This window comes from Pagrus pagrus (genome assembly GCF_965226575.1).
Source record: "Pagrus pagrus genome assembly, chromosome: 4".
Lineage (NCBI taxonomy): Eukaryota > Metazoa > Chordata > Actinopteri > Spariformes > Sparidae > Pagrus > Pagrus pagrus.
Genome location: NC_140188.1, coordinates 36,089,941 through 36,162,029, shown reverse-complemented (window position 1 = coordinate 36,162,029; position 72,089 = coordinate 36,089,941). Strand labels below are relative to the sequence as shown.

General features: G+C 39.2%; 2 protein-coding genes and 3 long non-coding RNA genes across 6 annotated transcripts; 2 read left to right on the top strand and 3 right to left on the bottom strand.

Annotated features, from left to right (window-relative positions):
• The first annotated feature begins 23,398 nt into the window (after positions 1 to 23,398).
• On the top strand, positions 23,399 to 49,390 carry LOC311256366. 2 transcript variants are annotated; one of them, XR_014622489.1, is made up of 3 exons: positions 23,399 to 23,820; positions 48,249 to 48,348; positions 49,299 to 49,389. It is a non-coding gene; the product is annotated as an uncharacterized lncRNA (long non-coding RNA). The 2 variants fall into 2 exon arrangements; XR_014622488.1 differs by lacking the exon at positions 23,399 to 23,820 and adding an exon at positions 45,484 to 46,623 and having other exon boundaries at positions 49,299 to 49,390.
• Positions 25,176 to 29,662, bottom strand: LOC311256363 (G2/M phase-specific E3 ubiquitin-protein ligase-like). Its single transcript, XM_084351358.1, has 5 exons — positions 29,346 to 29,662; positions 28,761 to 28,939; positions 27,997 to 28,169; positions 27,252 to 27,466; positions 25,176 to 25,516 (listed from the first exon to the last, which is right to left on the bottom strand). The coding sequence occupies exons 1-5, from the start codon at positions 29,533 to 29,535 to the stop codon at positions 25,233 to 25,235; spliced, it is 1,041 nt and encodes a 346-aa protein (XP_084207484.1). The 5' UTR covers positions 29,536 to 29,662; the 3' UTR covers positions 25,176 to 25,232.
• Positions 38,508 to 40,767, bottom strand: LOC311256447 (uncharacterized protein). The gene is made up of 4 exons (XM_084351528.1): positions 40,639 to 40,767; positions 39,716 to 39,927; positions 39,187 to 39,500; positions 38,508 to 39,062 (listed from the first exon to the last, which is right to left on the bottom strand). Exons 2-4 carry the CDS (start codon positions 39,876 to 39,878, stop codon positions 38,841 to 38,843), a joined length of 699 nt encoding a protein of 232 aa, XP_084207654.1. The 5' UTR covers positions 39,879 to 39,927; positions 40,639 to 40,767; the 3' UTR covers positions 38,508 to 38,840.
• On the top strand, positions 43,336 to 44,951 carry LOC311256042. Its single transcript, XR_014622434.1, has 3 exons — positions 43,336 to 43,703; positions 44,007 to 44,114; positions 44,284 to 44,951. It is a non-coding gene; the product is annotated as an uncharacterized lncRNA (long non-coding RNA).
• LOC311256365 lies at positions 48,864 to 50,861 on the bottom strand. The gene is made up of 3 exons (XR_014622487.1): positions 50,612 to 50,861; positions 50,129 to 50,301; positions 48,864 to 49,737 (listed from the first exon to the last, which is right to left on the bottom strand). It is a non-coding gene; the product is annotated as an uncharacterized lncRNA (long non-coding RNA).
• Between the last annotated feature and the right edge of the window lie 21,228 nt (positions 50,862 to 72,089).

Sequence of the window (72,089 nt, the reverse complement as noted above, 5' to 3'; positions counted from 1 at the left end):
TCAAGAATATTTGCATCTAGACGGATCCACCGAAAACGCTGTAGTTCATACTTTGTGCCATCTTCTTCAAATTTGAAACAAGTGTTCACTGATAGTGTGGCTACAGCCCCATAATGCCATTGACATGCTCAGATGAAGCCACAAGCAGTTATTCATCCTCACAGTTTTTTTTTATTTTAGGCGTACTAAAATTTTTACATTTTTATTGACTTCAGAGGTTAATCAATGTCACTATCTCTCTACATATAAAAATAATCTATTTGTGTGTCTCTGTCCCTCGCATAGGCCTGTTTTGATAACTATTTGTCCAATTTACCTCACTTCACAGGTTTATTGTGAGACGCACACCAGGTGAGATACACACACACACACGCACACACACTTGAATGGGGGGCCTTGAATGAATATGAATATTTGGATACAGCCTCAGAGCCGTCCGCCACTGTTTTACGCTGTTGTGATGATGCTTGGACAGAGGTGCGATGCATAACAGCAGCAACAGTGAGGAATATCTTCAAATTCATTCTTTTAGAGTAAATGTATTCCGAAACTGTAGCACATGTTTGAAATGAAATGGAATTGTCCTTTAAAAGAAAACCTCTAATGTGCTATTGTGCTCCCTGTGTGAACAGCCAGGCACCTGCATGAAAGAGAAGTTATGCTTAGTGATGCCTCTCTGTGTTGTGCCTTTTAAAGCCACAAAGATGTTCCATGTCATCAAGTGTAAGAAACTAAGATTGATATAATTGAAATTACTGAATGGGCTTCATGTGCATGTGGCTATCCTGGGCTAAGCTGGGCTACCATAGCACAGACTGTTAATGCCTACTGGCTTTATTAGAAACCATCAGATTCAGGCTACTGAGTGGCTCTAAGAAGTGGTTCTTTCATTACTCTTTCAACTCCCCAAACAATTTGTTCTTGCCATCTATAAAGTGCATTTAACTTCTGAATAGGCGCTCTGTAAAAATGTTTATTTTTTTCTTATGCCCTCTCTCCAGCTGCTGTGAAGAGATGGAGTCCAAAGGCCACAGATGCAGAAATAGAGAGTGTGATTCAGAACCAACTTAAACATGCCCCACCAAGGAGCGGGGGCAAGGGGCAGACCCCCACAGGACTGCAATAAAAAGGAAGTCAATAAAACATTTGTTCCAATAAACATGTTCGTTTTTTATTCAATTATTCAATATATAGATAAATCGTTACATATATCTGGTCCTGAATGCTGTCTTTTTTTTCTTTCTTTTTTTTTTTACCTGAGATTTGTCCATGTACTACTTGTATTTTACAGTATGGGTGAACATTATTCGAGTATTTTTAACTTTATCACAGCTGAGTTTATTTACTATGAAAGTTTTAACCAGGTTCACCATTCCTGTGATATTTTAAGTTGGCAAATGTGAAATTTGCTGGTGTTGTCTATTGGACTTTTTGACCTCTTTGCATTTTAAGGATTTTTTTACTGAAATTGATAAGTTAATTTAAATAGTTGCAGATTAGAGCATTGAGAATTGCACATGTAGACTATAGGCTACAGCACAAGAGCTGTTCTTGTAATAGAATGTATGGATGTGGTAATGCCAGTTATGTAGGCACTAGTTGAAACTCGATTTAGGTAAACATATTTTTAAATGCAATACATGTGTATTTTGACAAAGGTTGATATGCCGTTGAAACGACGTGAATTGATGCCGTCTAAGAGCCGTCGAAATGACGTCGGTCATGAGAACGACGTCAGAAAAACTTTCATTTCAGCACCTCTGCTAGACGTCGAATCGACCTGCCTGACCGACGTTGATTAGACGTCAAATAGACGCCACGTAGAGACGTTGAAAAGTCGTCTATACGACGTAATAATTGAAGTAGCCTGCTCTCTGAGCCGTTTTTATGTCGTCGAAACGACGTGAATTGATGACGTCAAAATGACCGACGTCAGAAAAACTTTCATTTCAGCGCCTCTGCTAGACGTCGAATCGACCTGCCTGACCGACGTTGATTAGACGTCAGATAAACGTCACGTAGAGACGTTGACAAGTCGTCTATACGACGTAATAATGACATAGATTGAAGTAGCCTGCTCTGTGAGCCGTTGATATGTCGTTGAAACGACGTGAATTGATGTGGTCTAAGAGCCGTCGAAATGTGGTCGGTCATAAGACCGACGTCAGAAAAACTTTCATTTCAGCACCTCTGGTAGACGTCGAATCGACCTGCCTGACCGACGTTGATTTGACGTCAAATAGACGTCAAAATGTTTGCTGGGTTCTAGCAGTAGTTATTTAGTGTACTTATGAAAGGAGTAATTACTTAGCAATACACTTTCTACATATTACATGTATGTGCTAGTACATTTGTTTTCATTTCATTCCCAGTTATGATACAACAATTTGTAGGAAGTCGCAAAATGAAACGGGTTGTAATTAATATATATATATATGCATTTCACATTTGATATACAGTCTATAGTACAGGCCCTGGAAAGAAAGGCGCCTAATTCAAATAGCAACGTTTGCATCTTTGCCATCCAATCAGCGCATTGCGCTCAGCTCAGCCTCTTTGAGCTCCACGATTCACGGCGCTTCATTCTGGTCACGTTGCTGTTGAATGACATTGACCAGTTAAAGTCTCGTCGCGAGGCGAAGCAAGCCCAAGCCTACTTCTGATTCACAGTAAGTACATTCAATGTTTTTATTTTCTGATTGAATGGTCATACATTCTATATTTACATTCATCACACCGGCTAATTTTATGATTTCGTTGGCGAGTCATGATGTGTTTCACCAACGTTAATGTTAGCTAACGTCAGTCTTACAGCTACTGTAACTGTAAGTTAACCTATTATTACTGCTCTTGGTAGCGGCAGCGTTACGCCTGTGTGTATGTGCTTCAGTAGCACAGTAATATTATTACATGATGAAGAGTGGTGTGGTTTCTTTAAGGGGTAGAGCAGTGCGTGTGCGCGTAGGATCTGTGTGTGTGTAGTGAAGTGAGCGGCAGGTGAGGTTGGAGCAGACATTAGCAGAGCAGAGGAAGAGGTTAGTCGTGCATGTACAGTTCAGTATGTGGCCAAATAAACGCACAAGCTTCTCCAGACCACGTAATGTCTCTCCTTTTACCAACTACCCAGCAAACATTTTGACGTCTATTTGACGTCTAATCAACGTCGGTCAGGCAGGTCGATTCGACGTCTAACAGAGGTGCTGAAATGAAAGTTTTTCGGCTCTTAGACCGCATCAATTCACGTCGTTTCGACAGCATATCAACCTTTGTCAAAATACACATGTAATGTATTGCATTTAAAAATATGTTTACCTAAATTGAGTTTCAACTAGTGCCTACATAACTGGCATTACCACATCCATACATTCTATGACAAGCACAGCTCTTGTGCTGTATACATGTGCAATTCTCAATGCTCTAATCTGCAACTATTTAAATTAACTTATCAATTTCAGCAAAAAAATCCTTAAAATGCACAGAGGTCAAAAAGTCCAATAGACAACACCAGCAAATTTCACATTTGCCAACTTAAAATATCACAGGAATGGTGAACCTGGTTAAAACTTTCATAGTAAATAAACTCACCTGTGATAAAGTTAAAAATACTCGAATAATGTTCACCCATACTGTAAAATACAAGTAGTACATGGACAAATCTCAGGTAAAAAAAAAAAAAAAAAAAGACAGCATTCAGGACCAGATATATGTAACGAGTTATCTATATATTGAATAATTGAATAAAAAACGAACATGTTTATTGGAACAAATGTTTTATTGACTTCCTTTTTATTGCAGTCCTGTGGGGGTCTGCCCCTTGCCCCTGCTTCTTGCTGGGGCATGTTTAAGGTGGTTCTGAATCACACTATTTCTGCACCTGTGGCCTTTGGACTCCATCTCTTCACAGCAGCTGGAGAGAGGGCATAAGAAAAAAATAAACATTTTTACAGAGCGCCTATTCAGATGTTAAATGTACTTTATAGATGGCAAGAACAAATTGTTTTGGGAGTTGAAAGAGTAATGAAAGAACCACTTCTTAGAGCCACTCAGTAGCCTGAATCTGATGGTTCCTAATAAAGCCAGTAGGCATTAACAGTCTGTGCTATGGTAGCCCAGCTTAGCCCAGGATAGCCACATGCACATGAAGCCCATTCAGTAATTTCAATTATATCAATCTTAGTTTCTTACACTTGATTACATGCAACATCTTTGTGGCTTTAAAAGGCACAACACAGAGAGGCAACACTAAGCATAACTTCTCTTTCATGCAGGTGCCTGGCTGTACACACAGGGAGCAAAATAGCACATTAGAGGTTTTCTTTTAAAGGACAATTCCATTTCATTTCATTTCAAACATGTGCTACAGTTTCGGAATACATTTACTCTAAAAGAATGAATTTGAAGATATTCCTCACTGTTGCTGCTGTTATGCATTAGCTCCTCTGTCCAAGCATCATCACAACAGCGTAAAACAGTGGCGGACGGCTCTGAGGCTGTATCCAAATATTCATATTCATTCAAGCCCCCCCATTCAAGTGTGTGTGTGTGTGTGTGTGTGTGTGTGTGTGTGTGTGTGTATCTCACCTGGTGTGCGTCTCACAATAAACCTGTGAAGTGATTGACAGATAACCAGCCACACTGTCAGTCACGTCTCTACAATAAGCTGGCGCCCTCTGCCGTTGCGGTCGTGTAGCGACACCAGACAACTATCAGCATGTGTCAACGGTTAGACCCCGGTAATAAGACGATTTCTGGCCACATATCAATGTCCGTGGACCAGATAGTTTTCGGGAGCTGGTATGGACCGTATGGTCCGTCCCGTTTTTGGTGTATGTCAAGCGACACCTATAGGCCTGGCATATGAACTACAGCGTTTTCGGTTGATCCGTCTAGATGCAAATATTCTTGAAACAATGCCGAGGAAGACGGAGAAAAAATAACGTTTTCGCCCATCTGGACGGCCCCTTAAAGTGTTTTGGTTCTGTAACGATGCTAAACCGATAGTTGCACAGATGTTCGGCTCGGTTTAGCATCGAGCACCTCACGTAGCCTGTGAGCTAACTCAGGGCTAGTTTCACACGGCAGCTAACTCGGCTGCTAGCCGCCGCTCGGTTACGAATAAAAGCAAAAAAAACAGCTATCTGTAACAATACACAATGCAGCAACAAAATCAAAACTCTAACATGCAACTGATAAACGTATAATGTCTTACCAAACACGGTTTCATTTTAAATTACAGTACTTTTAGTAACTCACCTTTCACAGGTGTCTGTGTCTCCTCCCCGTCAACTGACACTGCAAAGTTCTTCTTGCGCATGCGTAGGAAACCACTAGGTGCGCTAACTACGCGAGGAAAAATAGTTCCTAGATGGATGCTAGAATCACAAACATTTCAGCCCACATTGCCAATATGATACTACATTATTTTCTTAAATTCACAAACATATTTCCATTATTTCGAATAGTTTTTAACATTCGTGCGTTGATAGGTCGTTGAAACAACGTCTAAATGACGTTGGTCATTTCAGCCCCTCAGATAGACGTCAAATCAACCTGCCTGCCCGACGTTAATCAGACGTCCCGACATGATTGGATATCTGCATCTCGACACAGCAGTAGATAGAGGAAATCATTCTTGACAGTGTTTTTTCAGTTAAATATGTTTTCTTTGAGATCGTATTCCCCCTAATGTTAACATGTCGAAAAAAAGTCGAATTAAAGTCACGTTGTGACGCGACGTCGATTGGACGTCTTCATCTAGACGCAGGTCGAGAAAGCGTTTTCTGGCAGTGTTTATTCAGTTAAACCGCTCTAAAATGCATATTTAATTAGGTCATATTTGCCATGATATTATTTTATGATGTTGAAAAACAGTCGAATTAAAGTCACGACGTGACGCGACGTTGACTGGACGTCTTCATCTAGACGCAGGTCGAGAAAATGTTTGCTGGGAACTATTTAATATACATTTTATGAAGAAGTACGGCTTAAAACAAACTCAACTTCATTTGCACTTTTTTAAGTGTACCTTAATTCACTTCCAATTAAGTGAAACTAAGTGCACTTTAATGAAGTATCCTAACAGTATATTACAAATGACTCAAATAAGCATACTTATCTTATGAATACTATTCGACTTTGAAATAAGTACTTTGAAATAAAGTATACTTTGTAAAAGTATATTTTGGAACAATTTAAAACAGACTTAGGCCTACAGTCTTTTGATAAGTGTACCTAAATTCACTTCCAAAGAAGTGCAAATTAAGTGCACTTTAATAAAGTATATTAACCGTATATTACAAATGACTCAAAAATAAGTCCACTTTTAATAAGAATATTAATCTACTACTATAAGTGCTTTGAAATAAAGTATACTTTTTAAAAGTACACCTTAGAACAATTTACAATAGACTTACAATAAAGTACACTTCAAATAAGTAAAATAAAGTACAACTTTAATTATTAAGGCACCTGCCCCTTTGCTCCTTGATGCCCAAAGTGCCCTTTTGTCGGTGCTACTTTTTTTTTTTTTTTTTTTTGCATGTGTGTGTTTTTGTGAAGGCCTGTCAGTAGCCCTTAAAGAATAATAAATAGCAAATAATAATAATAATTTATGCAGCCTAAATGAAATGACCTGGCTCCCCTTGGTAACATCATCCACCAAGACGTGCCCCGACGTGCCCCCGCTGCAGCGAGAGACGGGCTCGGCCCAAAATCCGACAAATCGCACGTTACAGCAACCATATTGCATTTACGCATTGAAACAGGAGTAGTGACGGTCTGGCCATAGGGGGATGAGGGCAAATGCCACAACGACCGAGGTGACTGCGACCGCTGGGTGAAGATGCAGTCCTGCTGATGTGATAAAGATAAAAGTCGGTTGGGGCCAGCTTTTTTACCGCCGACAACTCTTAAACGGTAGACACGACGCAGCATTATGGCTGATGTAGGCCTATAGCTCACCTGATAGAGCAGCTCCCTCAGCAAGTAAATTCATCCTCAGCATAGGTAGTACCTTACTGTAAGTTAATGTCTTTTCTTTTCTCATCATCATGATGATCACTGCTATATATATATATATATGTAGTTTTTATGCCTTTTTTTTCTCTTGAGCATCCCCTCCAAAGGTCTCTGCACGGGCCTGACATGGACCATACAGGGACTGTTTTCAAGGATTTTTCTTTGTCAGGAATAGTTGAATTTGGATAAATATCATGGCAATTATGGTGAAAACCCACTTCTGTCAACTTTGAGCATTTCAGAGCGAGAGACGTGTGTTTTTGAACTGTGAAGTAGACTATGTTGTATTTCAATGAAAAAAGGTTTTTCAAACAATTTTCCTAACCTGGACATGCTAAATTTGGATCTATTTTAAGTCAAGGATGGTTTCACCTGTCCTTTAATTAATTTATGGTGGAAACTTACTCATGTGAATTTAGAGCGTTTCAGAGTGAGAGAAGCGTCTTTTTGCACTGTGCTGTATTTCTTTTGTGTATATGTACTGTGATGTGTATTTCTACTTTGTATTTCTATTGTATGCTTTGAATTTACTATCTTTTTCTACTGTGTGCTGGGTTTTCTACTGTGTATTTCTACTTTGTGCTCTGTATTGCTACTGTGTATTCCTACTGTGTATTTCGACTGTGTGCTGTGTATTTCTACTGTGTATTTCTACTGTTTTTCTGCTGTGTGCTATGCACAGCTATTATGTATTTCTACTGTGTAATGTGTATTTCTACAATGTATTTCTACTGTGATGTGTATTTCCATTGTGATGTGTATTCCTACTGTGTATTTCGACTGTGTGCTATGTATTTCTAGTGTATTTGCACTGTGTGCTGTTTATTTCTACTGTGTATTTCTATTGTGATGTGTATTTCTACTGTGTATTTCTATTGTTGGCTCTGTATTTCTACTGTGTATTTCTCTTGTCTGCTCTGTATTTCTACTGTGTATTTCGACTCTGTGTTATGTATTTCTAGTGTTTTTCTACTGTGTGCGGTGTATTTCTGCTGTGTATTTCGACTCTGTGTTATGTATTTCTAGTGTTTTTCTACTGTGTGCGGTGTATTTCTGCTGTGTATTTCTATTGTGATGTGTTTTTCTACTTTGTATTTCGACTGTTTGCTATGTATTTCTTGTGTATCTGTATTGTGTGCCGTGTATTTCTAATGTGTTTTTCTATTGTGATGTGTATTTTTATTGTGATGTCTATTTCTACTGTGATGTGTATTTCTACTGTATATGTGATGTGTATTTCTACTGTGATGTGTATTTCTACTGTGTATTTCGACTGTGTGCTGTATTTCTAGTGTATTTGTACTTTGTGCTGTGTATTTCTACTGTGTTTTTCTATTGTGATGTGTATTTCTACTGTATATTTCCACTGTGTGATGTTTATTTCTACTGTGTATTTCTACTGTGTTTTTCTGCTGTGTGCTATGCACAGCTATTGTGCATTTCTACTGTGTAATGTGCATTTCTACAATGTATTTCTACTGTGATGTGTATTTCCATTGTGATGTGTATTCCTACTGTGTATTTCGACTGTGTGCTATGTATTTCTAGTGTATTTGCACTGTGTGCTGTTTATTTCTACTGTGTATTTCTATTGTGATGTGTATTTCTACTGTGTATTTCTATTGTTGGCTCTGTATTTCTACTGTGTATTTCTCTTGTCTGCTCTGTATTTCTACTGTGTATTTCGACTCTGTGTTATGTATTTCTAGTGTTTTTCTACTGTGTGCGGTGTATTTCTGCTGTGTATTTCGACTCTGTGTTATGTATTTCTAGTGTTTTTCTACTGTGTGCGGTGTATTTCTGCTGTGTATTTCTATTGTGATGTGTTTTTCTACTTTGTATTTCGACTGTTTGCTATGTATTTCTTGTGTATCTGTATTGTGTGCCGTGTATTTCTAATGTGTTTTTCTATTGTGATGTGTATTTTTATTGTGATGTCTATTTCTACTGTGATGTGTATTTCTACTGTATATGTGATGTGTATTTCTACTGTGATGTGTATTTCTACTGTGTATTTCGACTGTGTGCTGTATTTCTAGTGTATTTGTACTTTGTGCTGTGTATTTCTACTGTGTTTTTCTATTGTGATGTGTATTTCTACTGTATATTTCCACTGTGTGATGTTTATTTCTACTGTGTATTTCTACTGTGTTTTTCTGCTGTGTGCTATGCACAGCTATTGTGCATTTCTACTGTGTAATGTGCATTTCTACAATGTATTTCTACTGTGATGTGTATTTCCATTGTGATGTGTATTCCTACTGTGTATTTCGACTGTGTGCTATGTATTTCTAGTGTATTTGCACTGTGTGCTGTTTATTTCTACTGTGTATTTCTATTGTGATGTGTATTTCTACTGTGTATTTCTATTGTTGGCTCTGTATTTCTACTGTGTATTTCTCTTGTCTGCTCTGTATTTCTACTGTGTATTTCGACTCTGTGTTATGTATTTCTAGTGTTTTTCTACTGTGTGCGGTGTATTTCTGCTGTGTATTTCGACTCTGTGTTATGTATTTCTAGTGTTTTTCTACTGTGTGCGGTGTATTTCTGCTGTGTATTTCTATTGTGATGTGTTTTTCTACTTTGTATTTCGACTGTTTGCTATGTATTTCTTGTGTATCTGTATTGTGTGCCGTGTATTTCTAATGTGTTTTTCTATTGTGATGTGTATTTTTATTGTGATGTCTATTTCTACTGTGATGTGTATTTCTACTGTATATGTGATGTGTATTTCTACTGTGATGTGTATTTCTACTGTGTATTTCGACTGTGTGCTGTATTTCTAGTGTATTTGTACTTTGTGCTGTGTATTTCTACTGTGTTTTTCTATTGTGATGTGTATTTCTACTGTATATTTCCACTGTGTGATGTTTATTTCTACTGTGTATTTCTACTGTGTTTTTCTGCTGTGTGCTATGCACAGCTATTGTGCATTTCTACTGTGTAATGTGCATTTCTACAATGTATTTCTACTGTGATGTGTATTTCTACTGTGTATTTCGACTGTGTGCTGTATTTCTAGTGTATTTGTACTTTGTGCTGTGTATTTCTACTGTGTTTTTCTATTGTGATGTGTATTTCTACTGTATATTTCCACTGTGTGATGTTTATTTCTACTGTGTATTTCTACTGTGTTTTTCTGCTGTGTGCTATGCACAGCTATTGTGCATTTCTACTGTGATGTGTATTTCTACTGTATATTTCTACTGTGTATTTCTATTGTGATATGTATTTCTACTGTGTATTTCGACTGTGTGTTGTATTTCTAGTGTATTTGTACTTTGTGCTGTGTATTTCTACTGTGTTTTTCTATTGTGATGTGTATTTCTACTGTATATTTCCACTGTGTGATGTTTATTTCTACTGTGTATTTCTACTGTGTTTTTCTGCTGTGTGCTATGCACAGCTATTGTGCATTTCTACTGTGTAATGTGTATTTCTACTGTGTATTTCGACTGTGTGCTGTATTTCTAGTGTATTTGTACTTTGTGCTGTGTATTTCTACAATGTATTTCTACTGTGATGTGTATTTCCATTGTAATGTGTATTTCTACTGTGTATTTCGACTGTATGCTATGTATTTCTAGTGTATTTGCACTGTGTGCTGTTTATTTCTACTGTGTATTTCTATTGTGATGTGTATTTCTACTGTGTATTTCTATTGTTGGCTCTGTATTTCTACTGTGTATTTCTCTTGTCTGCTCTGTATTTCTACTGTGTATTTCGACTCTGTGTTATGTATTTCTAGTGTTTTTCTACTGTGTGCGGTGTATTTCTGCTGTGTATTTCGACTCTGTGTTATGTATTTCTAGTGTTTTTCTACTGTGTGCGGTGTATTTCTGCTGTGTATTTCTATTGTGATGTGTTTTTCTACTTTGTATTTCGACTGTTTGCTATGTATTTCTTGTGTATCTGTATTGTGTGCCGTGTATTTCTAATGTGTTTTTCTATTGTGATGTGTATTTTTATTGTGATGTCTATTTCTACTGTGATGTGTATTTCTACTGTATATGTGATGTGTATTTCTACTGTGATGTGTATTTCGACTGTGTATTTCGACTGTGTGTTGTATTTCTAGTGTATTTGTACTTTGTGCTGTGTATTTCTACTGTGTTTTTCTATTGTGATGTGTATTTCTACTGTATATTTCCACTGTGTGATGTTTATTTCTACTGTGTATTTCTACTGTGTTTTTCTGCTGTGTGCTATGCACAGCTATTGTGCATTTCTACTGTGTAATGTGTATTTCTACTGTGTATTTCGACTGTGTGCTGTATTTCTAGTGTATTTGTACTTTGTGCTGTGTATTTCTACAATGTATTTCTACTGTGATGTGTATTTCCATTGTAATGTGTATTTCTACTGTGTATTTCGACTGTATGCTATGTATTTCTAGTGTATTTGCACTGTGTGCTGTTTATTTCTACTGTGTATTTCTATTGTGATGTGTATATCTACTGTGTATTTCGACTCTGTGTTATGTATTTCTAGTGTTTTTGTACTGTGTGCGGTGTATTTCTGCTGTGTATTTCTATTGTGATGTGTTTTTCTACTGTGTATTTCGACTGTTTGCTATGTATTTCTTGTGTATCTGTATTGTGTGCCGTGTATTTCTAATGTGTTTTTCTATTGAGATGTGTATTTTTATTGTGATGTCTATTTCTACTGTGATGTGCATTTCTACTGTATATGTGATGTGTATTTCTACTGTGATGTGTATTTCTGCTGTGTTTTTCTATTGTGATGTGTATTTCTACTGTATATTTCCACTGTGTGATGTTTATTTCTACTGTGTATTTCTACTGTGTTTTTCTGCTGTGTGCTATGCACAGCTATTGTGCATTTCTACTGTGTAATGTGTATTTCTACAATGTATCTCACTGTGATGTGTATTTCCATTGTGATGTGTATTTCTACTGTGTATTTCAACTGTGTGCTATGTATTTCTAGTGTGTATTTCTATTGTGATGTGTATTTCTACTGTGTATTTCTATTGTGATGTGTATTTCTACTGTATATTTCCACTGTGTGATGTTTATTTCTACTGTGTATTTCTACTGTGTTTTTCTGCTGTGTGCTATGCACAGTTATTGTGTATTTCTACTGTGTAATGTGTATTTCTACAATGTATTTCTACTGTGATGTGTATTTCCATTGTGATGTGTATTTCTACTGTGTATTTCGACTGTGTGCTATGTATTCTAGTGTATTTGCACTGTGTGCTGTTTATTTCTACTGTGTATTTCTAATGTGATGTTTATTTCTACTGTGTATTTCTATTGTTGGCTCTGTATTTCTACTGTGTATTTTTCTTGTCTGCTCTGTATTTCTACTGTGCATTTCAACGGTGTGCTATGTATTTCTAGTGTATTTGTACTGTGTGCGGTGTATTTCTACTGTGTATTTCCATTGTGATGTGTTTTTCTACAGTGTATTTCGACTGTTTGCTATGTATTTATTGTGTATCTTTACTGTGTGCCGTGTATTTCTAATGTGTGTTTCTATTGTGATGTGTATTTCTATTGTGATGTCTATTTCTACTGTGATGTGTATTTCTACTGTATATTTCTACTGTGTATTTCTATTGTGATATGTATTTCTACTGTGATGTGTATTTCTACTGTGTATTTCGACTGTGTGCTATGTATTTCTAGTGTATTTGTACTGTGTGCTGTGTATTTCTACTGTGTATTTCTATTGTGATGTGTATTTCTACTGTATATTTCCACTGTGTGATGTTTATTTCTACTGTGTATTTCTACTGTGTTTTTCTGCTGTGTGCTATGCACAGCTATCGTGTATTTCTACTGTGTAATGTGTATTTCTACAATGTATTTCTACTGTGATGTGTATTTCCATTGTGATGTGTATTTCTACTGTGTATTTCGACTGTGTGCTATGTATTCTAGTGTATTTGCACTGTGTGCTGTTTATTTCTACTGTGTATTTCTAATGTGATGTTTATTTCTACTGTGTATTTCTATTGTTGGCTCTGTATTTCTACTGTGTATTTTTCTTGTCTGCTCTGTATTTCTACTGTGCATTTCAACGGTGTGCTATGTATTTCTAGTGTATTTGTACTGTGTGCGGTGTATTTCTACTGTGTATTTCCATTGTGATGTGTTTTTCTACAGTGTATTTCGACTGTTTGCTATGTATTTATTGTGTATCTTTACTGTGTGCCGTGTATTTCTAATGTGTGTTTCTATTGTGATGTGTATTTCTATTGTGATGTCTATTTCTACTGTGATGTGTATTTCTACTGTATATTTCTACTGTGTATTTCTATTGTGATATGTATTTCTACTGTGATGTGTATTTCTACTGTGTATTTCGACTGTGTGCTATGTATTTCTAGTGTATTTGTACTGTGTGCTGTGTATTTCTACTGTGTATTTCTATTGTGATGTGTATTTCTACTGTATATTTCCACTGTGTGATGTTTATTTCTACTGTGTATTTCTACTGTGTTTTTCTGCTGTGTGCTATGCACAGCTATCGTGTATTTCTACTGTGTAATGTGTATTTCTACAATGTATTTCTACTGTGATGTGTATTTCCATTGTGATGTGTATTTCTACTGTGTATTTCGACTGTGTGCTATGTATTCTAGTGTATTTGCACTGTGTGCTGTTTATTTCTACTGTGTATTTCTATTGTGATGTGTATTTCTACTGTGTATTTCTATTGTTGGCTCTGTATTTCTACTGTGTATTTCTCTTGTCTGCTCTGTATTTCTACTGTGTATTTCTATTGTCATGTGTATTTCTACTGTGTATTTCTATTGTTGGCTCTGTATTTCTACTGTGTATTTCTCTTTCCTTCTCTGTATTTCTACTGTGTATTTCGACTGTGTGCTATGCATTTCTAGTGTATTCACACAGTAGAAATACACATCACAATAGAAATACACAGTAGAAATACACATGACAATACAGAGCAGACAATAGAAATGCACAGTGGAAATACACATCACAGTATAAATGCAGAGCAGACAATAGAAATACACAGTAGAAATACACAACACACAGTGCAAATACACTAGAAATACATAGCACAAATTCGAAATACACAGTAGAAATACACATCACAATGGAAATACACATCACAGTAGAAATACACAGTAGAAATACACAGCACACAGTGCAAATACACTAGAAATACATAGCACACAGTCGAAATACACAGTAGAAATACAGAGCAGACAAGAGAAATGCACAGTAGAAATACACAGCACACAGTAGAAATACACTAGAAATGCACATCACAGTAGAAATACACAGTAGAGATATAGATCACAATTGAAATACACATCACAATAGAAATACACAGTAGAAATACACAGCACAAAGTCAAAATACACTTTAGAAATACAGAGCAGACAATAGAAATACACATCACAGTAGAAATACACAGCACACAGTACAAATACACTAGAAATACATAGCACACAGTCGAAATACACAGTAGAAATACACAGCACACAGTCGAAATACACAGTAGAAATACAGAGCAGACAAGATAAATACACAGTAGTAATATACATCACAATAGAAATACACAGTAGAAATACACATCACAGTTCAAATACACATCACAGTAGAAATACACAGCACACAGTGCAAAAACAAAAGAAATACATAGCACACAGTCAAAATACACAGTAGAAATAAAGAGCAGACAATAGAAATACACAGTAGAAATACACATCTCAGTAGAAATACACATTACAATAGAAATACACAGTAGAAATACAAATCACAGTAGAAATCAGAATCAGAATACTTTATTAATCCCTGGGGGGAAATTGTTGTAGTTCCAAATGCTCCCTGCAAAGTAGAGATAAAATACAGCATGAATGGAACAAGAGGTAAAGATATAAATGCAATAGTAAAGTAGACAACAAATAAAATAAAGTAAAATAGAAAAATAAAGTTGACAATCTCAATCTCAAGTGTACAATGACCACTCCAAGTATGTACATATATACAGTGCAGTAAAAAATATGGCATATGTGAAATATACATAGATACACATATATATACATATATAAATATATATATATATATATATATATATAGCCATTTGAGTCCGATCAGAGGGAGGAGTTGTAAAGTTTAATGGCCACAGGAAGGAATGACTTCCTGTGGCGCTCAGTGGTGCATTTTGGAGCAATTAGTCTCTCGCTGAAGATGCTCCCACAATGTCACTGGCCTTCCTGATCAGCTTGTTGAGTCTGTTGGCGTCTGCTACTCTCAGTCTGCTGCCCCAGCACACAACAGCAAACAGAATAGCACTGGCCACCACAGACTCATAGAACATCCTCAGCATAGTCCGGCAGATGTTAAAGGAGCGGAGCCTCCTCAGAAAATATAGGCGGCTCTGTCCCTTCTTGAAAAGGGCATCAGTGTTCTTAGTCCAGTCCAGTTTATTGTCTATGAACACCCCCAGATATTTGTAGTGTTCAACAATGTCCACAAAAATGTGGCATAAGCCCCAGGATGGAAACTGGGGTCACTGGTGTCCTGGTTCTCCTCAGATCCACCACCAGCTCTTTAGTCTTTGTTATGTTGAGCTGCAGGTGGTTCAGCTCACACCATGTGACAAAGTTGTCCACCACAGTCCTGTATTCAGCCTCCTCACCCTTGCTGATACATCCAACAACAGCAGAGTCATCAGAAAACTTCTGAAGATGGCACGACTCTGTCTGGTAGCTGAAGTCCGTGGTGTAAAGGGTGAAGAGGAAAGGAGAGAGGACAGTCCCTTGTGGGGCCCCAGTGTTGGTGACCACAGCATCTGACACACAATGCCGCGAGCGCACGTACTGTGGTCGGCCAGTGAGGTAATCCACAATCCAGGACACGGGGGGGGGCGGATCCACCAGCATCGCCGTCAGCTTGTCACCCAGTAGAGCAGGCCTGATGGTATTGAAAGCACTGGAGAAGTCAAAGAACGTGACCCTCACAGTGCTCCCCGGCTTGTCCAGGTGGGCGTAGACACTGTTCAGCAGGAAGATAATGGCATCCTCGACTCCAATCCGGGGCTGGTAGGCGAACTGGAGGGGATCCAGGTGCGGCCTGACCATAGGCCTGAGCTGCTCCAGGACGAGTCTCTCAAGGGTCTTCATGATATGTGACGTCAGTGCCACCGGTCTGTAGTCCGAGAAACCACTGGGCTGCGGTGTCTTTGGCACTGGAACGAGGCAGGACGTCTTCCATATCACAGGGACCTTCTAGAGGCAAGGCTCATGTTGAAGACACGATGAAGCACTCCACAGAGCTGTTCGGCGCAGGCTCTGAGAACCCATGGGCTGACACCGTCAGGGCCTGCAGCCTTACCGGTGGGGAGTTTGCTCAGCTGTCTCCTGACATGAAGCGTTGTAAACAGTGCAGGTCAAGGAGGGGGAGAGTTGGAGTCCATAATGAGAGGAGGCCAGGTAGCATGGGAGCCAGAGGAGGTGTGAGGAGTGGGGGATGGGTGTGAGGTGCTCAAGAAGTTGGATGGGGTGCTAGCAGGAGGAGGAGGGAGGGTCTGAAGCTGTGGTGGCTGGAGACAGTCAACAGGAGATCCAGCAGGGGCCAGGGCTGCAGTGTCAAATCTATTGAAGAACAGATTTAACTCCTTGGCCCTAGCCACGCTACCATCAGCTCCACTGCTAGTTGGTCTGAAGCCGGTAATGGTCCTCATACCACTCCAGACCTCCCTCATGTTATTCTGCTGGAGTTTCCACTCCAGCTTCCTTCTGTAGCCGCCCTTAGCCTCTCTGATCTTGACATTAGGTCCCTCTGAATGTCCCTCAGCTCCTCCCTGTTGCCACCTCTGAAAGCCCTCTTCTACAGGTTGACATTAGTATACAGCAGGTCCAGGGTCTTCTCCTCTCTGGTTTTACAGGTCACATACTGGGTGAATTTCGGGAGTGTTTTTTTAATGGAGACCTGGTTGAAGTCATCCGAGGTTATAATGAGAGCACTCGGGTGTGCAGTATTGATCTGTTAAGCTCTTTTGGACAATAGCCGGACTACATTTCTGACAATGTAGTCCGGCTATTGTCGAGTGGATGACGTCACATGCCGACATCGGGTTAGCGGACGGGGGAATATACACAGCCACGACAAAAGCATGTGAGAATTCACGGGGTACATAGTAGGGACGGAGACCCACAGCTAACAGTTCAATATCCAGGCTGCAGATGGGGTCTTTGATAGTGATGTGACCAGGATTGCACCACCTGTTGTTCACATAAACAGCAAGCCCCCGTCCTTTGCGCTTACCGCTCGTAGTGCAGTCCCTGTCAGCCCAGACAGTGTGGAAACCCTCCATGGAAACATTGTGGTCATGAACATCCGTGTGTAGCCATGACTCCGAGAAAATCATCAGACTACATTCCCGGTATTCCTGGTAATTCCGGGTTAGCGCTGTAAGTTCGTCCATCTTATTCCCCAGTGATCTCACGTTGCCCATGACGAGAGATGGGAGACACGGCTTGAATTTCTTCTTCTCCATAAGTCTCCGATGTTTCGCTCCTTTCCGCCGCCGTAGTGATCCTTTCCCTCTGCAACCCCAGTGTGTTTTCCTCCAAAGTTCAGCAGGGATATCCTCCATTACCGGCCGGCTTCAGCTCTATCAGCTGATCCCTGGAGTAAACAATGCGGTGTTGCTGAGCGACGGTCGAGTGGCAGAGTAAAAGTAGCGATTCCACCACAAACAAAACAACAAAAACTCTCCACACAAGCATGTTTCGAGAGAATGTAGCTTAATAAATAACTAAAGTAAAAACAGAACAAGTAAGATAAAGAAAAAAGGAGAAAGTTGAAAACAAAGTTAAAGTTAGCAGGAGCGACTGGAACAGGCTGCATACACCGCATGCGCACAAAGACACATCACAATAGAAATACACAAATACACATCACAGTAGAAATACACTGTTAACCCGAAAGTTCATTCTATGCGAACAGTTTGAGTAAATACCACTTTCAAAGATTAGTTTTATTGCATAACTTAAACAGTATGAGTATATGAAGAGTGTATGACAGTCATTGGGTGTACTCGTTTTTCTAAGTTTAACAAACTTAAATTATCAAGTTTTACCTCAGGCCGCAGTGCTGCCCTGTTGTGATTGGCTCAAAACTCAAGACAAGTCTGTGCTTGTCCGTTGGCAGCTACAGAGAAAGTTGCACCATTTTCTAATTTACACGGAGCAATTTGAGGTCTTTGCACTTTGCATGCTCCTTGGACAATACATGCTTGCATTTTTCTGTTTTTAGCAAGTTTGGACGCTTTTAAAGGACATTTGCCTGCCGTAAAGAGGAAACCATTTCTGCCTGAATGAAGTGAGTTGTTTTCTCTATTCAAGTATTAGAAACTGCTGGGACATTTCTAGTTTGAAACGTGTGCATTTGAATGTGTGTAAATATGAGGTTGTCTTAGGTAAATTCTGATTTTTGAGTAGCTCTCTCTACTTGTGTGTTTTCTACATACAGTTTTGCAACAGTAGTGTAAAATTCAAATTATTCGATGTTATTTTGAAAAAAAATCAATGCCCACTTTTAACATCAGCCTCATTTGCTCTACTATTTTTGTTTAAAGCCATATTAAAATGCCTTGGAAATGCAAGTACTGCCCTGCCATCTGTGAGAAGAGAGCACAGCTTTTTAAACATTATAGGCTAAAACATGGGACTTATGCAAGAACCGAGCCCTTTCCTTGCTTGCATCAGGAATGTTTGTGTACATTCAACTCTCTCAATGCACTTCATAGCCATTTATCTCGCTTTCACACCAGAAGTGTGGATCAGCCGCAAACTGTAGACTCTCAATTGAAGTTTCGCTGTTTGTCATGCGAATCATAATATTTATGAAGACCACACAGCTGATTGTAGACAAATTGCTGTTAACCTGAATATCCTCCTTTGTCTTGTTTCTCGCACTATAGAATCTTAATGAGGGAGGCTCTGTGGACATTTCCGTGGGAATCCTCTGCTATGAAGACACCAGCGCTGCAAGCCCAGCATCGCCACAACTAAACCCCTCAACAGTGGGGATCATCCTAGAGGGCAGCCTTGTAATGGAAGCACTCACCAACCTACCTCAGGCAATGTGCCTCTTGTTTGGCTTTACCTTTGCACTCCACCTGCAGTACCCGAAGTGCTTAAAAAACACATTTGCCTTCATTCAGCAGGTAATGCTAAATTTTGGTCAAAGTGAGCTACCTCCCAAGGTTCAAAAGCTGAAGAATGATCTTGCAGTGTAAGATACATTTATGCTCATGGCACAATTCTCCATGTCCGTGTCTGGATTCTTGCACAAATACATTGCACTCAACATTGCACTCAATATTCTTGCAGTTGCTCATTTTGTATGTGATATTTCTTGTATTGCATGTGTCTAGTGTTGTTCGTTTTACTGAAATAGTTCTACAGAGGGCACATGTTAGAAAGTTGCAGTTTTTTTAACAACTCTGGTCCTGTGTATGCTGTGATTGTATTTGGAAGGAAATTGTTTCCTAATTCAATACACATGTTCTGTTTGCTGCATCATAGAAAGGTACTGTAAAGTAATATCTGCAGCAAAAAGTAAGAATATACTGTTGTAGTTGTTGGCAAAGACCCATTTTGATAATTTTATAAAAACAAGGTCTTGCTGTTATTTTGGATTTGCATCTGGTATTTCACACAGCATCATTGTGAATACAAGTTGTTGCTTTGTTGTGTGTCTAAATAAAATAAATAAAATGTACTGCATTGTGTGGTCATTGACAAAAGAATAATTTAATTGGAATTTTCTTATTCCAAATATAATATTTAAAAATTTAATATATTCATATTTTTAATAAAACTATAATTTTAAGTGTATTTGACTTATAATATTAAGTTTTTCTACTTTTAAGTAGACTCCACTATACTTTTCCTATTGTGATTACTTAAACCATTTAAGTGTATGTTACTTAAAAATGTTTAATTCTGACTATTGTACATTTAAGTTGACTATACTTAAACAAATTAATTTTCTCTACTGTCAATAACTCAGACCATTTGAGGCAATCACTTGACACAAATGGTTTAAGTACAATCAACTTATCTGGGTTTACAGTGTACACAATAGAAATACACATCACAATAGAAATACACAGTAGAAATACAAATCACAGTAGAAATACACATCACAATAGAAATACACAGTAGAAATACACATCACAATAGAAATTCACAATCAAAATACACAGCACACAGTACAAATACACTAGAAATACATAGCACACAGTCGAAATACACTAGAAATACACATCACAGTAGAAATACACAGTAGAGATATAGATCACAGTAGAAATATATGAGAGGCCGTTTAGGAAATTATTCATATTTGCTCTCACACACACCACTATACTCATACACACACACTACTATACTCTCTTACACACACTAGTATACTCATACACACATACACCACTATACTCTCACACACGCGCACACACCACTTTACTCTCTTACACACACCAGTATACTCATACGCACACACTAGTATACTCTCTTACACACACTACTATACTCATACGCACACACCACTATACTGTGTATGAGTATACTAGTGTGTGCATGAGTATAGTAGTGTGTGTGTGTATGAGTATACTAGTGTGTGCATATGAGTATAGTAGTGTGTGTAAGAGAGTATAATAGTGTGCGTATGACTATAATAGTGTGTGCGCATGACTATAATAGTGTGTGTATGAGTATAATAGTGTGTGTGTATGACTATAATAGTGTGTGTAAGACAGTATAGTAGTGTGTGTGTGTATGAGTAGAGTGGTGTGATGAGGATTCAGGTGAAAGCAAATGACCGACAGAGAGGGTCTCAACCATGGTCTCAACCATGGTCTAAAGCAAGCAGTTGACCTCCTAAATAACATATTACAGTTTTTCTCGATTGTTTACACACATTTTCTGAAAGCATGCCTCATACTCTCAGAACTCTACACACAAATCAAAAAACACACACACAATGGGCAAAACCCCTCACTTCTCCTGCAAAATGAAACTTTACATTCAAAACAATGTTATTTCTTCTCAAAATGATATTTTGTTTTCAAATGACACACACAAACCATCATATGAATAGACATTTATAAGAACCAGTTGAACTCTGATGTGCTCAATGTAAAACACTATGATGAATGGAAAACACTTCTTCTCCATTCATCATTCACCTTTTTTGTTCAGTGTTACACTTACTACAGACAGTGCATACATAAGTGTGTTGTAAAATATTTTAGAATATTGTTTTTATACTCAGAACAAATATATTTAATTTTTCCCACAAAAACAATGTACACGGTGTACATCCCAACCAACACAAAGTTGCACATACAGTGGTCGACATACAAAACAACAGAAGAATTTGCAGTTACAGTGAAAAAACAAACAAAACTATGCTGCATCCTCTCTTCTGTTTCGGTCGGGCCACAGCACCTCATCCACATTGCATCATCATGTTGCCCTTTTATGCTAAAGCTCTGATTGCTAATTGTAAAACTGTGTGACAGGTGTTTGCCCATGTGATGAGTCAGTGTGCATAGTAGGGCAATTAACTTTAGAATTTTGAATAACAGTGTGTTCCTTGTGAAAACAAGAGATTTTCTCCATGGAAATTGTGCCAAATGCAGAGAATTGAGCGTAGTGTTTTGAAAAAGTGTGTTTTAGAGCTGCAGTTTGAGTGTAAAGCAGGAATTGTGCTTGTAGTTTAGCAGAATTGGTTCAGGGGGTTGGTGCACAAGTTTCATGTTGAGGTCATTGTGTCTCAAGTACCAGTAATTGTGTGTAAACAATTGAGAAAAACTGTAAATGACAGACAACTGCTAACAACAATGTCGGAGACACAGAGTTTCATCAGCAACATCCCAACCACCAGCCGTCGATGACGAATTAAAGCGTCTTTTTCGGCCAGGATCTAGTAGCAGCAGTGGAGCCTTTCGGGCTGGTTCAAGTAGGCCTAGTGGCAGTGGAGCAGCTAACGGACCCCGCTACCAAACACAAAGGTGTTTTGGTGGATGAGCATCAAAGTCCAGGAAGAGGTAAGTTGAATGAATAACATTTATTTATCCTAAGTTTCATAGGCTATCGGTATCTATTTTTATTTAGGCTGACTAGGAAGTGTTGAAAGACGTGACAGGCTATGTATAAAAAAATGAATGCTGTTGTAGTTATAAAATTAATCTGACAAGGTTAGAGGTCCCGGTTGTGTGCGTTTGTTTTCAATGAAGCCTTTCTATAATCAATCAGTGGATTATCATATGCATGTTACGATGGGTGTATTTGTGTAGTTTTATCTGTCATAAACAAGAGATTACGGTTTACTCTGTCTGAGTGGTGAAACGGAGTCCAACGTCGCTAGCGGCTACATTTGATTGGTGAAACGCAGTCATGTGAACGAGCATCTGTAGGAAGTACCTTTGTCAAAACAGAAACAAACAGATCGCGCATTGTTGTTTGATAAATGACGTATAACCTTGTTGCAAGGAGAGTGGAGGCTCCTTCCACACTGTGGCTGAAAACCAAACCTGCAATCAGAGCCTCTGACCCGGTGTCACAGCTTTCCTCTCGGTGGCACAGAGTCCGCGACACAAATGCGCCCCGGAAACCTGTAATCTCTTGTTTATGACAAAAGACAAATACACACATCGTAACATGTTAATCAATCGATCCACTGATTGATTATCAAAGGCTTCGTTAAAAGCAAATGCACACGACCGAGAGGAGGCTCAGCAAAACAGCAGGGAAGAGACTGGACTTGCAGGTGCACTAACGTTAAATGATGCAATTTATAAATTGATAAAAGTTGTATTTTGATGAAATTAATTATTTCACTCCTATGTTGGTAATGAGCGAATAATGTAGAGTTAGTCTGTTGTTATGGAGAAATAAACCCTTTCAGGATGTATGAAGTCCTGTCATTTCCATCCTGCGGTCTGTATGCTGTTGGCACAAAACTTAGTTTTAGTAGCTTTAGGGCCCACACAGAGAAAAATACGTATCGAAACTTTAAGTATTCATTTTTTCTAGATGCCTTTGCTTTTCGTCAGCAGTTAGGTGAGCTATTTTCTATCAAGATGAGTGTGTTAAAGACACTGACCTTGATACAGTGTAGCTATGACCGGAAATGGCTATGCACTCCAGGACGCCCGGAAGTTTCCATGACGACCGCTTGTGCACCTAGCGAATAGATGGTGGTGTTCTCCATTTTCAGTCTTTAATGCGTAATCATAACTTAAAGCTTGGGTCTGCAATTTGGTACAAAAGCATGATTTATCATATTTGTATAACATTTCTTAACATCCTGACAGCAATTAAATCATTTGAAAAAAACCCAAAATAAGTCCATTATCTCTGGCAGCTCCAGGGCTGTAAAAACGTCTCCCAATCCTTGTTAACGGCCCGAGGATGTTGTATGGACGGACTACCTGTCAATCAATGTGCCCTTACCTGACCACCCGCCCCACCCTCTGCTGAGTCTGCGCATCAGTCATTGCGCGTGACCAGCTTTCTACACTGGAGCTATGGCGGACTGTTTACGACGAGACTGGCAGAGAAACTACAGCCACACTTCTCATCACCAGCGGTACCTACAGCAGCTTACACTGCTGAACAGAGACAGAAAAGAAAGACTGAACTCAAGAAGGCTATCAAGAAAAGAAGTTAGACAGTGCAAGAAGTAAAACGAGTCAACATCGGAGCGGCTTTTCAGTGATGGTGACAACTGAAGGAGTCGAAGACCTGAGGACGGACGCCATGGTAGCTGTGTCTCTGTTGGACAGGTAAGAGCTGGTTTGTTTTGTTGGGGAAATGTATTATTAGTCTGCATTATGTAGTCAACGTAGCTAACGTTAGCTCCTTATGTTGCTGTCGCATGTATTCACCCAACACTAACGTTAGCCGGTTGTAGCTAACGTTAGCTAGCTAGCTAACGTTAGCCGGTTGTAGCTGACGTTAGCTAGCTAGCTATGGCGAGTGGATAGTGCCACGGTTACCCAGCCAAAGGAGACTGTCGTGTGGAATTGACGTCTGAACCCAAGTACGTCGCCTCACCTACGCCGTCGTCAGGGTCGTGTTGACAAGTACGTCGCCTCACCTACGCCGTCGTCAGGGTTGTGTTGATAAGTACGTCGCCACATGTACGCCGTCGTGACTATAATGTACTGCGATTTTTAAACGCTTGATGGCGCTGTTGAATTGTTTGTATTTCAATGTCAGCAATAAAGTTAATCAGAAAAAAATTGAGTGTCATTTATTGAACCAAAGATACTGTATTTAACGTCTTTGATTTTATTTAGTCTATACGTTCAGCCACAAGGTGCAAATTGCTTCAAATATATATCAAATTATGTTTTTAAAAAATCTAAATTATTTTCATTTTCTTTCACACAGACATTAAGTTGAGTTTATTAATTCGACTGTTGCTAATAGAACAGATACATTTTCTTATACCTAATGCAAATTAGTGAAAACATGATAAATAATAATTACAATAATAAAATTAAAGTTGCAATTCGCGATGGGGAACAGGCCCATGCGACCAAGTGCCACTGCAGGGGCCAGAGCCAGACGGGGGCCACTACACAAAGCAAGACGGGAGAAAAAACAAAACCAGCAGGAGCGAAAGTACACAATGTTGCGTCCATTTACCAGTCGGCACGGTCGGCGGGCGTCTGCGATCAGGGGCAAAATATCATCACACGTGAAGTTTGGAACAGATCAGACAATGCACTAAGGAGTTATGACAGGTTAAACAGTGTGTCCACAAGGGGGCAGTGTAACCAAACGTAGGCCGTTTTAATACATTTTGATCAGCATGGTCTCTTGATGATCTGTAACCAGTTAAAGGTTGATTTTGACCAGTTTATTCAAATGCGAGGTGTTGAAATGGCCAAAATCACGCCATTGGCAAAAGTTAAAATCTAACCGTCTGACTCCTCTTAGGATTTCACCATGACATTTTGAGAGTTTTTTTGTGTCTTGGCATGTTCTATCAGCCTAACGAATTTCATGCCTTTTGGGTGAAACCCATATGAGGGGCTCAATGTTTTTATCTTTGAAGGGGAGACAATTTGCAACACCCATTTTCCAGACATCAAAAGCAGGAAGCAGGAATAATAACTTTATTAAATTCCAGAAGAACAATAGTGTGAATGCTGACAAAAGGGTAACACAGAACACAAGACACTAAACCTTATGCAGTTCCAAACTGCGGTGACTGTACTATCCCTGAAATCATACAATCACTGAAACTGTCATAACAGCTGTGCAGAGGGAGCCTCAGGATCAGGGCACAGGTATTTGCCTCTGGGAATCTCCTCCTCTGCTGTGAATGTGGGGCGTGTAAAAATCCCAGAGTGGGGACAACACTGAACCCCAGAGGTGGGATTGTTTCTGCCCCAGTGGCAAACATCAGGAGCCTCTCCATGGTGACCTGCACCGGTTCAAGTCCCTCCTGGTGCAGGACTGCATCTCCACCTGCAATGTAAAAGGTGAGAAATTTAAAAGACAAGATTCCAGTTATTTTTTGTTTTTACTATCCACAAAAAATACAATACCTCCAAATAAATCTGTAAGTGTGTAAGTGTAAAAACCTGCCCCTTCAATCAAATTAAGGAACATGATTACGATTGTGTTTAGATACTGGTGCTTTGTCTGATGTTGTAAAAGCATAATCTCGAAACTTGACTATTTCATTGTATATGTTTATAGGATAACTGTTTGGATTCTAGGTCCAGGTAACCCCTACTCAAGGAGCAAATGGTGATCATATGCAGCATGTTCAACTCAATGTTGCAGGTCAGAGGGTACGTTGAGCACTACGGATGAAACCTGTAGCTTTAAACAGGTCACCTCCCAGTATCATATTGATTGAGGGTGTTGCTATCTTAAATGTTAATGGAAATAGTGAACACTGAAAAGTTAGGTATGAATGGAGTCACAACAAATAATCAAATCATTGAAATTGATGTCTGTCGATTGGACCACTTTGTGACTTTGTGACATGCCAGGCAACAAGACGAGACTGTTGTTCACTCATGACGGACCAATATGGACACATGCAGACACACACATAGTCTGTTTTGACTGTCTAGAGCTAGACTTCAGCTCTGTATTACTACCTACTGTTGTAACATGTTATGTGAAAATGTCATAAGAAAAAAGTATGATGAAGATAATGTATTCTGTGGGTAACGGGGGCGGGACTAGATAAGCTTGTGCTTCTCCCGCTTTCCCTTTCGGCCATGTGTATTGTATTATTTAAACTAAGATGATGTGTGATGATGATTGATCTAACTGACATGCCCAAAATAAACAAATAAATATAAATATATGCCGTTTAGAGCCCAAATCAATGTTTGTTTCTGAAATAACTTCAGATAACGTGAGAGTAATTAAATTTATCCAGTAACAATTATGGTAACGAAGTACACTGCTCGCTGACCAGACATGAACAATGCGGAGGTCGCAGTAATTAATTTTGTTGTTTTGTTTTTTTTGTATTTGTCTTTTTTTAACAATTACAAAAAATTGGACCAAATGATACAAATGATAAATAATTTCAAACCCAAATCAATTTCAAAATATGTCTGTGCCCATATTTTCATATGCACAAAATTTAACATTTTCTAGGACAAAGCAAAAATAAACGTCCACACGCTGCATTTCGGGTGCATGGATGGAATGACATTAAATGACCATTGTTGTTGAACATTTATCAGGTGTGGAAATTGCCTAAAATGTGGGATAAGGCTTGTGGAGTAAGTAAGTTTAATTGAAAAATGACCCTTCAAGAAAAGATTCGGACTATATATGCTAGCTAAACTTCTTATGATGTGGAAATGCTTTTTTTTAGGGTCTGCCAGGTAAAAATTAAATATGAAAAAAATATTCACAAAATATCTTGGGCAAGGTATGGTTTTAAGTAATTTTAATTACCCATGTCTCTTATTGCCCATTTTTAAGGGACCTGCGACTTCTTCGACATCAAAAAAATTTGAAGAATTTCAAGGCTTTATGGTAAGCCTATGCATACTGTCAACAACAGCTCATGGATTTTTGGGCATGACAAAAAGAAATGATTGTAAATAATGCAGTAACATTCATTCTTTTTTTCTCTGATGTATTCCTAATAATTTGTTAAGCATTGTTTTAAAGGTTTCATTGTGAAGATCACTTCCCCATTTCTTTCAAGTCATCACAGTGTGCATACCTTCAAGGTCAATTAGCCAGTCTCTCCAATGACTGACTGCCCTCTCCTCTTCAACACGTCGGGAGCTTCCTGCTATGCTGTAATTGACCTTGAACAGATCTGACACTTGCTCTGCTGTCAGCGGAGCAGGGGGACCTCCACAAAAAAGCTTTCTTAACGCAGGCTTCTCTCTGAGTGCCTGCAGGACACCCAGAGTCTCCATGCCCTCCCGAAGCCTAGACAAGAAATAACATAAAATTCATTAATAAAGGGATAGTTACCCACAATTCAAATTTCACTCATTTTCTACTCACCCTCATGTCGACTAAGGGCTGGGAGAAGTTTCAGAGTCCTCCGTGCCTTGTCTGAGTTACAGCGGGGCTCCATGCAGCACTGCATGTCCATATGACGGTAGCAAACGGGGCTCACTTTTCTTCGTCCAAAAAGAAACACCAAAAAACATCCAAATACCTCCATAGTGCTTGTCTGTAATGCCCCTCTTGTATTGAAGCCCCGACATGAGGGTGAGTAGATAATGAGTGAAATTTGAAGTTTTTCGATTACTAACTGAGAATGTAAATGTATACCTGTTTATTTCCCCCCTCAAATCATTGTGCCATTCTTGTTGATTGGCTTGAAAAATTTTCACTAAAGAAATGCGTAACTTGCTCACGTAGTGCATGTTTACACACAGAAGCGAAAAATATATCACCAGAAAAATCCTATATTCTCTAAAAATTAAAAATTAAACATTCAAAAGACTTACTGCTTTAACGGTCCATCCAGCCTACCCTCCAGATAAAATGTCAGTGCAGACGACAGTATTTCATCCCTGTCACTGAGGGTTCGGATAACACCGAGTGACCCCAACAGTGACAGGCTGGTAAAGGCCTCCGCCACCGCTTCCTGGACCTCTGCCGTACTGTTAGCTTGTTTAATCTGAAATTAAATTCAAATTATTTCTTGAACAGATAAATACTGTCTAAGTTCCATGTTCAGTTTAATACTACAAGAGTTAAAAACAACAGCATAGCAGACATCTCTGAGGCAGGACACATGTTAAAATATAATTGTAAATTGAGGAATTGGTGTAGCTGATTGAATTTTCAAAAAAGCTGTGTCTATTTCCTGTTTTGTTTTTGCTTTTTAACATTTCATAATAGTTCTCAACCAAAAATGAAAGCTATGAAAAATATAACCTCTTAAAATGTGTAATATGTTCATCTTGTATGAGGCAGATCTGTCCTTCTGAATTATTCATTCATTTTCTATACCGTTTTTCCTGCACTAGGGCCACGGGTAAGCTGGAGCCTATCTCAGCTGACTTCGGGCGAGAGATGGGGTACACCCTGGACAGGTCGCCGTCTATCGCAGGGCTAACATATATACAGACAACCATTTACATTCTCATTCACACCTATGGGCAATTTAGAGTCGCCAATTAACGTAACCTGTGTGTCTTTGGTCTTTCTGAATTATTTACACAGTAATCCCACTTTTGAATATTGATTGCAGAACTTGAAAACTTGCCTTTTGGAGCTGGTCCCTCAGCTCACTGTCCTCCACTTCCTCCAACTGTACAGGGGGTGGAGTTTCCCCTGTGAGCTGGGCCATCAGTCTGTTGGACAGTGTGTGTGGTCCCACTCCTCCGTGGACCACACACACTGATATTATCCGTCCTATCACTGCGTAGGTGCCCCTACAAAGTCCTGGAAATATTAAAGACATTTGAAATGTCACGTTAGCAGAGTTTAGGCAAAGAAAGCACACAACTGTAGACAGAATGTACTGCATATGTTACCTATTATTTCTTGTTTAAAAGAACTTATTTGTTATACGTCCGTGTTATTTATTACTACTGGAAATTTGAAAATCTTTGGTGTAGGTGGCTGCACTTTTGTGTTAATTTATAAGTAATTACATTTTATAAATGTTATTTGGTAGAACTATTTCATAATTTCTTTAATTGCTTTGATGTTTATAATTAACACCTGTAAATGTAAATCTGCATGATTTCTGACCATTTTTTTGGATGTTTAATGATGTAACTGCCAATGTAACTCACACTTTCTATGTGTAAGTGTAAATTAAAATGGTGACTTGTCATTTACACACCTACAGAGTCCAGCTGTAGACTTTTAGATGTTGCCGGTCCATTGAAAAATCGGCTATTCAACAGTGCCTTCATGAGGAGGGTGAGGAATTCCCTCGTTGGCCCGCCATTGTCAATGGAACCTTCACCCTGGCCTAAGGAGTCAACGAAAACAACGTCCAGCCTCCTTTCTGGACAAAAGGCCTTCCTCATGAAGGCCCTTAAGGCACTTTACAGGATGTCAGACCTGACAACATTTACTCTGTTGGCTGGAGGTGGCACCTCCTCCTGTTGTACACGGGCCACAAGTGTGGTTAGGACGTCTCTTATTTGTCCTTCTTGGGACACGGTGGTGGGCAATTCCTGCAAAAATATTGATTTCAGGGGAGTTACAAATAATCCTGAAATTGATGCTGTGGCAGACCATAATCGATATCATTCAACACATCAAGTTTTTTGGTGCCATACCATGGAAGTTCTTTATATTTTCAAATTTAGTATTTTTAATGTCATGATTAATTATATAAGTCACTTGTAGATGACCAATAGGGTACATTAGAAAATTAGGGTAAATGACTGTTAATGCTTTTGGCTGTTTAAAAAGACTGAACTGGCCTTGTACAAGGGTGTACGAACATAAATCATATTCATAAAGTACAACTATGTAGTCATTTATTTGGCCTTTACTGTCTATTACAGACAGTTCTAATCATCTAAAGTTACTTGTGTTTCTTCATTCATTTCCTCGACTGCTATACCCACCTCCTCCTCCATAACCTCCTCCACCTCCTGGTCCCCCTCCACGACCTCCTCCACCTCCTCCTGTTCCTGGTCCCCCTCCACGATAACCTCCTCCACCTCCTCCTCTTCCTGGACCCCCTGCACGAACTCTTCAACCTCCTCCTCCATGACCTCCTCCACCTCCTCCTCTTCATGGTCTTCCTCCACAACATCTTCTTCTTCTTCCTCCTCCTCCTCCTCCTCCTCCTCGTGGTCATCCTCATGCCTTACAGGTGACTAATCAGGAGACATTAGAAAAGTAGTGCTTTAGAGTTTTTTTCCCAGTGTAATGTTTTCCAAGTGCAGAAAACCTTTTTTAATTATTTTTATTTATTTATTTTTTACATTGTTAACTTACCATGTGCATTTCATCACTGCTGCTGTCACTGTCACTTTGTAAGTCAGTCTATGAATTACACAGACATAATTAATAGAACAGAGAAAAAATACATTTGAACTACTGACATTGGTCTTAGAGAAAAATAATTGCTCACCATAGGACGCACATATAAAGCCGAGCGCCCCAAGACTCCGCTTTGGCGAATCTGCTTTGGCGTGGACTCTGTCAAAGGGATCACTACCCTGTGCCTGTTTACTTTGCAGAACTGAAAGTCTTTGTTCTGCAGCATAGGGTACTGATCCCTTATGAATTGGCGAAAGCCACTTTCGGTCAGGTTCCGTCCAACCTGGTAAACCTTTACCCCATTGGCTAAAAAGAAAAATGCAAAAAATTAAAACAACCAACAAAAAACAATTAAAATAGTAATAGAAAACGTTAAAGTATGGACAATTAATGTAATTATGATATAACTATATTTTTAGAATAAAAAGTTATTTTCCAAAAATGCCTGAATCATGAGTCACATGACCATTACTGCCCTAACTTAACTTAATGGTGTAAAATATTTCCTGCTTTAATACATGTATTTCTTTGTGGGTAACAACTACTTTATACAGTGTATGACGGACATTTGCTTACTGCTATAAATGATACATGTTTTCAAATGTCGGCTAAATAGTCACAATTTGTTTTTGTTTTTTTTGTTTTTTTTTAATTATCTTTTTCTTTCAATTAACAAACAGACAACAAAAAACATAATACAAAATAATCAGACATTGTAATAAAAATAAATAAATAAGAAAATAACAATTACTAATTCAAATAATTACATAAGGTTTCATTCAGAGGATGCATTTTCATAAATATATGCACTAGGTACCATAACAACAAACACATGTGTACTTACTTACAATTGCTTATGCCTGTATTCAAAAGCGAAGGCAATGTGTAATTCATTACAAGTATACAAGACAAGCAAGACAAAATGTATATATAATATCTATGAGAAACATAATTTCCAAATCATGAGATGCCATTTGCCACATACCTCACCCATTTTTCCCATTTTTCTTCAAAGATATAAACTTGATTTCTAATTCTCATTGTTATTTTTTCCATTACATATATCTCATTAACAAGATCTTTCCATTTGAAATTACTTAAATTATCATCTTTTAACCAATTTCTTGTAATTTGTTTAATTAATGCTACTCTTATTATTAAAAATAAATATATATCTTTTTTCCTGATGTTTTCTGGAAGTTTTCCAAGTAATAAAATTAATGGATTTTTATTCACAGAGATGCCAAAAATATTTGACAGTTCTCTAACAGAATCTTCCCAAAAAACACCTAAAATTTTACATGACCAAAATACATGACTGTGGTGTGCTATTTGCTCCCCGCATTTCCTCCAACAGCTTGAGTTTACATTACTTCTATATTTACTTTGAATTTGGGGTGTCCTAAAATATCGATTTATAATCTTCCATGCAAATTCTTTCAAGTAGTTTGAGTTAGTTGTTTCATGAATGTTTTTACACATTTGTTCCCAATCTACTGGTGAGATATTACAGGGAATTTCATTTTCCCATTTGTTTTTTACATTAAGATCCATTTCTTTATCTTGATTATTTGCTTGTATTATTTTAACCAATTTAGTTAAAAGTTTTGTTTCAGTACCACAATCATATATCTTAAGCATGCATTTAATAAGGGGGTTTACTTCTTGAATAGATTTCTTTTTTACAACATCAAAAACATAGCTTCTCACTTGGAAGAATCGAAATAAATGAGACTTTGGTAAACTATATTGCAACGACAGCTGTTCAAAAGATTTCATTTCTTTATCCCCAAACATTTGTCCAAATTTACATAAACCTTTGGATGCCCATGTGTTAAACGTTTGGTCCATTCTATTAGGAAAGAAGTCTGGATCACTCCCTATTTCTTTCAAAAAAATTACATCTTCCTTTAATTTTAAATTGCGGCAGACTTCCCTCCAAACCGTAAGTGTAGCAACTACCCATCTATTATCAATATTCTCAATATATGATTTTTTGTATTTGGAAAAAGGGAGAGCAGTTAGTGGTATATCTCCACAGTTTATTTCCATTTCTCTCCATTTTGTATGTGAACATTCTCCCATCCAAATTTTAACATTTCTTACTTGTGCTGCTTGATAGTAAGCTTGCAGGTTTGGAAGGTCTAGGCCACCCATTTCTTTTGGCAATTTAAGATAATTCATTTTAATTCTTGGTTTCCTGCCATTCCATATAAACTTCCTTATAATAGAATCCCACTGTTTGAAAATGTTAGCGGCAATATATATAGGTAGTGCTTTAAAAAGAAACAAAAATCTTGGTAGTATGTTCATCTGTATAATTTTGACTCTTTCCCATAAGGAGAGTGGGATTATGGACCATCTGTTTAGGTCCTGTTTGATTTGATTTATTAATTCATCAAAATTCTTTGCGAACAAGTTGTCCAAATTCTTTGTTATATTAATCCCAAGATATTTTATCCTTTCCACATCCCAATGAAATGTATATTTATGTTTTAATTCATCACTAATTGTGCCACCCATGATCATTACATCACAATTTGTTTTTAATTGATTACTCTTTTGGATTGTGTTTTAGTCCAAGAACACCATATTGTCAAAACAAATTTAACATACAGGTAGAAAAATTAATAAAAACAATCGAAATTAATAAAAACAAAAAATACATGCTCACTTAATTTTTAAATATTAAAAAGACATTGGTGTTTTACCTTGCTGGGAGTTGTACAGCATTTGATGCGTTCGCATCAGGCTAATTCGCATCGACCAGCAGTTCTCGCGTGTGTTACTATGAGGACATAAACAACACAAAATTACACAGGCAAGGAAAAATTACTACTATATGATATTGACAAAATTTCAGAGGTTCCTTTCCTGCTGTGGCTAAGGACGTAGCTTGCCACCACCGGTGTGAATGACTATGAATGAATCAGACCTACAAACTCTGGAGTATTGAAAAAAGTAAAATCATGCAACGCTACACGCTTGTACTACCCTGGTTGACATAAAAGAAGGTGACAGTAGCCAAAAGGTGAGCAGTTTGCATGTGGTTTTTTCTCCTATTGCTTCATTAAAAGAGCACGCTGGACTCAGCTTGCACATAGACTGAGGTTAGAGGACCTCGAGTCCAACACTATTTGAGACTTATATTAACACAAACATTCCGCTTACTTCTGCTTTAACATAATAGAAGGCAATAAGAAGCCAACCAGTATCAGGAAACTCTGTAACAACATCTACAGGTACTGGAGTATTTATTTGTCGCTAGTCATATCATCGTGGCAATATTTGAAAGCATTATTGCTTATTGCATGTTTTTCTATCAATGTGCAGTCCTACACTTAACACAAAGTGGTGAGTAAAAACTATGTGTACGGCAAGTTATATTTTTCCAGTGTCACCTTGACACTTGTTAATATGACAACTAACACACCATCCCTCTTTTTAACTTTGTAATTACTGTATATAAGAAGTAATCTAGAATATTTACTTACGTATGGTCGGTGGAGAGTGCCACCCCACTTGTTGCGCTGCTACTGCGAAAAAAATACATTATAAACATTACTTATTAGCAGTGGTCTACTTTAAAAAAAAGAGAGATATGCTCGTCTCGATGGCTGGACTCAGTGATGATCGAGACGGTTTTTCCCTTTTTTGTTAGATAGCGTGTATATTATCAGGTAGTCTGGCCTGACGGAAGTGCGTTGCTGCGATTAGCCTCTGATCGGTCACCGAGAGGGCCGAGTGAGAGGACGGTTCCTGTAGAAGATCCTACCCCCTTCCCTTTACCAGGAACTCCTGCTGTGGAAACACGGCTTATGTGTCATACACCATAACCTGCCACAAAAGTTTTATATTGCCTTACCCGATGTTGCACTGGGCTAAGTGCGCCGGTAGTAGATGCAGTTGGATGAGGTTGTGGTGGTGGATAGTGGTGGATAGGCCCCCTCCAGAGTGCTGATAAAATCCTGGGCGCTGCCTTTTGCATCCTTAAAGACGACCACCTTGGACCCTAGTCGACTGGCCTGGAGGCACATGGCTTCCTCCAGGGCAGGGATTTCTGAGGTGGCCATCCTTGCACAGCAAAAGAACTTATGCTGCCAGGGCTGTTTTGCTACATTTTGGCGCCTCCTATTGCCACCATAAGGCTGGAAGAGCCGACTCAGGTTGGACCTGACTAGGTCGGCTCTATTGATGGGCAAGCTCCTGAGGGTTGGGGGTGGTAGTGGGGGTGGTAGTGTTGCTGTGCTCGGTCGAGCAGGCCCAGCAGCTTCACGGATTACCTGGCTCAGCTCCATTATGATGTCCCTGGCTCTGTGTCATTGTAGGGAAAAAAATCAATAAATAATTAACTTTTGGGGTAGATAAGTTATTCATTATTTTTTTTAAATCTAAATCAATTTATACTTTCTGTTTATTTCATTTTGGAGGGACAGTAAAAGTAAATAGACAGACTGTATACAGTGCAGTAGTGTTGTTTTATAATAGCTAACTACCTATCTGGACTGTCATATTTTCACTGAAAATTAATCAGAAAAAATGGCTTAAAACATTTTTAGGGGAGACTGGGGACAGTTTTAACACTTTTTAAATTTTTTCTTAGTTACTCAGAGACTATTATGACTACACTCATCAAACTTTTATAGATTAAACATACATTTGTCAGCTAATTACTCATGCCATTTAAAGATGCGTACATATGACAAATCAATCACCATATTCATTTGAATGGAAGAATCCAGATGTTGCAAATGAGCCCAAACGTGGGGGCAGTTGCAATACGGATAAGGGACCGTTGGAACATATTAAATATACATTAAATTTCACTAATCAACTTTTGATTTTTGTCCCAATAACAAAAGTATTCTCAAAATATGCATTGTCTTACAATAGTACTATAGTATTATTTAGTTATGTAGTAATATTTATCAGAGAACAGTTGGAGTTTTGTTTTGCATAGAACATAGGCCTTGAGTCAATGTGCAGAGGTTACCAGTGGTGATGAAACTAAATAGCTCAGTGTAAGACAAGAAGAATGGAACTATTTGCAAGACAAAAAACTTTTATTAAACACATACTCTACGTTTGGATGATTTATTCACTGTATGACATCAAATAAATTAACTTTTCTCAAATTTTCATTGGGAAATATACAGTATGTGGCTACCTTTGTCCCATGGAACAAGATACAACTAGGCTATAGATACAAATTGCATATTTCATTACAGGAAGTTATCTGGGAAATTATTGTAAAATCTTTGGCATTAGTCTCTCGTGGTTTAATGTAATTGGCTGTTCTGTTCATCATGAGTGGAGCACCGGAATATGACAGTAACGAGAATTCCATTGACTACCGTGGTAAAGGCCGTGTTTTTGTTTTTAGGTGTCTTGGTCATATCAAATTACACTTAGATTTTGTTTATTATAAAATGTAGATTGAAACATTCATGTAGAAAACTGTTTTTTTGTTGTTGTTGTTGTTGTTTTCTAGCCTATGTGTTCATGTTTATCTGTAAAGGGTCCTCAATGATGCTATTCACGTGGGTGATCTAGAAATGTCCTTAAATTATTGAAAATACCGCACTTGCTCATTCACCAACAATGCAGAGATGTCAGCGCTTGGGCGCTTTTGCAATACCCATATTCCGCCATCAGGAGGCGCTTCCATTGGACCAATGCGTGTCATACTTTGAGCTAGAGGCACCATTCCAACTTTAAACTAATCAGAAGACCTTGAACTATTGAACTTTTTTTTCAAAGTTTTAAAATCTGTTACGGTTTTGAAATTATCACAGTTTTAGTTTGAAGGATTTTTAGCTCCTCTTCTGGGTTTATAATGGGTGTGTATTGCGTGAGCTAGAGTGGGTGACGTCATCGCTAGAGTGGAGAGCAGCTGCAAAAACTTGAGAAAAAACTCTCTTCAGCTTGATTTGGGTCCCACAGCTTTTACTTCACATAGACAATATATACATAGAAATGTAGGAAATCTCAGATGATGGTCTTATTTCAGATGTAGGACTTAAACTTTTGGCTGTAGAAGCCCTAGAGTGACAAGCACTCCAGCAACTCCGCCATAAGCCGCAGTGTTAACTTTGAGCCTAAATCTCTGGAGTGGAGCAGACGGTACCGGTTTTGTCTCTCGCTCTTGTGCCCTCATTTTTCACTCTACAGAAATAAAAAACACATCACATGGTTCAGCAATGTCTCCTGTTACTCACTGTATACATATTTTGGCCATAACCATTACACTTTTTCCTAAACCTGCAGCTGTTTGGGAGCTGTTTTCCTTTTCATTATTATGGGGACATTTTTTCAACTTTGGTTCTGCTACTGCTCCAGCATATGTGCAGCTACAGAAACTGTTTGGCTGTCAAACTGTTCAGCTTTTTTAGCTCTTTCAGCCTATTACTTTCAGCTTTTCTGCCTTTTCAGCTTTTGAAAAAATCAGCTTTTCCTGCAAATTCTTGACCATTCATTCTCATAGTTTTATGCATGTTTTATGCATTAGGCAAGTGTTTAGAGCAGATTTTGCGAAATCACTTCAGCAGTCAGCATTCACACTGTATTTTCGCAGGAAATACAATTTCTCTAGTGTAATTAAAACTTACCGTTGCTGACGCTCTCCAGAAGCCATAATGTAAGCAAATGGAACACAACTTCTCTAGCTTTTCTTGCTTGTCTGTGACTCTCCAGCAAAAATGCCCGCCAGAACCACTTCGATTAGCCGCGCCCCCCTTGGTTACTGTTGCTAACGTCCAGGGTTGTTACTTCACACGACGCATGCGTGAATTTTCAAAATGGAAGCTAAACATTTTAGAGAAATCTATGACAACCGTTCAGAGAGACTTTTCATAATTTTCGGATTCGCGACTGGCACCCATGAAGGTTAAACAAATCAACGTCAATACCAAGTTTGGGCTAAAAAAAAAAAACTTGATTTCCCCATAAACGCATTATGAATTACGTAATATAGCTGATCATGCTGTGCATTTCCAAAAAAAAAAAAAAATCTACCCTGCTACCTCAAATTTGTTTGTAGTTATTGCAATTTTTTAACATTACAAGTTCTGTATTGTTGTTAAAATGTCTTACTTTAAAGTAAAAAATGTTTGAAAGGCGGTTGTTGAACATTTTTTCATTCATTATTTTTTGTTGTCATAACCTAAGTAGAGCAGGAAGATAAAATGAAGATCTGAATTAAAATGATACTGACTCAGCAGCCAAGTCAAGATGTTATTCTTCTCGCACCACAGAGTAGTGCAAGTCCAAACTTGAAGAGCTTTTCATGTCCAGAAAATTGTCTCCCACAGGCCAACAGGAAAACCCACTTCTCCGAATAAACTGAGTCTTTATGCAAAATCAATGTATGTGACATGACTCTGGAATATAGCTTATATTCATTCAAAATCACAAAATAGATTTATTTTTCTTGATGATGATTTACACCTAGGAATATTAACATTTTTCGGTGCATACATATATAAAAACGAGTGAAGTTGTAGTGGGAGACTACTTTTCTTATCTTTCCAATTAATGCACTATCTGACTCTGAAAATCCGCTCAAGGTTGACGTCCAAAAAATCAAAGACAAAGCAGCAGGTCCTCAGTCCAAAAGGTGTTTATTTCCAAAACAGAAAACATACATCCGTGAGCTACCCCGGGGCAACTGAGATATCTCCCTGATTCTCCCCATTTTATACCCGTGGTCCAGGGTCCCCACGCCCCTATGGACCATCCTTTTACCTTTATGATAATCATGGGTTTGTCACTTATTATTCTCATTCTTAGATGTGCTCTTAAGGCCCTACAAATGTCTCACTCAGGCCCCTTCTGTGGCCTTGGGTGAGCTGTGGCAGCACCTGTTGCTCATTTAAATGGTGCATCAAACATTGGTCGTTTATCAGCCTCAAGCTCAATTAGAGCATAGTTGGGACTGCTAGGGATATTCCAAAATCTAATCACATGCATGATCATGACCCAGTTTCATATTTGCCACTACAAAGTCATTGCCAAACCATATGAGGTAGGCTAAAAGTATAATTAGACAATAGATAGCCTAATTGGCACTATACACATGTACAATGAGATGAAGAGCTGCACTTTCAGTTCTAACAATTAAATACAGTACAAGAGAAAAAAATTCTTGAATGATTCTTGTAAGACAATAAATGAAGTGTGTAAAGAGGATGGAGGATGGTCTAGAAATCTAGACGTACCATAGCGGCAGCAAATATTTAATGATATATCCTGGCTTGTCAGGCTATGACTTTGCTGCAATTGTGCAGGTGTATAAGCCTCAATGTATGCAGTAGTTCGGAGTAGTTCCTCACAGGTTTTAAGTTTGTGCAGCAACAAAGTTGTTCGCCATAGACAAGGCCTGCCTATAAATGTCCACACCAAACTCCTCACTCGTCATGAAAGGGTCAATGTGGAGCCTCAAATGTCCCTCGGCTCTCTGTTGCGTATCCAGAGGAGCTTGTGGAACCTCCACCGCAGCCTCTGGGTCAGGGGTTCCAACCGGTCCCTCCCAGTCGATGCCCCAGGTTGCCGCATCTATCTGCAGATATGAAAAAGACTTAGTTAGAACTATGAAGGGCGGGTGCGCATGTTGGTGGGGCCGGTCGCCCACCCAACAAAACAGTAGAGGAAACAATGTGTTGTAAAATGAAAATCAATGTTACCGTATCAGGATTCTCCTGATTGCCCAATAGCAGGCCAGTCACCCAGATTTGCTCTGGGGACCTATTTCCCTCTGTAGAGAGAGGATGCCTGTCCCACATCCGAATAAACTCCTGGAGATGCCAATTTAGTCTTGGCAGAAACACGAAATGCAGGCAGATGATGTGAAGATCTCGATCTGGATCCAGTTGTCCCAGATCTTCGAGACGCCTGAAAGTGCTGTAATAGTTGCACACAACCATACACCACACATCACGCCACAGCCTTTCAATCCTTGGGTTGTGGACACTCTTGCCTGTGATGTGGCTTCTTCTCTCTGTTTCATATTTATTGGACAGAAATGCAAGACAGAGACTAAATCTATAATTAGTTGTTTAAGGATTTTCCAATTTAACATTTAAAAAAAAAAAAAGAATAACCTTAATGATGTAATGCTTAGACATTTTGAGACAAGTAATATTCACCACAGTTGTTTTAGGCATGCTTATACAAGATCCCATAGAGAGAATGAGCAGAAATAAATTATCTTACCAGGTCCACGTTGTGGATGTTCCAACATGTATCTTGCCACATCAACATTTTCCCCGCCCTTGTCACTTCTGACACAGTGGGGCAAACCATGCCGATTCACAGCTGTCAGGAAACACTCAAGAACTGTTGCTGCCATGTTGTTTGCATTACCCGTGAGGTACATAATGCGTCGGCTGTATCCGTCGATTCCTCCATGTATGACAATTCTCCAGCTGTGAGAAGAAAAATACTTATGAGGGAATAATAAACGATTATACATCATAGAACCCCTGAACCCTATTACCACAATGTAGTTGAAAATGAATAAAAAACAATTTGACAAAAATTTAATGCTCCACTGCATACTTTCTCAACCTTAAATTAATATTTCTGAAGTAATTTAAGCGTTAGAAATACTGTTAATAGTATGAATGTTGCCTCAGCTGAAGCCGCACCGATTCAGGTCAGCTGAATCAGAATTATGCGACTTCCTTGTGCGAGTAGGAACACCGCTCTTCCGGTACACTGCAACTTCGCCAGTCTCCTAAGACCGAGCTGAAGGCTGGAGTGACTGGTCATATCATATCATCAACTTATCATGGCCAAGCAGCATCCCTCCAGCTCTGTAGCTCTTCTTGGCACAGGTTTTCATCAACAATGGTGTTGACAGGCAACTGTACTGTAATACCAACCAGCTAATAACTTACAATATGTAAAAAAAAATTGTACGGCTAACTGTAAGCCTCGCCCTCTTTCTTGAAAAAGTTTGTGTGTAATGAGGAGATTTTGTTGAAGAATGAGGCAAACTTTTTTTTTTCTAATATTAATCGTGAAAAGGCACAAAACATTTATAAAAAAATAGTTTAACATTTATCTCCTTAAGGAAATGTTAGAGCCTAACCCAAAAAGTAATGTTTAATGGTGTTAAGTATAGATTTTCTTACCGGATTAATTTATGGTTGCCGTCAATGTGCCAGAGAGACAGGGGACCCGGGACAGAGTATGGAACCCTAGGAGTGGTGTTGAGTTGAAGCCCACGAAGGAAATTTCCGACAGGATCAACAGCTTTTAAACACTAGCGCACCCTGTACTGCTGGACTCTTGATAAAGAACAAAGATGATAAAATTAATGCTAAATGCTCAGTGGTTTAAGCAGAGACAGATATAGACAAGTTATTTCATTATAGAGGAAATGAGACAGTAACTAACCTGATTCCTTTTGAACAGAGATACCCAGTCACTGTTCTGATTCCTGCGTTTGGGCAGTGAGATATGTAGTCTGCTATCTCTCGCCCAAGTTCATCATCTGAGATAGCAGAATAAGTCTGACGCACAGACAGTCCATATTCTGTCATCCTCCTTCGTACAGTTCTCTTACTTACGCCGAAAATTTTGGCAATATCAGTGACTTTGAATCTTTTTTCCAATAGGAATTGGAGCTGTTCACTCGACTTCACAGAATTGCAGCCCTCAACCTCCATAATTGCCATGTGCAATAGAGAGAAGATGTGCTCCTCATTAGAAAGCCTCTGTTCCCCGTCAGCACCTAAAATCGCTAGGAGATCACCGATGCTCTCCAAGCTGATAAGAATGCGATCTGTCTCTTCTTGGGGCACTTGCAGTTGGTTGCCCAAGTCATCCAAGGTATCTGCTATATAACGCAACACCTCCTGTGGACTGAAAAAGAAAAAGGATATCAGTTAGTGGGGCAATTGTGCTCTTTGCACAGCTCTACTAGAATAGAATAGAATAGAATAGAATAGAATAAAAAATACTTTAAAACATCCCCAGGAGCTAAATTCAAAAACGTACAGCAGCTTTCATAAGTAAACATATAATCCAGCATTATAAAATGGCATTGCGCATCTTGATGGCAGCATGGATGAAAGATTTTCTGAATGTTTGCTTTGCAGGTCAGGGAGATGAGCCTGTTACTGTAGCTGCTCCTCTGACCTATGAGAGTCTTGTGTAGAGGGTGTTTGGGGTCAGTCATGATGGCCTTCAGTTTACACCCCATCCCCCACTTAACCACAGCCTCCACCAGCTACACTCTCTGTCCCAGCACAGAGATGTTTTTATGAGCTTGTCTGTTCCTGATACACCTTGATTAACACATATTGCATTCAAGAGAAAAACAACAGAATCTTAACTGAACATATGTAAGCCGTTAGCAGTTGCAGCTAATGCTGGCTAACTTTATCAACACCTTCTTTATCCACCTCGAGTGATGATGTAAGCCAAGATGGCGACTTATGTGTCCTACAAACTTTTGTGGAAATGGAAAGTGAATTTTTATGATTAGAACAACGTGGTTCTTTGAATAATGTATCCAAAAACATAAAATAGCATACTAAAGTAACAAAATATGTTACAACTGATAACAAGTGCTCCTGATATAACAGTTAATGTAAGAGCACATTTGCATGAAATGCAAAGTAACATTACAAGACCAAGACCCACACAAAAAAATACCTGAGAAGTAACTTAAATTAAAACGTGAAATTCTCGACATTAAAAAAAAACAAACACTTACCTAGAAAAGAGTTGTATGATTTCAATAAGAACCAGGCATAAAATGTTCAAGCAAAGTTGAGAGCACAACCATCTAGCAAGACAAAGTCCTTAGCGTCTCAGCTTTAAAGTCAAAGCTCCTCCCATGAAGCGTAAGTTTAGGGACGGACTTCCGCCGTCACTTTTAAGAAACGGAAGTTGTTTATCTTTTTTTATTTTCTATTTTTTTATTAAATTTTTTTATTTAAGTATCGTCAAGATACAAACATCAAAGGCACATTGGTGATAGATAAATACGAAGTGTTGAACCAGCTATCTTGATCAACAAAGAACAAAAATAAAGAAAAGAGAATGTGAGGGTCTCACTCCAAGATAGTAAATAAGTCCAGCAAAGAAAATAACCTTAGGGCATTTTTGCTTTTCATGAAGTGCAAAGCCGCAGTGAAGTTAGTTTTAAGTTGGATATTTGACAGACATTCGCTCCTTCTCAATACATTAAAAATTCATATAAAATATTACATGTGTTTAAATGCAATAAAAACAGGTGTGTGTCATATAGGGGACTTAGATCTTCTGTCCTGTGTTGATTTTGAGTCAACAGGTCACATGACCTGGGAGTTATTGAGCTATAATGCTCATATTTACTGTACAAAATACATTAAAAAAATCAAATCAAATATTAAATGTGTTTAAATGCAATAAAAACAGGTGTGTGTCATAGAGGACAGTTAGATATTCTGTCCTGTGTTGATTTTGAGTCAACAGGTCACATGACCTGGGAGTTAACGCTCATATTTACAGTATAAAATATATAAAAAATTCATGTGACCTGTTGGCTCAAAATCAACACAGGATGGTAGGGCTAAGACTCCTCTATGACACACACACCTGTTTTTATTGCATTTAAACACATTTACTATTTTATATGAATTTTTAATATATTTTATACAGTAAATATGAGCGTAAGAGCTCAATAACTCCCAGGTCATGTGACCTGTTGACTCAAAATCAACACAGGACAGAAGATCTAAGTCCCCTCTATGACACGCACATGTAATATTTTATATGAATTTTTAATGTATTGAGAATGAGCGAATGTCTGTCAAATATCCAACTTAACTTCACTGCGGTTAGTGCAAAGACTTTTTTATGTATATATTCTGACTTCGTTTATCCATCCATTGAAGTGGGGTTTCACTTTGAGGAACTTACATCTGTTAATGAAAGGAAGTTGTTTATCTTGCAAAAGGAAACATAAATATGTGTGAATGTAATCTGTCAGAGCTCGAATATGAATAATTCAACTGCAACTATTAATGCAAAATCCCCTGTGTTCCCCCAATGTCGGTTCATCCCTCTTCGATACGGACCTAGGAGAGTTTTGCAATCACTGGTTTGTCGTAGGACCAGTCAAGGTGGGAGCCACATCCGGTTTACGATCACTTCCGGTTCTGGCGCTAGCGAGTCTAAGCCGCAAACTTGGATTGTCTTATTTGAGGTAAGGTATAGTAAAATAAAAATACATGTGTGATTATTGTTTGTCTATGGAGCTAGCAAAAGCAAATACAGTAATATTGACCGATATTTTTGAAGATATTAGAAGTTTTCCGTTCGTCGCGAATTCGCGACGTTCGGCCATATTGGCTAAATTAGCCATAGCGGCTACATGTAAACAATACTACATTTAGATGGCTTTCAGCAGTCACACACTTTCTAATACAATTCTTGTATTTCTCTGTAATCATTATAGAATTGGCATGTTGTTATATGAATGCAATTTTTGCCCTTTATTTTTACTCAGGAGAATATGCATGCATCCATGTGCTATGGAAAGGAGTACAAACCAGGGTTCCACCAGCAGATAGTGATGGACAGTGAGACAGTGATGACTAGTACATATCTGCACAAGGTGATGAAAATAGCAGTAATAATGCTATAATACTGTACAGACTTTCAGCTTTTGTATTGTTAGCCTCATATTTGTGGATGTCACTGTGAGAGCATGCTGTGTATATGTAAATAAAAATGTCTGCACTTTTTTCAATAGTGTTTTTTTTTGTTTGTTTTTTAAACACCAGGTGACCACAGCAGCAGCAGCGATGACGGCAGCACTGAAGCAGAGGATGATGCACTTCCTAGCACAGCTACTCCTGCAAGAGCAGCTGCTATCAGAACGAAAAGACAGAGGGTAGAGTGGGAGTCAGTGAAACCAAACTCTGCAAAAGAAGTCCCAGTGTGGAAAGCTGCTCTTCCTGAGGCAGATGCAATAAAACTGCCCATTCAGTACTTTAGAGATTTCTTCGACACCGAGCTTCTAAACAGTATTGTGGAACAGAGCAATCTATACTGCATACAAAAAAATCCAAATTGTGTGCTAAAATTGGATCGTAATGAACTGGAACAGTTCATTGGCACAGTAATTTACATGAGTGTTTTGCACTTACTTCACTCACGAATGTACTGGTCCACTCACTCACTCACACACACACACACATACTGTATGCTGCACCTGGGCTGTCATTGAGGACATACACAGACAGTCAGAAACAAGTGGTTGACGTTGGCTCAACCAGGCAAGTCATGTCAGGTCCTGCACTGAACTACACACACATACGCGCACATATTTGTTTTTATTGTTGTTTTGTTATCATTGTCATGATGAAGTTTTGAATGTCTGTCATGAAACCAGATTACAATATAAATTAAAATAGTATGTTGGCATTAATAAAATCAATTTCATACCTCAGATGGGAAATGTGTTTTAATTACTACTTTATTACTACTTTTATCCATTAATGCCTGTTGTCGCTAATTTGCATCATACCCAAATTTATAACTATTCTATGTGCTACAGTCAAATTAATAATCTCCACTCAATTTAGTCTCTGCTTAAAGCAAAAACAAAAAAAAATATTTTTTTAACATAATTGCATATAAATTCAGGCGTCAAGGGGATATATATATATATATATATATATATATACATATGTGTATATATATATGTATATATATGTGTGTGTGTATATATGTATGTGTATATATCTATATATATATATATATATATATATATATATATATATATATATCCCCTTAACGCCTATAGTCGCGAATTCGCCGCGAAACGCTTCTATTCAAGATATTCAAAATGCAGCTTTGAAAGTGCAGAGATGGTCTTTGAATTGGAATTTCCCTCCTTCCATTCTGTTCCACAAATATATATAACTTGTCTTGACCTAGAGACACCCCAGCATAGACATCATCGTTTTTCTTTTTTTTTATTTGTTTTTAAAAACAAAATAAATAATAATAATATCATGTATTAGAGGATAAAATTCACTTTACCTAGCTCATCCTCATCAACTATTAACATTAGATTAAATAGGTTTTTATGTCACATTCATATTCTCTGAAACTATAGTCAAGCAGGTATAATGCAGATGAGACAATGGTTCTTGGGGGGGAAAAAAGAAAAAACAAACAAAGAAAAAACAAAACAAACACAACATGTTCGTCGTTGTTAAAGCTATAAATCTCAAAGTAAGGATGACTTAGGCTGCATAAAAAAATTAGGGTACCATCAGTATCATAAGGACGCTGAAATATTTGAATTACAGTCATTATTCATGAGAAGCAATAAACACTGGTTTTCTCTCAAGTGACCTAGGAAGCTCTACTACTGTCTATCTGACAGTTTGCCTGTTGCTCTACAACTCAACACCACCTACACACCCTAGAGTACCATTGAAAACTCTATACAGTCTGTTTCCACCGGCATTAATATGGCGCAATCTTGTGTCACTCTTGTGACACTCATGACATGAACACGAACAATAAAAGCTGCCAAAATCACCCCCTCTGTAAAAGAAAAACCTGGCGCATTTTACTGCCAATTAAAAAAGAAAAAAGAAAAAATCTGATACATTCCATTCTTTCCTGGTCCATCACGTTGCCATTAAGTGGATGATCCCAGTTGTTCAGAATGACCTCCTCCATCTTTAGTGTGCATCTCTCCATCATATCCCCTAGTTAGTCCATCAGGGAAACAGGACTGAAGTCAGGTGCCTCAGAATGTTTGGCCTGTATCCTAGCAACGACATGCAGAGCTTTACATAGAACTTCAGCAGTAGCCGTTGGTGGGATGAACACAAGTGTTGTTATGATATGAAAAAATAAGTCAAGTTTCTGGGTCATCACTCTTGTTGGGCAGAGAGTTTACATTTCCCATGACTCATCTACACTTCCAGGCCTTCAACCCTTTCACCACCAGCATGGCAACCAGGAAATCACCTCTTCATCTCATCTGGAACAGGGTGTTATCCTCCAGACTTGCTCCATTTTCAGTGAAAGAAGCTCCTGTCCTGAAGAATGTTCTCTCCATGCAAAATAATAATAATAATAATGGATTACATTAACATAGCGTAAGTAAAGTAGTCATCAGTAGACAAAATACGATAAAAACATACAGAAACACAAAAAATGGAGAAACGATTAAATAAAAACTCAGAGCTACCACATTTTCCCTGTGAACAATGGCACCATCTAGTTGGTAAGATGTAGCCTATATAGAGTATCTTTGGTAAGATCCAAGACAGTCTGGCTGCAGACGTCTGCACTGTGAGGTGTCCTCCACTGTCAGGACCAGGATTTGATTCGAAGCCTCTAAACATAGCAATTCCCAGGGAAACATTGTTAAAATTGGAGATGGACTTTTAAATTCAAGTAAATAGCCTAGGATAGTGTGTCCAAACTTTTCACCGGAAGTGTAGATTTGTGTGCAGTATGCTATATTCTATATGTGTAGTGTACGGACAAAAAAAACCAAAAAAAAACACTGAAGGTCCTGGGGATGTTTAATTTGCTATTTTGCAGAAAGGAACAGATGGATAGCTGAATAGTATGCTACATAAAAAAAAAAAGATTGTTAGCCTACATTGATTACTAACTCAACAACAGTAGGCTACGTTTGCAAGCACCTCATACACTAAAAACATTATACCTACATGAAAAATTTTAAGTGCATTGTTGCCAGTTGTTGGATGCCTACAAATTGATGATAACTGTGCAAGGATTACACTCCGTGTAGTCATACACAAGGATGAAAAATATTACCTTGTGGTCAATTATGCTTAGCTTTATTGATTAACTTTACTGTTTCAATTTTAGGCCCTAATTGAAAAATTTCACTTCTTGGAAAATGTTGTCGTCATTAATGACTAAATGAACAAACTGAAGACATGTACTGACGACGGCGTACATGGGGCGACGTACTTAGACGACGTGTGTTTCACACGCCTTTGGTGACGACGTGAGTTTCACACGCCTTTGGTGACGACGTGAGTTTCACACGCCTTTGGTGACGACGTGAGTTTCACACGCCTTCGGTGACGACGTGAGTTTCACACGTCTTCGGTGACGACGTACCTAGTTCAGACGTCCAGAGCAGGCGTAAATTTTGTTGGTAATCCTAACATACGCCGTCGTCACGTCGCCGTCATCACACGTTCTTTCAGTGCACTCGCCGTGACGTCGCCGCCGGTCTCTCATCTGCTGTCCCATTCACTCCCATTCAAAAATCCACATGGTCTGAAGGCGAGGGGAGGGGAGGTTGCTCCTTCTCCTTCTCCTGGTAATCCTTGGTTTGGCACTATCCACTCGCCATAGCTAGCTAGCTAAAATAACAGACTGCTGCCGTATGAAACATATTTACATGTGACGTCACCGTTTACACGCAGACCAACGTTTACATATATTGTGGATCTGATCCATACAGCAGTGTTCACACATACACTGCTACTCTGGGCTGTTTGGACATTAGCCAGACGAGCTGTATGTGAGGGGCGGACTAGTTCTTGTGTGCAACACATGTGAAAGGCCAAGTCCACTGTTCAGAGGTCATAGGAAGATTACATACATCTGTGATTGTGTTTGCATTGTATTTGTGAGCCGCTGTTGTAAGATGGTACTCATGTGACGTTCATTCTTATAGCATTTTAACTAGACGTTTTAGAAATGTGCTGATGTTGCCTATTTCTGTGTCCTATAGTTATGAGAGGGACGCATCAACTTCCAGCCTTGAAGCGTCAGTTCAGAGCAGAACCATGCCCTGATGTTTCCACTATTTCTGCAGAGTCTCTCTCTGACAGGTGAGTGTAACTTGATGCTGATAGCAACATGGATCAAACCACTGTTATTCATGTAATATGTGTCTTTGATGGAAACATTTCATGTATGCATGTGTCCTTCTTTCATATCAAGTTGGTTTGCTTTATGTGCATGAATGTGCTCCTTAGCAGGGATACAATAGGAAAAGGAATTGCATCATTTCTTTAGCTGCACCAGGAAAATGCTTCAAGTACTGGTCCTAGCAGTCACATGTTGGCCTACTGCTTGAGACTATTGCATATTAGTAAGACATTTTTTAAAAGAAAATAGACTTTGCATTTCAGTTCATGATCTGACTGTCAGCTGACCACAGCAGAATGTGGGAAACACAGAATGCACCTGACAATCCCTATAAATAATCGCTTGCCACCATCACATAAGCTTCCCATCACCCACCTAACCCCAGACTTCATTTTTTTTTTACATAGCAACAGTCCTGTGTTGTCTTTGAGCGAATCAATAAAATTTTTATGCCTCATAAACACATTTAGATGTAACTTTATGTCCTGTAAACACATTGAGTTCTCCATCCTTATCCAGTTTTCTGTAATTATTATAATTTTTTGCAGAGAGGATGACATTCCTTTCTCTTAGGCCAGGTACTCTAAGGTGTACAACAAGAAGTCCAGCAAGTAGAGCTTGTACACACTACTATAAAAATGCATAGAAAAAACAATGAGAATGTGAAACTATGTAAATTACTCTGAAAGTGACATTTTGCTCACCCCTCAAAAAGTAGAATTGGTAAATATGAAATGACTGTAAATGGCACAATTCTGATGTAACAGAGACTATTTCTGGTTGTTTTCAGGAATATTTGTCACTGTATAAAATGCAACTCAGGTTGTGGTGTTATAATAAATTGAAATTAATTTCAAGGTCCTTGAAAAGCTGCATTTACTGTCAGATAGTAATTGTGTTCTTTCTACAGGACAGTCGCTGCCAAGACAGTAGGGGATTGAGACAGCACCGACATCAACAGCCTAACCAGTCAAGAAACCTCTGGATGTCATTCCTGTATATAGTTGTTTATGCTAATCATACTGTATATTGTGTAAACGATAAAAAGTATACTATTTGTATACTATATTTGTAGTTTTATTTACTTACATGTGTTCCAAGAAATGGAATAAACAAGAGTCTTACCTAATTCAGTTGTTATTATTAGTGCATCATGTAAAGTGTAAGAACTGTAATGGGATGGTTGTTTATGCTGGAAGTGTAAAGAAAAGGCATTTATCATTTTCAAGACTTTATTCAAACAAGTTAGAGAAAAAACAAGGAGTAAATACAGAACGACAAATAAATAGGTGTCAGGCAGAGTTCAGCACTTGATGTGACTGCTCCAAACGTAGTCCTTGAATTGTGGCCTGTAAAGCAACAGATGAGCAACATGATTAGATATTTTTATGGAACAGAACTTGACTGTCCTCAGAATACTGTAAACATACACACTTTCAATGGTCAATACTTTATACATTCCTGGACAAAACTGTACAGATGTCCCAGTTTATATTACATTAAAAAATAAAAAGGACCAGCCGTTGATCTTTCTTTACATGTTTCTACTTACTGTGTTTATTGTTATGCACCAAAACACAAATTCAAATGGTTAAAAACTACTTGGCAAAAAATGTGATTCTGAACAGAGCACGTGTGTCCAAGTTACATGCCTGGTCAATATACTGTACAAACACAAATAGTTGTAGGTGGTTATCAGGGGACAAAAAGCACCAGTAATGTTCTACATTAGATGCTGACCTGCTCATGTGCAATCCTTTGAGCTTGAAGATCTGCTCGATCTATGAACACCTGCTCCTTGACCTGTCCCCCTCACGTCCACGGCCTCTGCCTCCACTCATGTCCTCCGGGATGATGTGCTTCGCTCTGGCGTGTCTTCATCATCAGTCAACAATGCTGTCATCGTGGAAGCTCTAACATGCAAAACATCGTATCATCATGAGTCCAATACAATATTCACGTTTGTCTGTGAATCACTGAGGGAAACAAAAAAATAAAACACGTAGCAGGCCCACCACTAATCTTGATGTTTTAGCTTTTCCATATCTAATGTTAGCATAGCCAGCTGCTGCTAGCTAACCAGCAATGAGTTACAACATCAAAACACACTTTCAAAACAATGTCTCAATGCTAAAAAAAAAAGCTAAGTTGACAGCTATCAGTGCTAGCATTGGCTATGTTGGTTGTATACGTTCAATTTGATTATATTAGGTGTTTACTTACAGGCGAATGAGACATCGTAAAGTTATTGGTAGTCGGACGTTGTGAGACAAAATGATGCGCTGTCCTCCTCACCGCTCGTGAGGACTCGGACTCCGTCGGCGGTGTTCGGCAGTCTTCGGACGGTGCGCGTTCATGGTTTGGGGGGAGCGGCTTCGGAGAGAGGCCTGAGTGCAGGGGGCGGAGTTTACTGGCTGGATACTTTCAAAATCTTTCACGGTCTTGATGGTTTTTCCAACTTGCAGACCCCAGCTTTAATACTACAAATGAGTTTGCGAAAAATATTATATTCAATGCATTATGTTTAAAAAGAAATTGTTATATTAAAATATATCGAAATATTGGTAGGGACAACTCTGTCTTTCCCAAACTTTGGTTGTGACTTGTCCCTATCGTCCCTATGCAAACTTACGCCCTTGTGTGCAACTATTACAGCACTTTCAGGCGTCTCGAAGATCTGGGACAACTGGATCCAGATCGAGATCTTCACATCATCTGCCTGCATTTCGTGTTTCTGCCAAGACTAAATTGGCATCTCCACGAGTTTATTCGGATGTGGGACAGGCATCCTCTCTCTACAGAAGGAAATAGGTCCCCAGAGCAAATCTGGGTGACTGGCCTGCTATTGGGCAATCAGGAGAATCCTGATACGGTAACATTGATTTCATTGTACAACACATTGGCCCTCATTTATAAGCTTTACAAGCTTCGGTATTTATCAATTTGGACGTGAGCGGAAGCTACGATCAGATCTCACGTCAGGTCTGAGCTCGTGTACGCAAATCTGAGTCTGTGGATTTGCGGCGCAGCACAGCAAAATCTGTCTGAGTCTGAAAATAATTATTAAACAAACCTCAGCTGTCATTGAGCATAAGCAGTCACATATTTAGAACAGATCCAAACGGATGCTTAAAACAAATAAAACAAAATAAAAAAAAAAACAATAAAAAAAACAACACGTTTTTACTGATACCACTTTTTTGTAAAATAACACAATATGATAGGCTACATAGCCTAACATGACAACTAATTATTGCAAATTAAAATTTGAAATAATAATACAAAAAGGCAATTTTATGAGATTGCTGGGTTTCCGAATGTGGTTGGAGCAATTGATTGCACTCATGTGCGTTTGAAGGCACCATCCATGAATGATTATGCATTCATCAATCGCAAAAACTACCACTCGGTGATTTGTGATGCCAAGCTATCACTTTTAAACGTGGTGGCCAGGTGTCCCCCCCGGACACACGATTCTTTTATAGCCTATTTCAAACCAGCTGTGTTGGCTGCAGGACGGCGCACTGCTGAGCCAAAGTCATCTCCTCAGTAAGTAGCTACCCTGGATAAATTGCATTAAACTAAACAACGTATCAGATGATGAACATTTTGGTATGGTTCTTCTAGGTGACAAGGGTTATCCTCTAACAGATTACCTAATAACCCCGCTGGCAAACCCTGCTACAGAGCAGGAACGCAGATTCGACAGTGTGCACACATGCACACGGGTCACAGTGGAGCGCTGCTTCGGGTTGCTGAAGGGCAGGTGGCTCTGTCTCGGACCAGCAGGGGGAACGCTGCTGTATACTCCAGAGAAAGTGTGCGATTTTATTTTGGCCTGTTCAGTTTTGCACAACATTGCATTAGTGAATGGAGTGCCTTTTGATGTGCCGGCGCAGCCAGATGAGCCAATGCCCATTGTCTCTCCATCTCCGAAAAGTTTCTTTTCTTGCCAGTGTTTCTTCTCTCCATGTTTGACCTCAGTGGGTGAGGCCTCCGAACCAGGAATATTTAAGGGCGTAACATGTAAATGACGATCGAATTCAGCCGCCGCATTTATCAAGACCCGATCATTCGTACGCTGGGATTGGTCAGATACGAATGTTTCATAAATCACACGTGTGTCCTGTCATAAGACCAAATCTGCGTTCAGATCTGCACCCGTTTTCACGCAAGATTGATAAATGAGGGCCATTGTTTCCTCTACAGTTTTGTTGGGTGGGCGGCCGGCCCCACCAACATGCGCACCCGCCCTTCATAGTTCTAACTAAGTCTTTTTCATATCTGCAGATAGATGCGGCAACCTGGGGCATCGACTGGGAGGGACCGGTTGGAACCCCTGACCCAGAGGCTGCGGTGGAGGTTCCACAAGCTCCTCAGGATATGCAACAGAGAGTCGAGGGACATTTGAGGCTCCACATTGACCCTTTTATGACGAGTGAGGAGGGCCTTGTCTATGGCAAACAACTTTGTTGCTGCACAAACTTAAAACCTGTGAGGAACTACTCCTAACTATTGCATACATTGAGGCTTATACACCTGCACAATTGCAGCAAAGTCATAGCCTGACAAGCCAGACTATATCATTAAATATTTGCTGTCGCTAGGGTGCGTCTAGATTTCTAGGCTAGCAAAGTCACCTAAAAAAAGAAAATGTAACGGGACGTCCGCAGGTATAGCAACTGCCAAGTGGTCACTGACCTCTTGACAAAACGGTTTTGAAAGTCGTCCTTGGTGCGGCAGACCGGGGGTACGAATCCCACTCAGGGCAGGCCAAACAACATCGGGCACACAAGCATAAAACCAAGATACAAAGGGGGGGGTGCTCTTGTATGATATCCTTGTCTTAAAGCAGAAGTAAGCGATCCGGTTGTTCTGGCTAACTTCTTGTCAGCTGATGGAGTTAGCAGGCCCCGCCCTCGTCCCTACGTCACCACATTCACGCGCATCCCTTGGCTACACACACAGAGAGGACCGCCCCTTTATGCCGTTCTCTCTCCTCATTGGATAAAGGTTGTAGGATACAAGGAAAGTTTTCTCCTCGGCTTACAGCAGAGCACAAACATTCCGCTTACTTCTGCTTTAAAGTAGCTTATTCACAAAAGTTATTTTTAAAAAATGTGTATTTTGGATTTTTTGGAGCTACGTTAATCATTCTATTCAATTATGGTTTGTAATTCTTTTGGATGACCATAATGTCAAAGAGAAACTAAAACATTCATCTGGATTGTCATGTGAATTCTGTGAACTCACGCATTCACTTACCTCACAGTCGAAGGGCCCTACCCCCAGACTACTTGTCACTGTCTTAATGTGCAATACATTTTTAATAAATACGTATTCAAAGCTGTGACACAAGTTCAATGTCATTGTCCATCCTCTTTACTCACTTCATTTATTGTCTTAGAAGAATCATTTAAGAATTTTTTTCTCTTGTACTGTATTTAAATGTTAGAACTGAAAGTGCAGCTCTTCATCTCATTGTACATGTGTATAGTGACAATAAGGCTTTCTATTGTCTAATTATACTATTAGCCTACCTCATATGGTTTGGCAATGACTTCACTCGTTTTTATTTATGTATGCACCAACAAATGTTTATGTTCCTAGGTGTAAATCATCATAAAGAAAAATAAATCTATTTGTGATTTTGAATGAATATAAGCTATATTCCAGAGTCTTGTCACATACATTGATTTCGCATAAAGAGTCCGTTTATAAATACATGGTTGAAATGAAGGTCAGAAATGCTCAGTTTATTCTGAGAAGTGGGTTTTCCTGTTGGCCTGTGGGAGACAATTTTCTGGACATGAAAAGCTCTTCAAGTTTGGACTTGCACTACTCTGTGGTGCGAGAAGAATAACATCTTGACTTGGCTGCTGAGTCAGTATCATTTCAATTCAGATCTTCATTTTATCTTCCTGCTCTACTTAGGTTATGATAACAAAAAACTATGAATGAAAAAATGTTCAACAACCGCCTTTCAGACATTTTTTACTTTAAAGTAAGACATTTTAACAACAATACAGAACTTGCAATGTTAAAAAAATGCAATAACTACAAACAAATTTGAGGTAGCAGGGTAGATGTTTTTTTTTTTTTTTGGAAATGCACAGCAAATACGACGCTGAAGTTAGCCTCCGATTCGCCAGCCTCAGATTCGGCACTTAAGGGGAAAGTTAAGAGGAAATTAACGTAACGTGCAGTGCGACTGTTTGAACACTGATTGTCTGTTTTTTGTGACACAAAAATCCTAAAGAGGCTAAGAATTCATTATAACACAGTTTCTGATCTGTGAAACCTTTATTCTATTTTTGAAAATGCTATAAAGGCAGATTTAACCATTTTCTCAGCATAGACCATGATAGTCCTGATCAAAAAACACCATGCCTAGACTTCACAAATAGAATCAAGGTTTCCACATCAGAAACTATGTTATAATGAATGTTTAGCCTCTTTAGGATAATCTAGGCCAGATTTGAGAAGTCTAGGTACAGTGGTTTTTGACCTGCACCAGGTCTAATGTGGTCTATATGCTGAGAAAACAGTGAAATGTGCCTTTATTGCATTTTCTCAAATAGAATAAACGTTTCACAGATCAGAAACTGTGTCTGAATGAATCTTCAGGGCCTGTAGATTAATCTAGTCCAGATTTGAGAAGTCTAGGCATAGTGGTTTTTGATCAGGACCAGGTCTAATGTGGTCTATATGCTGAGAAAACAGTGAAATGTGCCTTTATTGCATTTTCTCAAATAGAATAAAGGTTTCATAGATCAGAAAATGTGTCTGAATGAATCTTCAGGGCCTGTAGATGAATCTAGTCCAGATTTAAGAAGTCTGGGTACAGTGGTTTTTGATCTGGACCTGGTCTAATGAGGTCACAAAAACATAGCGGGTGTCAAATGTTTTTACATCAAGATGTGTCACAAAAAACAGACAATCAGTGTACAAACAGTCGCACTGCACGTTACGTTAATTTCCTCTTAACTTTCCCCTTAAGTGCCGAATCTGAGGCTGGCAAATCGGAGGCTAACTTCAGCGGCGTACAGCAAATCTACAATCGCTATAACTGATTAACGTTACAAAAATACGTCAGAAAACCTGCAGTCCGACAAGGTATGTGATTACATGATCAGCTATATTACGTAATTCATAATGCGTTTATGGGGAAATCAAGTTTTCAAATCAATTTTTTTTTTTTTGGGCCCAAACTTGATATTGAAGATTTGTTTAACCTCCATGGGTGCCAGTTGCGAATCCGAAAATTATGAATAGTCTCTCTGAATGATTCTCATAGATTTCTCTAAAATTTTTACCTTCCAATTTGAAAATTCACGCATGCGTCGTGTGAAGTAACAACCATGGACGTTAGCAACAGTAACCAGGGGGGGCGTGGCTAATCGAAGTGGTTCTGGCGGGCATTTTTGCTGGAGAGTCACAGACAAGCAAGAAAAGCTAGAGAAGTTGTGTTCCATTTGCTTACATTATGGCTTCTGGAGAGCGTCGGCAACGGTAAGTTTTAATTACATTAGCATTTTGGTATTTAGTGTTAGTACACGTGATTTTTATATTTAATGTTTAATTTTTAATGTGTCCATTCCAAACTGTGCTATGTACAGGCCTTTATACTTTTACTTTATACTGGCCTTTATTTTTTGGAATCTCTGATAAATGGTCTGGCTTTTTCTGTTACGTTAGGCCTGTAAGGTAGCTACAGTAATCTTCTAACATTAACAGCAGGTTTGAAAAAATGAAAAAAAATGAAGCGTTGTAGGGGAGACTGGGGACAGTTGCAACAACTGCCATGTGGAAGCACATATGTAAATGCAAATGTACAAAATGAAACATTTTTAGCTTAAAATAGCCACAATATATCTATTTTATTCCTCATGATTAGAGCACTGGAATAAGAGAGACGACACGCATTGGTCCAATGGAAGCGCCTCCTGATGGCGGAATATGGGTATTGCAAAAGCGCCCAAGAGCTGACATCTCTGCATTGTTGGTGAATGAGCAAGTGCGGTATTTTCAATAATTTAAGGACATTTCTAGATCACCCACGTTAATAGCATCATTGAGGACCCTTTACAGATAAACATTAACACATAGGCTAGAAAACAACAACAACAACAACAAAAAAACAGTTTTCTACATGAATGTTTCAATCTACATTTTATAATAAACAAATTACAAGTGTAATTTGATATGACCAAGACACCTAAAAACAAAAACACGGCCCTTACCACGGGAGTCAATGGAATTGTCGTTACTCTCATATTCCGGTGCTCTACTCATGATGAACAGAACAGCCAATTATATTAAACCATGAGAGACTAATGCTAAAGATTTTAAAATAATTTCCCAGATAACTTCCTGTAATGAAATATGCAATTTGTATCTATAGCCTAGTTGTATCTTGTTCCATGGGACAAAGGTAGCCACATACTGTATATTTCCCAATGAAAATTTGAGAAAAGTTAATTTATTTGATGTCATACAGTGAATAAATCATCCAAACGTAGAGTATGTGTTTAATAAAAGTTTTTTGTATTGCAAATAGTTCCATTCTTCTTGTCTTACACTGAGCTATTTAGTTTCATTACCACTGGTAACCTCTGCACATTGACTCAAGGCCTATGTTCTATGCAAAACAAAACTCCAACTGTTCTCTGATAAATATTACTACATAACTAAATAATACTATAGTACTATTGTAAGACAATGCATATTTTGAGAATACTTTTGTTATTGGGACAAAAATCAAAAGTTGATTAGTGAAATTTAATGTATATTTAATATGTTGCAACGGTCCCTTATCCGTGTTGCAACTGCCCCCACGTTTGGGCTCATTTGCAACATCTGGATTCTTCCATTCAAATGAATATGGTGATTGATTTGTCATATGTACGCATCTTTAAATGGCATGACTAACTAGCTGTCAAATGTATGTTTAATCTATAAAAGTTTGATGAGCGTAGTCATAATAGTCTCTGAGTAACTAAGAAAAATGTAAAAAGTGTTAAAACTGTCCCCAGTCTCCCCTAAAAATGTTTTAAGCCATTTTTTCTAATTAATTTTCAGTGAAAATATGACAGTCCAGATAGGTAGTTAGCTATTATAAAACAACACTACTGCACTTAATTTCAGATTGTAATATTGATTTATTCTGTCTTACTGAAACCTGGCTGCATCCTGAAGAATATGTCAGCCTGAATGAATCCACTCCCCCTAGTCATATTAATACTCACATTCCTCAAGGCTCCGGCCGAGGAGGTGGTGTTGCAGCTATTTATGACTTAAGTCTGTCAATCAATCCTAAACCTAAATTAAATTATAACTCATTTGAAAGCCTTGTTCTTAGTCTTTCACATCCAACGTGGAAAACTTTACAGCCAGTTCTATTTGTTGTAGTGTATCGAGCACCTGGTCCTTACTCAGAATTTTTATCTGAATTCTCTGAGTTTTTATCAAGTCTAGTCCTCGAATCAGATAAAGTAATTATTGTAGGTGATTTTAATATTCATGTGGATGTCGTTAATGATAGCCTTAGTAGTGCATTTATCACATTATTAGACTCTATTGGCTTCTCTCAGTGTGTACATAAACCAACTCACTGTTTTGACCACACCCTTGACCTTGTTCTAGCTTATGGTATTGAGATTGAAAATCTAACAGTTTCTCCACAGAATCCTCTTTTATCAGACCATCACTTAATAACTTTTGAAGTTCTATTACTGGACTACACACCACTAGGCAAAAACTCCTTCACTAGATGTCTATCTGATAGTGCTGTAGCTAAATTTAAGGAAATTATACCGCTGGCACTAAATTCAATGCCATGTCTTAATATAATAGAGGACTCCTCCGCTAACCTCAGTTCCTCACAAATTGATCATCTTGTTGATAGCACTGCAGGCTCATTGCGAACAACACTGGACTCTATTGCCCCTCTGAAAAAGAAACCTATAAAGCACAGGAGGTTAGCACCCTGGTATAACTCGGATACCCGCAAATTGAAGCAAACATCACGGAAATTTGAAAGGAAATAATTTGGAAGAATCCCGCTTAGCCTGGAAAGATAGCCTTAAAATATATAGGAAGGCCCTCCGCAATGCCAGAGCAAGCTATTACTCGTCATTAATAGAGGAAAACAAAAACAACACCAGGTTTCTTTTCAGCACTGTAGCCAGGCTGACAGAAAGTCACAGCTCTACTGAACCATGTATTCCTACAACGCTCAGTAGTAATGACTTCATGAGCTTCTTTAATGATAAAATTTTAACTATTAGAGACAAAATCCATCATCGCTTGCCCTCAACTGGCACTATTGTATCTTTAAACACAGGAACCTCAGAAACAGTTGTAAATTCTGACTTATATTTAGACTGCTTCTCTCCCATTGACCTCCACCAACTAACTTCGATGGTTTCTTCATCTAGACCAACAACTTGTCTCCTAGACCCCATCCCAACTAGGTTGCTGAAATGAAACTTTACCTTTAATTAGCACATCTCTTCTAGAAATGATCAACGTGTCTCTATTAACAGGATACATACCACAGTCCTTTAAACTAGCTGTAATTAGACCGCTCCTTAAAAAGCCTAATCTTGATCCAGAAGCTTTAGCCAACTAAAGACCTATATCCAACCTCCCTTTCCTCTCCAAGATCCTTGAGAAAGCAGTCGCCAACCAGCTATGTGACTTTCTTCATAACAATAGTTTATATGAGGATTTTCAATCAGGTTTTAGAACACATCATAGCACAGAGACGGCACTGGTGAAAGTTACAAATGACCTCCTAATCGCTTCTGACAAAGGACTTATCTCTGTCCTGGTCTTACTAGATCTTAGTGCTGCATTTGATACCATTGATCATCACATTCTACTACAGAGACTGGAACACTTAATTGGCATTAAAGGACCCGCATTAAACTGGTTTAAGTCCTATTTATCGGATCGATTTCAGTTTGTACATGTTAATGATGAGTCATACCTGTATACCAAGGTTAGTCATGGTGTTCCTCAAGGCTCCGTGCTTGGACCCATACTATTCACCTTATATATGCTCCCTCTAGGAAATATAATTCGGAAACACTCCATAAACTTTCATTGTTACGCAGATGATACCCAGTTATACCTATCAATAAAACCAGATGAAACTAATCAGCTTACTAAACTCCATGCATGTCTCAAGGACATTAAGACCTGGATGACCTGCAATTTTCTGCTGTTAAATTCAGATAAAACCGAAGTTATAGTACTTGGTCCTAAACACCTTAGAGATGCATTATCTAATGATATAGCTAGTTTGGATGGCATTAACTTGGCCTCCAGCACCACCGTCAGGAATCTGGGAGTTATCTTTGATCAAGATATGTCCTTCAACTCCCACATAAAACAAATTTCAAGGTCTGCATTTTTTCATCTACGTAACATTGCAAAAATCAGGCCCATCCTGTCTCAAAAAGACGCAGAAAAGCTAGTCCATGCATTTGTTACTTCCAGGCTGGACTATTGTTATTCTCTATTATCAGGCTGCCCTAACAAGTCTCTAAAGAGTCTCCAGCTGGTCCAGAATGCTGCAGCACGTGTACTGACAGGAACTAAGAAAAGAGATCATATTACTCCTGTATTGGCCTCTCTGCACTGGCTCCCTGTAAAATCAAGAATAGAGTTTAAAATCCTTCTCCTCACTTACAAAGCTGTTAATGGTCAGGCACCATCATATCTCCAGGAGCTCATGCTACCCTATCACCCAACTAGAGCATTACACTCCCAGAACACAGGATTACTTGTAGTTCCTAAAGTCTCCCTGCCTGACACCCACCACTACTGTCGCTAATATTAGTCATATCTCTGTTACATACGTTCCACTACTATTATTGTAATGCATTACTACATACTATCCTTACCGTTAACCACTACTACTGTTATCACTAGTAATCACATTTCCATGTGCATTTCATTGTTGTTGCTGTGATGCCTCTTTATGTGCTTTCGTTCCTGTCAACCATCCATTATAATTGTATACATTGTGATCTCGTTGATCTGCTCTGTACATGTGACATCTATTCCACGTCTGTCCGTCCTGGGAGAGGGATCCCTCCTCTGTGGCTCTTCCTGAGGTTTCTTCCGTATTTTTTTTTTCCCTGTTAAAAGGGTTTTTTTTGGGGGCAAGTTTTTCCTCACTCGAATCGAGGGTCGAAGGACAGAGGGTGTCGTCTCTGTACAGATTGTAAAGCCCTCTGAGGCAAACTGTGATTTGTGAATTTGGGCTATACAAAGAAAATTTGATTTGATTTGATTTGATACAGTCTGTCTATTTACTTTCACTGTCCCTCCAAAATTAAATAAACAGAAAGTATAAATTGATTTAAATAAAAAAAAATGTTTTAATAACTTCTCTACCCCAAAAGTTAATTATTTATTGATTTTTTCCCTACAATGACACAGAGCCAGGGACATCATAATGGAGCTGAGCCAGGTAATCTGTGACGCAGCATTAAGCCACATGGTCCATCTGGAGGAGAAGCTGCTGGGCCTGCTCGACCGAGCACAGCAACACTACCACCCCCACTACCACCCCCAACCCTCGGGAGCTTGCCCATCAATAGAGCCGACCTAGTCAGGTCCAACCTGAGTCAGCTCTTCCAGCCTTATGGTGGCAATAGGAGGCGCCAAAATGTAGCAAAACAGCCCTGGCAGCATAAGTTCTTTTGCTGTGCAAGGATGGCCACCTCCGAAATCCCTGCCCTGGAGGAAGCCATGTGCCTCCAGGCCAGTGGACTAGGGTCCAAGGTGGTCGTCTTTAAGGATGCAAAAGGCAGCGCCCAGGATTTTACCAGCACTCTGGAGGGGGCCTATCCACCACTGAAGACCTGTGGTGGATTTAAACTGATGCGGTGCTGCAGGAGCAGGCAGCTTGTCGATATTCCAATGCCACCAGGGGTCCGTTTCACAAAGCTGGTTTAGTGACCCCTCTCCCAGGAGGCTCCATTGATGCTGTCTTTTTATACTTGTGGCGCACGCGCTTAACTCCAGGTGAAACTACTCCGAGTTGATCAAACTAACTCAAATCAGCTGTTCTGGAACCGAAAACTCTGAGTTGATCTACTCTGAGATAGGAAACTCTGAGTTCAAGGTTAGACTCAGAGTTTGTTGAACCTGCTTTGTGAAACGGACCCCAGGTGGCTACACTGTCCAGTTCTTAAAGGAGCGCAGCAGTCTAAAAAAGGCTGTTGCCTATATAGTTCCCCTTCAGAGTGACCTCCAGGACAATGTGGAAGTGCCACAGGTAATATATTTTAAAATCATTTGAAATTATTTTGATTTTTATTAAATTTTACATCTCCTAACCCTCACACATCTCTGTAAATTACATTATAGGAAGAAAATGTGGTGGACATTAAGGAAAGTTGCAGGAATTGCAACAACCTCATCCCACTGCGTTTACTACCGGCGCACTTAGCCCAGTGCAACATCGGGTAAGGCAATATAAAACTTTTGTGGCAGGTTAGGTGTGGTGTATGAGACATAAGCCATGTTTCCACAGCAGGAGTTCCTGGTAAAGGGAGGGGGGTAGGAACTTCTACAGGAACCATCCTCTCACTCGGCCCTCTCGGTGGCCGTGTCTCCACTGCAGACAGGACCCACAGGGCTCTTATGGCGACGTGCAACAGTTTTCCATCATCGCGCAGCTGTTGTGCAGTGCTTTTTCCCAGCTTTTTTTTAGTGCTACTGCTCTTTTTTCCTGATAATTAGTCTCGCTCGCCAGACCCTCCTCCAGAGAAGAAGGGTCTGGCTGGTCCGCCTATGATTCTGCGATCAGAGAAAAAAACGCTCCAAACTGGATTTGGGTCTGCGGTGTAACGACTCTTTATATGTCTATGGTAACGACGGTTGGCAACCGCTGACGGATATTTCTTCTTCTGTTCAGTTCAAGACACAGATGTATAATAGATCCATGGTTCGGTTCCTGTTGTTGTTTGTTGATGTTTCCCTTTACCGGGCGGACTGTGAAAGCTGCAGCACGGAGGCGGGACTTCCGCCAGGTAGCTCGTTCCGACCGATCAGAGGCTAATCGCAGCAATGCACTTCCGTCAGGCCAGACTACCTGATAATATACACGCTATCTAACAAAAAAAGGAAAAACCGTCTCGATCATCACTGAGTCCAGCAATCGAGACGAGCATATCTCTCTTTTTTTTTAAGTAGCCCACTGCTAATAAGTAATGTTTATAATGTCTTTTTTTCGCAGTAGCAGCGCAACAAGTGGGGTGGCACTCTCTCTCCACCATACGTAAGTAAATATTCTAGATTACTTCTTATATACAGTAATTACAAATATAAAAAGAGGGATGGTGTGTTAGTTGTCATATTAACAAATGTCAAGGTGACACTGGAAAAATATAACTTGCCGTACACATAGTTTTTACTCACCACTTTGTGTTAAGTGTAGGACTGCACATTGATAGAAAAACATGCAATAAGCAATAATGCTTTCAAATATAGCCATGACGATATGACTAGTGATAAATAAATACTCCAGTACCTGTAGATGTTGTTACAGAGTTTCCTGATAGTGGTTGGCTTCTTATTGCCTTCTATTATGTTAAAGCAGAAGTAAGCGGAATGTTTGTGTTAATATAAGTCTTAAATAGTTATATCTTCCGATGGCAATCACTTATATAGAGTGTTTGGTCTGAAACACGGGTCTGTCAGTCACTCTGCTCTGCTGTAAGCTGAGGAGAAAACTTTCCTTGTATCCTACAACCTTTATCCAATGAGGAGAGAGAACGGCATAAAGGAGCGGTCCTCTCTGTGTGTGCAGCCAAGGGATGCGCGTGAATGTGGTGACGTAGGGACGAGGGCGGGGACTGCTAACTCCATCGGCTGACAAGAAGCTAGCCAAAACGACCGGATCACTTACTTCTGCTTTAATCAATCGTTACCAAAAATGTATTACCAAAAACAATATAGAATATTGCACCAGTGTCTAGCAGAGCAGTTCACTCCCCTAACAGTTTAAAAAAGTACTCATCATGAATGCAGCCAATGGTACACAGAAAAATTATAAAGACTGACCCCATTATTTAGCCAGTGGCCTTCCTTCATCAAATTGGCGTTATTGTATTCTTGTTCCAAGGTAAACTCGGAAGAGAAGCTGTGTAATGTAATAACACAGTCAATTCAAATCTTTACCAATAGAAGGAGTTTCTCTCCACACCTTTAACTGTGCATTGGGGGTAGCGCACTGATATTTTGGCATTTTCATCATCCCCAAGGCAGCGAAGCCAGACAGCCAAACTTATTCAATGTGGAACAGGCTGTCTTGGTCCGTGAGGACCAAGCTCAAAGTAGCCGAATACGGAGACTAGTAATGTAAGTAATCATACTTTCACTGCTACACAGAGAGCTGTTGCCCCTTGGAAAACTCATACACAAAAAGAAAGCATCTGTTCTTAAAGGACAAATTTACGAGCGCCTGTCTTTTCGTTCTTATTTTAAATTTTTTGTGAGAGATGCAGAATAAGATATACTACAATAATCTGATGCCTAGGATGTTTGTTCTCTTGTTGAAAGATAGGTGATTTGAATTAAGTTTAGTCTTTCTTTCGTTTTCATCATAATTTCAGTTCTTTTACAGTAATCAAGTCTGGCGTATTATTGTATGCTGTGTAAACAAAGATTTTTATATGACAAATACTTTTGACGACACCCAGAGTGCTTTAAAAAAAAAACACGTGCAAACTGCTCACCTTTTGGCTACTGTCACCTTCTTTTATGTCAACCAGGGTAGTACAAGTGAATGAAGGGGGTTTTAGCGTTGTATGATGTTACTTTTTTCAATACTCCAGAGTTTGTAGGTCTGATTCATTCATACTCATTCACACCGGTGGTGGCAAGCTACGTCTTTAGCCACAGCAGGAAAAGAACCTCTGAAATTTGGTCAATATCATATAGTAGTAATTTTTCCTTGCCTGTGTAATTTTGTGTTGTTTATGTCCTCATAGTAACACACGAGAGAACTGCTGGTCGATGCGAATTAGCCTGATGCGAACGCATCAAATGCTGTACAACTCCCGGAAAGGTAAAACACCAATGTCTTTTTAATATTTAAAAATTAAGTGAGCATGTATTTTTTGTTTTTATTAATTTCCATTGTTTTTATTTATTTTTCTACCTGTATGTTAAATTTGTTTTGACAATATGGTGTTCTTGGACTAAAACACAATCCAAAAGAGTAATCAATTAAAAGCAAATTGTGACTATTTAGCCGACATTTCAAAACATGTAACATTTATAGCAGTAAGCAAATGTCCGTCATGCACTGTATAAAGTAGTTGTTACCCACAAAGAAATAAATGTATTAAAGCAGGATATATTTTACACCATTAAGTTAAGTTAGGGCAGTAATGGTCATGTGACTCATGATTCAGGCATTTTTGGAAAATATAATTTTATTCTAAAAATATGAAGTATTTCATAATTACATTAATTGTCAATAGTTCAACGTTTTCTATTACTATTTTAATTGTTTTTAGTTTGTTGTTTTAATTTTTTGCATTTTTCTTTTTAGCCAATGAGGTAAAGGTTTACCAGGTTGGACGGAACCTGACCGAAAGTGGCTTTCGCCAATTCATAAGGGATCAGTACCCTGTGCTGCAGAACAAAGACTTTCAGTTCTGCAAAGTCAACAGGCACATGGTAGTGATCCCTTTGACAGAGTCCACACCAAAGCAGATTGTCAGTAGTTCAAATGTATTTTTTCTCTGTTCTAATAATTATGTCTGTGTAATTCATAGACTGACTTACAAAGTGACAGTGACAGCAGCAGTGATGAAATGGACATGGTAAGTTAACAATGTAAAAAATAATTAAATAAATAAAAATAATTAAATAAGGTTTTCTGCACTTGGAAAACATTACACTGGGAAAAAAAACTCTTAAGCACTACTTTTCTAATGTCTCCTGATTAGTCACCTGTAAGGCATGAGGATGACCACACGGAGGGGGAGGAGGAGGACAAGGAGGAAGATGTTGTGGAGGAAGACCATGAAGAGGAGGAGGTGGAGGAGGTCATGGAGGAGGAGGTTGAAGAGTTCGTTGAGGGGGTCCAGGAAGAGGAGGAGGTGGAGGAGGTTATTGTGGAGGGGGACCAGGAAGAGGAGGAGGTCATGGAGGAGGAGGTTGAAGAGATTGTGGAGGGGGTCCAGGAAGAGGAGGAGGTGGAGGAGGTTATCGTGGAGGGGGACCAGGAACAGGAGGAGGTGGAGGAGGTCGTGGAGGAGGAGGTTGAGGAGGTCGTGGAGGGGGACCAGGAGGTGGAGGAGGTTATGAAGGAGAAGGTGGGTATAGCAGTTGAGGAAATGAATGAAGAAAAACAAGTAACTTTAGATGATTAGAACTGTCTGTAATGGACAGTAAAGGCCAAATAAATGACTACATAGTTGTACTTTATGAATATGATTTATGTTCCTACACCCTTGTACAAGGCCAGTTCAGTCTTTTTAAACAGCCAAAAGCATTAACAGTCATTTACCCTAATTTTCTAATGTACCCTATTGGTCATCTAAAAGTGACTTATATAATTAACCATGACATTAAATTACTAAATTTGAAAATATAAAGAACTTCCATGGTATGGCACCAAAAAACTTAATGATGTGTTGAATGATATCATTGCTATAATCGATTATGGTCTGCCACAGCATCAATTTCAGGATTATTTTTAACTCCCCTGAAATCAATATTTTTGCAGGAATTGCCCACTACCGTGTCCCAAGAAGGACAAATAAGTACGGTGGCCCTGAAGTGCAAATCACAACAACAAATCAGAAAACACAACAACAAAACAGAAAACACAACGGCAAATCAGAAAACACAACAACAAAACAGAAAACACAACAACAAATCAGAAAACACAACGGCAAATCAGAAAACAAAACAACAAATCAGAAAACACGACGGCAAATCAGAAAACACGACGGCAAATCAGAAAACACAACAACAAATCAGAAAACAAAACGGCAAATCAGAAAACACAACAGCAAATCAAAAAACACAACAACAAAACAGAAAACACAACGGCAAATCAAAAAACACAACAACAAATCAGAAAACACAACGGCATATCAGAAAACACAACAACAAATCAAAAAACACAACAACAAAACAGAAAACACAACAACAAATCAAAAAACACAACAACAAATCAGAAAACACAACAACAAAACAGAAAGCACAACAGCAAATCAGAAAACACAACAACAAATCAAAAAACACAACAACTAAACAGAAAACACAACGACATTAACCAAACCGGAAAAGGTAGGTACCCTCGGGCGACATGAATCGTCGCTGATTGGTCCGTCCTTTGAACCGGAAGGACAGGGTTTACATGTTTTCAAAACAAGAGCGCTGCCAGTGACGACATACACGCTGCTATTAATGAATACTTTGATGACGAGACCAAATCACCGCAACGGTCAGCCCTCCTGGCCGAGACTCAGTGAACTTTCCCCCCAGAAAACAGCCTCTCTCCCTGCAAGTGAAATAGTCAGACAGCGTCCTGTTGACTGATGCTGATTATGAAATATGTAATTTAGACTGAAAAACGTAACTTTGTCACTTTCCAGGATGTTTGGTGGGTCGGGATCTCAATCACAACACATTATAACGGCATCCATATGATTATAAACAGTCAGCTGGTACATGTTCAGATTAACAGGAGGACACCGGGAAACACCTTGAAAAAAACACATACGTCATCTTCATGACGTGTATGTCACGCCTCCTCTGGAGCCGCAGCGCCGGCTTTCTGTGTGAATCAGCCTATACTCTGGTTCGTCTTTTACGCCGGAGTTGCTTGGTTCTGTGTGAACAACCAACGGCGAAGAATTGGCGAACCGCTGCGGCGATAATGCGGCGTCTCTGTGTGATTTCAGAGCTTCCCCGCTGGACACCCATTTCTCGCAGCTTTTCTAAGATCTCATGATACATCACTCCATTCATAAACATGTCATTAATTAGAGACATGTATGGCTCGAGTGAGGCCATTAGAACGTGGGACTCCAGTGGTCTACTGGGACTGGACCATAGACTGTACACAGTCAATGGACTGGACCGTGGGACGCTCAGACCGGTGTGTTGTTGCTCACCATGGATACCGAGCAAGTCCCTACACATTGCGCATGTGCAAAGCGTGGCCACACAGCAGAAATGTACCGTGGGAAATGGAATAACAATAACGGAAAATGTAAATTAGATTTATTATTTCGTTTTGGTTTCCTTGTTGATTATATTTTCCGTTTTGGGCTGAAAATAGGAAAACAAACACCAGTTTTCAATGTTTGGTGCACACAGAAACACAGAAAAACGGAATATTGACTCATATTTTCGTTTTTCGTTTGCCACATTAAATATAATTGCATGATCAGATGATACACGGACCCATATACATGTCCTGCATCAAAATATTCTTTAATAGCAGCGTGTATGTCGTCACTGGCAGCGCTCTTGTTTTGAAAACATGTAAACCCTGTCCTTCAGGTTCAAAGGACGGACCAGTCCAATCACTACGATTCATGACGCCCGAGGGTACCTACCTTTTCCGGTTTGGTTAATGTCGTTGTGTTTTCTGTTTTGTTGTTGTGTTTTCTGATTTGTTGTTGTGTTTTCTGATTTGCCGTTGTGTTTTCTGATTTGTTGTTGTGTTTTCTGATTTGCTGTTGTGCTTTCTGTTTTGTTGTTGTGTTTTCTGATTTGTTGTTGTGTTTTCTGATTTGCCGTTGTGTTTTCTGATTTGTTGTGTTTTCTGATTTGCCGTTGTGTTTTCTGATTTGTTGTTGTGTTTTCTGATTTGTTGTTGTGTTTTCTGATTTGCTGTTGTGCTTTCTGATTTGTTGTTGTGTTTTCTGTTTTGCTGTTGTGTTTTCTGATTTGCTGTTGTGCTTTCTGATTTGTTGCTGTGTTTTCTGTTTTGCTGTTGTGTTTTCTGATTTGCCGTTGTGTTTTCTGATTTGCCGTTGTGTTTTGCACTTCAGGGCCGCCGTAAATAAGAGACGTCCTAACCACACTTGTGGCCGGTGTACAACAGGAGGAGGTGCCACCTCGAGCCAACAGAGTAAATGTTGTCAGGTCTGACATCCTGGAAAGTATGGAAGAATTATCCTATCTTTATTCAAGAGCGTAGATTTTCAGTTTGAGAGCATGATTTCATTCCTTTTCAGTGACATAGCTCCTTCTCGCGCTCAGATTTATTCTCCTCGCACTCATATTTTCTGCTCGCACTTGGATGTCTGCTGCTTTCTTTCAAAATGTGTGCTTGAACTCAAAAATCACATGCTCGTGCTCACATTTCTTCTGCTTGCACTCAAAAATTTCGCTCGCATTCAAATATGTCCTGCGCTCGCTCAGATCTAAAGTCTTGGGCGCTCAAAACTAATGTGCACGCACTCAGAACAAGCACCTCCTCTCAGGTTGAGGAGTCTGCTCAGACTCGAGGCTGTCCCTCCTTGCGCTCAAACTATTGTGTTTCACCAGCCAATAGGGGACAGCTAGAGTGTGGACCAATCAAATGACGGATGCCGCCCTGGGTGCGTTCCTTCGCACTTTTTTGAGTGCTCCGTAGGGGCGGGTATATGGTCTGTTTGTAAAACTGCTTCTCTCAAAATACACCAGTTTACCATATTAGCTAGCTATTTGAATCGTCACCTATTTAAGACGCCAGCATATTTATGTAGGCTATAATTATTCTTAAGTAATCGTAAAACGAGTTATCGTAGTTTAGATTCTCTTTTTTATTCAATATTAGCGGAAATATGTTATATAGTATGAATACTCGAAAAGTAGAGTATGTGTTACGATGGCCGAGTGGTCAAGGTCAATGGTAAGTTTTGCATTTTAAACCATCGGACGTCGGTTCGCATCCCGGCCGCCCCACTCTTGCTCATATTATTATTGAAACTATATGAACGATGTGTTTTGAGTTGTAGCAACATTAAGCAATAAACTTGAGGTATTTGACCGCGCTGGTCCATCTTGTCTCCCGCTCAGTACCTCGCTCTGAGTCCTGCTCTAACTCTTCTTGTGAAAGCATAACCAACACTAACTTAATGTAATGCGTCCCCTGGCTTTGACCCCATTACACGCACCAATGTTATCGTCAAATCATTATCATCGTAGCGTATTTTTCATTAGCCTATGTAAGGGATAATGTATAGTTCGGAGGTTGTTATGGAGAAATAAACCCCGACAGGTTGTATGGAACCATACAACCTGAAGGGGTTTATTTCTCCATAACAACCGACTAACTATACATTATCCCGCTTATTACACGGCCTTACGACTGAAATAAATAATAAATAATCACCCACAATGATTCAGCAGCGACAAGGATCGCTCGGTAAAGTTTTAACTTTCACTTTCACTTTCGGGGCCTGAGAGAGGAGCTGGACAGCATGCTGTGGTTGGTGCAACGCGTTGAAAGTCCAGCTGTCTTGCTTATGTTGCTATATGTTGCCAGGGCGGATCAGAGCGCCGTCCCTAGCTGCTCTCATGTGTCCAGTCACAGACATGATCTGACGACTTTCAAGGCCGGCCTGAGAGAGGAGCTGGACAGCGGTGCTGTCTTGCTTATGTTGCTACATGTTGCCAGGGTGGATCAGAGCGCCGTCCCTAGCAACGGTCTGTTATAATTGACGACGACGCAGCGATGGACCAATCAGAGAGCAGCATTCAATAGAGCCGTGTAATAAACCTTTTTAATCACGTAGCTTAGCCTATTTACCGACCATCTCTTGTTAAACGTTTCAATAAGAGAATCAGCTGGGTACACGTATTCTATTACTGTAACAGTAATTTATTAATTCAAATTTAAAATAATAATATGACAGACAGCAAGAGTGGGGCGGCCGGGATGCGAACCGGCGTCCGATGGTTTAAAATGCAAACCTTACCATTGACCTTGACCACTCGGCCATCGTAACACGTACTCTACTTTTTGAGTATTCATACTATATAACATATTTCCGCTAATATTGAATAAAAAAGAGAATCTAAACTACGATAACTCGTTTTACGATTACTTAAGAATAATTATAGCCTACATAAATATGCTGGCGTCTTAAATAGGTGACGATTCAAATAGCTAGCTAATATGGTAAACTGGTGTATTTTGAGAGAAGCAGTTTTACAAACAGACCATATACCCGCCCCTACGGAGCACTCAAAAAAGTGCGAAGGAACGCACCCAGGGCGGCATCCGTCATTTGATTGGTCCATACTCTAGCTGTCCCCTATTGGCTGGTGAAACACAATAGTTTGAGCGCAAGGAGGGACAGCCTTGAGTCTGAGCAGACTCCTCAACCTGAGAGGAGGTGCTTGTTCTGAGTGCGTGCACATTAGTTTTGAGCGCGCAGACTTTAGATCTGAGCGAGCGCAGGACATATTTGAACGCGAGCGAAATTTTTGAGTGCAAGCAGAAGAAATGTGAGCACGAGCATGTGATTTTTGAGTTCAAGCACACATTTTGAAAGAAAGCAGCAGACATCCAAGTGCGAGCAGAAAATATGAGTGCGAGGAGAATAAATCTGAGCGCGAGAAGGAGCTATGTCACTGAAAAGGAATGAAATCATGCTCTCAAACTGAAAATCTACGCTCTTGAATAAAGATAGGATAATTCTTCCATAGGAAAGTGCCTTCAGGGCCTTCATGAGGAAGGCCTTTTGTCCAGAAAGGAGGCTGGATGTTGTTTTCGTTGACTCCTTAGGCCAGGGTGAGGGTTCCGTCGACAATGGCGGGCCAACGAGGGAATTCCTCACCCTCCTCATGAAGGCACTGTTGAGTAGCCGATTTTTCGATGGACCGGCAACATCTAAAAGTCTACAGCTGGACTCTGTAGGTGTGTAAATGACCAGTCACCATTTTAATTGACACTTACACATAGAAAGTGTGAGTTACATTGGCAGTTACATCATTAAACATCCAAAAAAAATGGTCAGAAATCATGCAGATTTACATTTACAGGTGTTAATTATAAACATCAAAGCAATTAAAGAAATTCTCTCTCTCTACAGTTGTGTGCTTTCTTTCCCTAAACTCCGCTAACGTGAAATTTCAAATGTCTTTAATATTTCCAGGACTTAGTAGGGGCACCTACGCAGTGATAGGACGGATAATATCAGTGTGTGTGGTCCACGGAGGAGTGGGGCCACACATTCTGTCCAACAGACTGATGGCCCAGCTCACAGGGGAAACTCCACCCCCTGTACAGTTGGAGGAAGTGGAGGACAGTGAGCTGAGGGACCAGCTCCAAAAGGCAAGTTTTCAAGTTCTGCAATCAATATTCAAAAGTGGGATTACTGTGTAAATAATTCAGAGAGACCAAAGACATGCAGGTTAGGTTAATTGGCGACTCTAAATTGCCCATAGGTGTGAATGAGAATGTGAATGGTTGTCTGTATATATGTTAGCCCTGCGATAGACGGCGACCTGTCCAGGGTGTACCCCATCTCTCGCCCGAAGTCAGCTGAGATAGGCTCCAGCTTACCCGTGACCCTAGTGCAGGAAAAACGGTATAGAAAATGAATGAATAATTCAGAAGGACAGATCTGCCTCATACAAGATGAACATATTACACATTTTAAGAGCTAATATTTTTCATAGCTTTCATTTTTGGCTGAGAACTATTATCAAATGT

What these genes read in the sequence shown, in the direction of transcription:
- LOC311256363 (XM_084351358.1), bottom strand. Translation starts at nt 29,535, where the DNA reads ATGAGGAAGGCCTTTTGTCCAGAAAGGAGGCTGGACGTTGTTTTCGTT. An exon ending in TGAGGGACCAGCTCCAAAAG is followed by an intron (nt 28,170 to 28,760) that starts GCAAGTTTTCAA and finishes ATTTAATTTCAG; the next exon opens with ATTAAACAAGCTAACAGTAC. An exon ending in CTGGCTAATTGACCTTGAAG is followed by an intron (nt 25,517 to 27,251) that starts GTATGCACACTG and finishes TTTACATTGCAG; the next exon opens with GTGGAGATGCAGTCCTGCAC.
- LOC311256447 (XM_084351528.1), bottom strand. Translation starts at nt 39,878, where the DNA reads ATGTACCTCACGGGTAATGCAAACAACATGGCAGCAACAGTTCTTGAG. An exon ending in ACATCCACAACGTGGACCTG is followed by an intron (nt 39,501 to 39,715) that starts GTAAGATAATTT and finishes AATATGAAACAG; the next exon opens with AGAGAAGAAGCCACATCACA. An exon ending in ATCAGGAGAATCCTGATACG is followed by an intron (nt 39,063 to 39,186) that starts GTAACATTGATT and finishes TCATATCTGCAG; the next exon opens with ATAGATGCGGCAACCTGGGG.